Source organism: Chenopodium quinoa, unplaced genomic scaffold (assembly GCF_001683475.1).
Source record: "Chenopodium quinoa cultivar QQ74 unplaced genomic scaffold, ASM168347v1, whole genome shotgun sequence".
Classification (NCBI taxonomy): Eukaryota; Viridiplantae; Streptophyta; class Magnoliopsida; order Caryophyllales; family Amaranthaceae; genus Chenopodium; species Chenopodium quinoa.
Genome location: NW_018745650.1, coordinates 1 through 72,089, shown reverse-complemented (window position 1 = coordinate 72,089; position 72,089 = coordinate 1). Strand labels below are relative to the sequence as shown.

General features: G+C 40.3%; 2 protein-coding genes and 1 pseudogene across 2 annotated transcripts; 1 reads left to right on the top strand and 2 right to left on the bottom strand.

The window, feature by feature from the left end:
• Positions 1-18,620: 18,620 nt before the first annotated feature.
• LOC110716874 lies at positions 18,621-19,692 on the bottom strand (annotated as a pseudogene).
• On the bottom strand, positions 19,672-25,095 carry LOC110716873. The gene is made up of 6 exons (XM_021895526.1): positions 24,942-25,095; positions 24,498-24,606; positions 20,639-20,746; positions 20,437-20,521; positions 20,111-20,230; positions 19,672-20,011 (listed from the first exon to the last, which is right to left on the bottom strand). The coding sequence occupies exons 1-6, from the start codon at positions 25,093-25,095 to the stop codon at positions 19,706-19,708; spliced, it is 882 nt and encodes a 293-aa protein (XP_021751218.1). The 3' UTR covers positions 19,672-19,705.
• Positions 25,096-50,084: 24,989 nt separating this feature from the next.
• Positions 50,085-64,193, top strand: LOC110716833 (DNA-damage-repair/toleration protein DRT111, chloroplastic-like). The gene is made up of 2 exons (XM_021895478.1): positions 50,085-51,069; positions 63,735-64,193. Exons 1-2 carry the CDS (start codon positions 50,215-50,217, stop codon positions 64,026-64,028), a joined length of 1,149 nt encoding a protein of 382 aa, XP_021751170.1. The 5' UTR covers positions 50,085-50,214; the 3' UTR covers positions 64,029-64,193.
• Positions 64,194-72,089: the final 7,896 nt, after the last annotated feature.

The following is a 72,089-nucleotide window of genomic DNA, read 5'->3' as shown; positions in this document are numbered from 1 at the left end:
AATTTGAAGTTGAAACTCATACAGCTCCAGACGGGACCCTAAGGGCCCGACGTACCCGTCATACCGAAATGAGGGAACGGGAGCATCTTCAAACAGGAAGCGAGCCAGCAGGCGCACCGCTTGCTCGGCAACAGCCGACTGATGGGTCTGCTCCCATCACAAGGAACGAACTCATGACCTTCATGAGGGACTTCAAGGGAGAGATCCAAGAGTTGATCAACAAAAAACCGCCTGCTTCAGTCAAAGAGAAGTCGGCCAAGAAACCTTCCACTTCACTGAAGAGGAAGCCAGTTCAAGGGCGAGAGGCGACTCCCCATCCTAAATCCAAGAAGCGGGAGCCACCTGCTCTTGATTTCACAAAACTCCGTTATCCTACGGGAAATAGGAAACCGGTTCGTCATATTCAGGCGGACGGGTCAAAGCAAACGTTCACAGATGCTCGGCACCTGCTAGAGCAGAAGAAGAGTGACCGATTATCAGAGTCGGCTTCTACTTCAAATTTTCAGGACAGTTTGCGAAATGCCTCGATGAGGCATACTCAGTCGTACCATGAGAGTCAGTCAGGCGGCACCTCCCGTCAGTCCGGCTTTCATAGTGCCCAGGCGGTACCAAACTTACCATTTGTGCCGCAACAACAGTATTTTATGCAGCCACCTCCATTTGGTGGACCTGCAGCAAAAAACGTCCAACCTATGGACTGGCAGCTACGGCTGCTTAGACTTGGTGAACAGCCGTCGGCCTTCTCCAAGGAAATTACTGAAGCCGCTCAGCCGGCCAAAGTAAAAAATGTTCTAGTAGGCGCCTATGACGGCACTACTAACCCAGAAGACCATCTGATGGCATTCATCAACTTGATGTACCTTCAAGGGTTAGATGATCCCACTTGGTGCAAGTGTTTCCCAGCGACTCTCAAGGGAATTGCACAGCAATGGTTCGGCAACCTGCCGACTGGTTGTGTAAACAACTTCAGGACGCTTGCTTACTTATTTGCCTCAAACTTTGCTATGAACATCCCTGCGAAGAAAACGACCCTTGATTTGGGAACAATTCAGCAGGGCGAGAAGGAGGGGCTTCGTTCTTACATCAGGCGGTTCAACCTGATGAGAATACAGATTCAGGGGTTACCGGATGAGGTAGCTTATACTGACTTTTTTAGAGGTCTCAAAGACGGGTCTACCTTCAAATTTGATTTAGTTCGAAAAAGGGTGGCGACTCTTCAAGAGGCCTTGATTGAAGCAGAAGCCTATATACAGGCAACTGATCTATGTACGATAAAACAGTCGGACGGGAAGAGGTTCGACAAAAGAGAAGGACGACAGAAACAGTCGTCCAACAAAGATGAGAAAAGAAAAGAGGTCTGGGCGGCTGACTCCTCTAAACAGCCGGCCCAGAAAAAGAAAAAAGAATTCAAACCATACTCCCCAAAGTATGTGTTTAACAAGGATAACCAGTTTATCCTAAAAGAAATAAAGGGACGGTTCTCAATTGAGAAGCCGCTCCCCATGAAGGGTTCTGCGAGCAACCGGAACCAAGACAAAATCTGTGCTTATCATGATGACGTTGGTCATCACACCAATGACTGCATCAGTCTCATGCGGTACCTAGACCGCTTGGCTGATCAAGGTGATCTTGACACTTATGTCAAGAAATCTACGGGGAACACTTCCTCAAAAAAGCAGTCGGCCAAAAAGAATCAACAGGCCGACAGTTCCGATACAGATGATGCAGTCGTCTACACCATTGCAGGCGGCTTCTCAGGAGGCGGCCCCACTATTAGGGGCAACAAAGATAATATAAGGCGGTTAGATGTAAACTCCGTTCACCAAGAACGGCCGTCCAAATATACATTTCCTGAGATTGTCATCACTGAAGAGGATCTAGGAGGAATAAGGGGGCCGCATGACGACCCTCTCGTTATTGAATGTAAAGTGGCCAACCAGAGAGTTGGCCGAATCCTCATAGATACCGGGAGTTCTTCAGATCTCATCAGCAGCAAATGTCTGTCAAAACTAAAATATCAGACGGACTGCATACATCCGGCCTCCCATCCTTTAATAGGGTTTGGAGGAGGAGTCGTCCACCCACTGGGACGAGTAGATCTACCCATTCGCCTGGGCGAAAAAGGGGAAGGACGACACATGGTCGTCCGGTTCCTAGTAGTAGAGGAACTCTCGGCCTACAACATGATTCTGGGACGACCAACCCTGAATAATTCCAAGGCTGTTATAATCCCGTCTCTTATGCTGCTTAAGTATGAGAGGGATAATGGAACAGTCGGCTCCCTAAGGGGAGATCAGAGGATGGCCCGAGAGTGCTATCTCTCGGATGTCAAGCCCACTGTTATGGCCACTGGGTCAAGTGGAGAAAAAACAGACCTTGACAATGTCAAGGATAGTGCGCCTGTTCAAGAAACAGGCGACAAAAAGAGAAAGGCGTCCCAGACAGAGTCCGCAAGAAAAGCAAGAAAATAGCAATCATTGGCAGAGGAGCGGCCGGATGAGTTCCGCCCTCAGCCGGCTGGTGAGCATGCGGACCTGATATTAGACGACTCCCGTCCTGACCGAACAGTCAAAGTGGGGACGACTGCTCTGAGAAACCTTGGTGACGACTTTCACAACCTGTTGAAAGAATACAAGGACATCTTTGCATTTGAAGTCCATGAAATGCCAGGCATTAGTCCTGATCTGGCAGTACATAAACTCGCTGTGGATCCAAAAAAGAAGCCGGTACGGCAAAAGAAGCGGAACCATGGTGAAGAAAGAGGTCAGGCGGCAGCCGCCGAAGTCAAAAAATTACTTGATGCAGGGTTCATTCGGCAATGTTACTTCCCAGATTGGGTTGCAAATGTGGTGCTTGTTAAAAAGCCGAATGGCACCTGGCGAATGTGTGTAGACTACACAGACTTGAACAAGGCGTGCCCCAAAGACAGTTACCCTCTGCCTAAAATTGATAACCTGGTCGACTCAACAGCCGGCCATGCCTTGATGAGTTTTATGGACGCCTATTCTAGTTTTCATCAAATTCCTTTATGGAAGAAAGATCAGGAGAAGACGGCCTTCGTCACTGATCAGGGATTGTACTGTTACACGGTCATGCCGTTTGGTCTTAAGAATGCCCCGGCTACCTTCCAACGAATGATAAACACAGTGTTCTTTGATCAGATTGGGAGAAACGTCGAGGCATATATTGATGATATGATTGTCAAGACTAAACTTCAGAAAGATCATCTGACGGACCTCCGAGAAACTTTCGCCACACTCAGGCGGCACCATGTCATGCTCAATCCCAAGAAATGTGTATTTGGAGTTGAGTCTGGGAAATTTCTCGGATTCCTTATCAATCAGAGAGGAATAGAGGCGAACCCTGAGAAGGTACAGGTGGTCATTGACATGCAGTCGCCTCGTACCGTCCGAGAGGTTCAGAAGTTAACGGGTTGTCTGGCGGCCTTGGGGAGATTCCTAAGCCGATCAGGCGACAAATGCCTATACTTTTTCCAGGCAATTAAGAAAAAGGCAAGGTTCGAATGGGGGCCGGATGCTGAGGCCGCCTTCCAGAAATTAAAGGTTCACTTGCATTCCTTGCCGAGGCTGGTCAGCCCTTTGCCCAAAGAAAATCTCTACATGTACCTGGCTGTCTCTGATCATGCGTTAAGCGCTGTGCTCCTTGCTGAAAGGGACGGCTGTCAGCTCCCGGTCTACTTTGTCAGTCACGTACTGAAAAATGCCGAGTTGAGGTATCCCCTAGTGGAGAAATTTGGTCTTGCACTCTTCATGGCTGTTAAAAAATTGAAGCCCTACTTTCTGGCACATGCAGTCGTCGTGTATACCGACCAACCAATCAAGCGGCCCCTTACCACCATGGAGTCGTCCGGACGAATGATCAAATGGGCCATAGAAATGCAGAGTCTCGAAGTTACTTTCGAGCCTAGAAAAGCAGTGAAGGGGCAAGCCTTTGCTGACTTTATTGTAGAGATGACTCGTCCTCCTGACTCTCAAGTTCCAGACCAAGTCTGGAAGGTATATGTGGACGGAAGCTCTACTTCAAATGGTTGTGGAGCAGGCGTCGTATGTCAATCTCCAGAGGGCGACAGGTTCGAGTATGCCCTACGCTTCAGTTTTCAGGCTTCAAACAATGAGGCAGAATATGAAGCTTTACTAGCCGGGATCCGCATGTGCAAAGCGGCAGGGGCAAGAAAAATAGACGCCTGTTCTGATTCACAATTGATAGTGAGTCAGTACAATGGCGAATACGAAGCAACACATCCGGCCATGATCAAGTATTTACAGGCGGTCCGACAAGCAGTCGGCTCCCTTGAGGATTTCCATCTGATCCAAGTGCCGAGATCAGAAAACAACCAGGCAGATGCACTTTCGAAATTAGCATCATCCGCCTCCTCTGATACTCCTAGAACTGTTTTTTGGGAAGTAATGGAGAAAAGAAGCATCGAGGAAAACCCTATTGGAATCCTAGACAGAAGCTCAACCTGGATGGATTCAATCAGGGCATATCTGACAAACGGTACACTGCCGGATGATCCTCAACAGGCGGCAGCACTGAAAAAACGAGCCTCCTGTTTTGAAATGATACAGGGAGAACTTCACAAGAGGGGGTACCTTCAACCCTTCTTAAAGTGTGTTACTCCTGAAAAGGGACGAGAGATACTAGATGATCTTCACTCTGGTTACTGTGCTTCTCATATACGTGGTAGGATGCTTGCTCAAAGGGCAAGGCGGCAGGGCTACTTTTGGCCTACTTTGGAAGCAGATGCAATGGAGATGGTGAAAAAATGTGACAAGTGCCAAAGGTTTGGCAAATTAATTCACCGTCCGGCTACTGACCTCACTACCATTCACAGCCCACTGCCGTTTGCTAAGTGGGGCATGGACATTCTGGGTCCATATACGCCTGCTACAGGCGGCAGAAGGTATATACTTGTTTCCGTTGACTACTTCACTAAATGGGTAGAGGCGGAGGCTGTAAAGGGAATCAAGACGAAAGATGTAATTTCATTCATTTGGAAAAACGTCATCACTCGGTTCGGGGTTCCCATGTCTATGGTTTTTGATAATGGTCCCCAATTTGAGACGCCTGTTCTCAAAAGCTGGTTGGGTGACCAAGGAATTGCACACTACTTTGCATCTGTCGGCCGTCCACAAGCAAACGGCCAGGTGGAAGCCTTTAATAAAATCATCTCAGACGGTCTCAAGAAAAAGATTGAACGAGCAGGCGGCCTATGGGCGGATGAACTACCACATGTTCTCTGGGCCATTAGGACGACTGAAAAAGGGGCGACTGGAGAAACTCCATTCCTCCTAACTTATGGTGCGGAAGCTGTTCTTCCAATAGAACACTACGAGCCGACTCTTCGAGTAATGCTATATGACGAAGAGGCAAACTGGGAAGCCATGCGCTTGGCATTAGACTCACTTCCTGAAAAGAGGGGCAATGCTGTTTTGCGCCATGAGATCTACCGCCTGAGAATGACTAGATCATACAACAAAAAAGTACACAGGCGTCCACTCAAAGTAGGGGACTTTGTACTTAGAAAGATGGAAGCAGTCGGTAGGGCTAATGAGTCTGGCAAACTAACTCCCAACTGGGAAGGACCCTACCGAATCTATGAGGAAGTCAGGGACGGTACCTACCGTCTGGAAACACCAGACGGACAACCGTTGCCTCGAACTTGGAATGTAGATAACCTTAAAAAATATTTCTTCTGAGAGATGTAAAGTAAAGAGCTACTTAATAAAGTTTGCACTTACTATTTAATTGTATTACGAGGGGCATGCCGTCTGTTCCTTTACAGTCGGCTACTCTCCATTGAGTTTTTCACTATCTTCTGAGGGGCATGCCGTCTGTTCCTTTACAGTCGGCTACTCTCCATTGAGTATTTTACTCAAACACTTAGCTAAAAAGATTAGGGCCTGGCCGACCCTGTGCCTAACAGGCGGCTACCCTTCTCTCACTTAGCACTTACGTTCACCAAGAACTTACAAAGGCCACCGGCCGAATGATCAGACCAGGCGCCAAGCCAACTGATCAAATCTACAAAACTAATTCGACCTGTCCCAACATCATAGCAGGCGTCCGACGGCATCCCTCCGGATGAAATTCGTCGCAGAGAGCAGCTCCCTTTTGGGTGGAACATTGTTCTATAAACTAATTACACGGCACCTATACGACTGTCCCCAAGGGCAACCACGTAGCCGTTTTTGAGACAAGGATAACTCTATCACTAACCAAATCAGTGGTAGCAGTTGACATCTAAGTCAGATGACCGCCTGTATTACTTGGGATAGATGCAGGAGGTACCTATTGAGATGATAGCCAACAAACATTGGCGAATCAAGGGGTCTAGCCGGCCTACGCCGCCTGGTACCTCTACTTCTCAAACAAAAGTGACGGCGACTGAGTAACTCCAACGTTAACTCATAGTCACTCCTTCAAATTTGGTATGGAATCTAAAAAGTTTGAGTCGTCCGCCTGTTTTAAACAAACAAAGGGCACTCGAACCCCTATTCCTACTAAGTAACCTATTGAGTTAATAGCCAACCAACATTGGCGAATCAAGGGGTCTAGCCGGCCTACGCCGCCTGGTACCTCTACTACTCAATCTTTATTGTGACGAAGACTAAGTAACTCCTATGTTAACTTAATAGTCACTCAAACTTAGTATGGAGCCTAAAAGGTATGAGTCGTCCACCTGTTTTTTAAACAAGGGCCCTCAACCAATACTCTTGCTAGATTAACAAATTACGAGTTAAAAGCCAACATTGGCAATAAAGGGAAACAACCGGCACCAGCCGCTTGTTATCCTACTTAATTCCTTGGCAACTAGGAAATACTATTTACTTGGTCAGACAAATTGAATAAATAGTTCGAATACCGATTGAATAAATGGCCGACTGATCATCTATCCTGGAAACAGACAACCAGTCGTCCAGGGGCATAAGCGGCATACTTACTATTTGTACCTGTCTTAACGTTCGGCCATACACAACAGTCGGTCTAGTGAACAAATTAAAAATACTTAGACAAATTTGAACCAAAACAAAAATTTGATAAATGAGCCGGCCATTAAAGACCAGCAGAATATTCAAAACCCCGGCCCCCTGGCCGGGTAATTACAAAGCAAACGGCACGCAGGCCGTGGAAAAAAAGAAATAATACTTAAAGCTTAAGAAGGGGGCAGTTCAGTATCAGCAGCTGCCGCCTGGTCAGCACTCTTCTTGCTAGACTCGGCCTTAGCTGCACCCTCTTTTGATGCCTTACCCCCAAGTGGCACAAGCGCCACGACCGGCTCTTCCTCCTCCAACGCACCGTCCAACGCCTCTTCTTCAGCAGCCGCCAGGATCTGTTGATTATATATTTCCGAACACTGGCGGTACGTTCTTTCCCATGAGGCAAAGTCGGCACTGGGGAACAGTCGTTCCCAGGTCATGCGCTGGATTTGAGCGGAGTCTTCCACCATCTCCCGGACGAGCTCTTGTTTCTCTTGCTCGGCCTTATCCGAGAGCTCTTGGGTGAGACTCTTCTCTTGGTTCACCAGGCGTTCTTTTACGTTGGCCAAAGATTTCTCCATGGCTTCGTAAGAGTGCATTTTTTGGCGAAGAGGTTTCAGCTCGGCCTTAAGGTTGGTGACGGTTCCCTCCAGCTCGTCAACCTTCTTTTGGGCCGCCTCTAACTGGGCCCGAACAGCGGCGGTAGCCTGCGCCTGATAATAAAGAAGATCAAGGGTCAGTACTTCATTTTGGGCAATTTGAAACATTGCCTTATCACAGCTGGAGGCGGCCATAGCCTTTGCGGCCTTTACCTCTTTGTTTTTCCGATCAATCGGCTTGCGAAGGCTGTTGACTCGGAGCAGGGCCTAAGTACAAAGAAAAACAGGCGTCAGTTTCCAAACAGAAAAGTTAACAGGCGTCCTGGAACTTAAAAGCTCAAAAATATGCTAAGTGTACCTCAGCAAGGACCCCTGAAATCCCATCAAGGTCAAGGGTGCCGGCACCCCTGACCGCCTCCCTGTCAGATGGAGGAACTACTTTAACCATTGACTTGGCTACCTCAACCAAGTCAAGTCCTTGGGGGCCGGCTGCATTAAGTGAAAGGAAAAAACAAGTTAGACCTAGTCAAGGAGGAAGCAAGGGTGAGTTTTTACAAGTGAGTATTCATACATCTAGGCGGCCCCGTCTGGGTTTTTGAAGAAGTGGCCGGCTGCTTCTCAGCCGCCACTGTTTTCCTGGAAGACCCAGGAGAGCTTGCAACAGTCGTCCTCCGGGCCTTGGGGTCCGGCTGTTGCGAAGAAGAAGCCCTTGGAGTGCCAGACTGAAAACGAAAAGAGTTAGTATATGCATAAGACAACTAAAAGAGGAAGAGTTTTCGAAGCTTACCAAGGGTGCCTCCTTGTTGGGGGAGTCGGCATACGTCTGCTTCATGAGCGAGGCCCGCAGCATGGCCGCCGCAGTCTTAGATGCTGATATTTTACTCATGGCGTCAGCTGCAAGAAATAAACAACAAAGTTAGTAAAAATCCCAAGTAAACAAGGCGTGAAAAAACAGAGTATTTGTCAGGCCGGCTACCTCTAGAGCACCGACTGCCGAGGCCACAGGCGGCCAAGAAGTACTCGTCATAGAGCCACTTGAAGCTCGGGACGCAGTTTAGGGGTACTTGCTCTCGTACCCCTGAAGTAGAGTTCACCCTAGTCTCTACTTTGAAGAGTCCTTTGTCTAGGATCTCTTTTTTAGCCTTTGGGGGAACAGGCGGCATGCTGCGGCCGCCTGCGAGGAGAGGCGGATCCCTATTCCACTTGTTAAAACGTTTGTTCAGTTCCGTGTCTGAACTCTCAATGATAAGGAAGGTGTTCCGCCAATCCTTCCATTTGTTCGCCTTACCTCTCGTCATGAGGTAACCCCTATGGCTCGTTAATTGGTACCAGCCGGTCCCTCCCGACTTAGGGGTCCGGCTGAGATAGTTCATGTGGGCGAAAGCCTCAAAGCTTGGCTCCACCCCGTACATTTCGCACCCGGCCACATAGCCGAGTACGTTTACCCAAGAGTTGGGGGCTAACTGCCATAACCCCAGATCATACCCATCTAAAATCCGCTGAACAGCCGGATGTAATGGGAAGCGCAGTCCAGCTTTGATGGCCGCCACATAGCAGCCAAAGCAGCCGTCACCATAGCTGGTACCAGCCGGCCAGACGACAGTGTCTTCTGGATCCGGCACGAACAGTAAAAATTCCGGGCCCATTTTGTGGTTAGCAATAAAGCTCGCCACGTTGTCTTGCATGGTTGCAATCCGGCCCGGGGTACCCTGCAGTAGTAGGGGGCGTTTTCCTCTCTGTAAGAGGCGGATGGCTCCGCCCAATTGTCCCCCTTCTCAACTGCATGAGAAAGTCTCGCCTCTTGCAGACGGCTATGTTTTTCTTCTGAGCCTGGAGAACTGTGGCCAGAAGAGCTGGATTCAGACTCGTCCTCTGACGAGTCCGAGGAGGACGACTCCTTCCCTCTCCTAGAGGGGCCCGCCTCCTCTCCCTTAGAAGGAGCAGGAGGAAAATTAGACATATCAACAGTAAGATGGGAAGGGAACACCTTGGCCCCTCTCTCAGAACTGTCGGCTTGACAGTCGCCTCGTTCTACATCTGGCGCCTGGTCAGATGTTTCACTAAGGAGCACCCTTTGGGAAGAGCCGTCTGAGTTTGACATCATAGCAGTCTTTTTCGTTCTGGCCATCACGTTCTGCATAGACACAGATACAGTCGGACTTTGTATAAAGGGCAAAGATGGGTCCAGAAAAGGGCAGGCGGCACTCCTAGTCCTAGATTCAGCCGTCCCCGGTGACCGGCTGATCACTAACTTAGGTCGTGTCGTGTGCTTCCATGGTGCCATTTCAAAAAATAAAAATAAAATTAAGGGTAAGAGAACTGAGTTACCTGAACGAGTGACGGTTGATGAAGTCCTGGAAGTTCGGGTCAGTCGGCTTGTCAGAACAGGCGGTATGCAGAAAAAGTCCGAAATGTCAGAGCAAGTTCAGGGGTCCGAATGTTCTCGCAAAGTTCTCAAATGTGAAAATGACCGAAGTCAGCACTTCCTTATATAGGCGAAGTGAGAAGGCGAAGGGTCGCTTCCAAATTCAAAATTTGGGCGGGAAAATCTCTCGGCCGTTTGCAAGGTGACACCTGTAGCGGGTCGTCGCCTGTCACCGTGCGACACCTGTCACAGGCGACACGTGACCAGTCACGTGCCACCTGTGAGGGGCAAATGATTAGGGGATTTTTATCCACCAATCACCGTCTGACAAGTGGACCAACCAGGTTCCGCCACGTGTCCTTCACGAAGGCCAACAGGAGCCTGCCACGTGTCAATCACAGGTACGTCCTCTACGGACCAATTTAGACACGCCACGTGTCCACCCATGCCAAATGGGAAAACCGGCCATCAAGGCCCAATTCAGTCTAGAGGCCCGATCAACCCTAGGTTTACCTTAAACCTAGAGAGTGGCACGCTTCTCAAGGCTATAAATACTCAATTAATCCTCATTAATCAAAGAATCAGATAATCAAGAAATCAAGCAGAGAAGAACAGAGTTATTAACAACCGGCTAATCTCGCTAACAACGCAGATTACCAACCCTAAGCACTCTCACCTAGAGAGATCTCATTACTTTAATTTCTGTATTAATTACTCCTTAATCAGGTACTAACTTGACCGTTGGAGGCGGAGCTCTCAGGAGTCTCCGTTATTTTGCAGGTACAGGCGTCCGGTTCCAGTCTCGGAATTGTAACTCTCCCGCAGGACATCAGAAAACCCCGAAACAATAGGCTTTACAAAACAACCCTAGAGTTCTTGAATTACACCCCTTAGATTACAAATGAAAGGTCAAGATTAAAGCAAGCTAAGAAAAAAAAAAAAGAATAAATCCGCTTCAAAACAGGGGTTTAGAGCGGTCGCTCCTCACAACAAAGCGGTTGCTCCACAGATGGGAGCGGTCGCTCAAAAGCTTCTCCCAAAAATCCCAATTTTGGATGGAGCGGTCGCTCCAAATTACAGAGCAGTCGCTCAAGCGGTTTTGCCTGGATAGCTCGATGTAACACCCCAATAATTCGCTCTTTATAACCTGTAAATACTTTAATAACCTGTAAGAGAATTACTGACGTGCTACCGCCACGTGTTCAAACGTTAAGGCTAGTTTCAGAAATTCGCAGCGGAAAACTAACTTAGTTTTAAAAATAAGTTTCAAAGCTAATAATCAAAACCAAATTTAGTCTTACAAGTTGGAACCATAACGGCCCTTATTCAAAACCCAGTAAAATAAAAAGTAAATAGAATTAGAGTCAAAATAAAATCAACTTATGAAATGAAATAAACTAAGAGATTAATCAACGCTCCACTCAAAATCCCATCACCCTGATGCAAGTTCTGTTTATCTAAAAACATGTGATTAATCTGCTCCCCAATATTACAAGTGTAAGAATTGGATCATTACAGGGTCATTGAAAGGCGAAGGCCATGACCAAGAAAAGACACACAAAAGCACGCAATCAGCAACGCTGAGTACATACAAGCTACGAAATATAGCAAAGAACCCTAGCATGTTACTAAAAATTAATCAGCACACACAATTTAATCATTGACTCGAAAATATGACTCAATTGTTAATATTACTAAGACTTCACTAATTAATAATAAATAATTCATTTCATTCATTGATTGGATTAAGCAATAGACCAGGTTGTCCCCCTATGCTCCATTTCGGAACATTAATAAATGAAAACCCTATGCCTCCTTTCGGAAACATTAATAAACATCCAATGGCAGACGGGCGCGACTCTGTGGCCATAGCTAGTATGAGATCTCATCTAACTCATTATAATTTTTAAAAGAATTTAAAACAAGAGACTCGTAGATCAGACGGCCTCTGAAAAGTACACGGCTAATACCCCGTGAACCCCAACCCCTGTTTGTCATTACTCTACATGTGCACAAATCCAGAGTTTTATTGCTCATCCTTCTTGCACTTTATGTGATTTACCGGTTTAAACTTGGTGATGACTCTCATGCAAAACAACACAACCAATCATCCATCAATCATTCAAACCATTCAAGTTTCCAATTCAATTCTTAATTTATTAGTGTCAAACAATATTTATTATTGAATCCTTTAAATACCTCGGTGTATAAACACCTTAAGTGCATAAAGCACCTCAAATCTTATCCCTCAGTGTTAGAAACACCTTAAGTGCACAAAGGCACCGCAATATAATTTATCAATGTGTACTATGACACTTAAATAGCTCCTTTCTCATGCTTATAGCATCAATAAAAATTATATGAGCCATAATAAAATTCCTTTTTCATATTCCAAACCAAATTAAACATTTAGTTTAATCAAACATGCTCTCTGACATGCCAATAATAAAAGTATGGTTCATAATCAACATGCCAATATAATTAATTCCAATCACCAATTCACCATAAATAATTCATTCCTCACAAATCATTCACCAATATCAATCCAATCAACAAATTACTTCCAATACCTATCATGATACTAATTGGAATTAATTTAACAAAGCCTAGCATGCTTCTATATACTTAAGCATTACCAACTACGCGAACGTACCTTAAATCATCTTTCCTACTAGCCACAATGCTAGAAATTACTCAACTTAAAGTCTCCTACAATACCAAATACATAAACTCAATTACTCCCTTGATTACACAAATTTCCAGCAACATTTAAACACTCTTTAATAACACTATTTTTTTTGTAAAAATAGGACGAGTTATAATCTCAGCGGGATTAAAACGTGATTAAAAAAATAATTAAGAACGGAGATCAGAATTTGATTACCGAAAATTTATTTTTATGTTTAATTAATCTTTATAAATTCAATATGAATGAAAGCCCTAATTTAATTGATTATTAGAACCCTAAAAATCAACACTTTAATAGTTAAAACCTTAACTTTTAATACTTTATAAAAATCATAATTTAAAATACTTTATAATATGAAATTTATAATCTCTAATCATTAAAACACAATTATAAAATATAATAATATAATTTATCAATCAAAAATCAAAACCCAAAACAAATAAGTACATAAAAAATAATTTAAAACAAGGAGGAGAAGAGACAAACCACCGCGGTGGCTGGGCAGCCGGAGGTGGCCGGCGTCGGATGGCTGCAAGGTGGCGTAGTGTTGGTGGCTTTCACGTAAAGGAGAAGGGAAAGAGTTAGGGAAAAAAAGAAAGAAAAAGAAAATAAAGAAAAATAGAAAAGAAAAGAAAATAAATTACCTTTACCATTTGACTTTTGTGGGGAAAATTTTGGGGTTTTGGGGGATATTTATAGAGTAGAAAGTAGGGACTGTGTTTGGGCTTAATAAATAAATGGGCTTTAGTCATGAAATATTTGACCCACAAGGGTTCAAATAAAAGAATTGGGCTTATTTAAATAAAATGGGTTGGTCCACTAGATGTATGTAAGAATTGTTTAATACTATTATTTAAATGAGCCCAAACGATTAATAAACATTTAGCCCAAAATAAATTATACTTTTATAAAACTCAATAATTTAAATACTTTAGCCCTTTAAATATTTAATTAAAATACTTGAGTACTTTTAAAAATATATTTTATAATTAATTAAATAATTTATAAAATACATAAAAATACGGAGTATTACAGTCGATTTCAAACGCTCATAACTTCTTCATTTCTCGCTCAAATTGGGCATGTGACTAGTTGTTGGAAAGAACTTGGACTCTACTTTCACCTCCAATTTGAATCACCAGAAAATTCCTTATAACGAAGAAGATATAGCTGAATGAAGTAGTTGCGTCATACATTGATAAGTTTCTTTCTTGACTAACACATGAAATCCTTGGAGCTTTATTCTAAGCAAACAAAACTTACTCATGTTTAATGATAGTCAACCCCGAGAGGTGACTACCAAGGAGTTTAGCACGGCTATGTGTTGCAACACGTGGGACTTCTTCAACTTCCTCCACCAAATTCCATACACCCACTTCAAACCCCTCCTCTTTAAAAGGAATTGCCCCTAATTCTGGATCATTATCACCAACATCTTCCTCAAAAAGAAAAGGAGCAAGATCACCAACATTAAAGGTAGCATGAACTCCAAATTCTCCCGAAAGTTTGAGCTTGTAAGAATTAGATCCAACCCTCTCCACAACTTCAAAGGGGCCTTCAGATCTTGCCATGAGCTTGTTCTTTCTCTTAGCCGAAAATCTTTCCTTCCGAAGATGGAGCCACACAAGAACTCCTACATTGAATTACCTTGGCTTCTTTAATTTGTTTGATCTTGCCTTATAACTCTCATTTGCTTTCTCAATCCTCTTCTTGACATCTTCATGAAGCTTTTTCATCGTTTCAACTCTATCTTTTGCCTCAAAACTCAACTCCTCTTGAGGAATACTAGGCAACAAGTCAAGTGGTAAATGGGGATTGAATCCATACAATACTTCAAATGGTGTTTTCCCGGTAGCAATACAATAAGACCGGTTGTAAGAAAATTTAACTTAAGGAAGTTTAACATCCCAATCTTTCAAGTGCTTGCTAATGATAGCTCGGAGAACGGTAGACATGGTACGATTAATAACTTCTGTTTTCCCATCGGTTTGAGGGTGACTAGTAGTACTAAACAAGAGTTTGGTTCCTACCAACTTCCACAAGGTCTTCCAAAAGTAGCTCAAGAACTTAGGATCTCGATTCGACACAATGCTTTTTGGAATACCATGAAGCTTCACCACTTCTCTAAAGAACAAGGTAGCAACATGAGAAGCATCATCGGTCTTGTGATAAGGAATGAAATGAGCCATCTTGCTAAAATGATCCACCACAAAAAACACGGAATCATTTTTCCTTGGAGTGCGAGGGAGCGCAACCACAAAATCCATACTAAGATCATCCCATGGGTGACTAGGAACCGGAAGAGAAGAGTAGAGTCCTTCATGGAATTAACTCTTAGCCTTATGACAAGCCCCACAACGAGATATTACATCTTGCATATCACCAAACATTTTAGGCCAATAAAAATGTTCTCAAAGGATATCATACGTTTTTGCAACCCCAAAGTGTCCGGCAAGGCCTCCTTTATAAGCTTCTTTCACAAGTAACTTTCGATGAGAACACTTTGGAACACAAAGCTTGTTCCCTTGAAAAGGAAACCTTCTTGCATCATGAAAGAACCATTGATCCCATCCTCACACTTCTTCATCAACTCACCAAAATCCTCATCATCACCATACAACTCTTTAAGCAACTCAAACCCCAAAAACTTCGCATCAAGAATAGTGATCATACAATGTCTCCTAGAAAGAGAATCGGCCACAACATTGCTCATCCCTTCCGTGTACTTAGAAAAGAAAGTGAAAGATTGGAGAAATTCAATCCATTTGGCATGTATTGCATTGAGCTTATGAGAACCATTGATAGAGAGATTCATGATTGGAATGTAGCACAAATGGTTTAGGCCTCAAGTAATGTGACCAATGATCAAGAACCCTCACAATTGCATAGAACTCCTTGTCATATGTACTAAATATCGTTCTTGCCCCACCAAGATTCTAACTAAAATAAGCAACCGGCCTCCCTCCTTGAACAAGTACCGCCCCAACTCCAACTCCACTAGCATCACATTCAACCTCAAAGGGTAGAGCCAAGATTGGAGCTTCACACAATTTCTTCTTGAGAGTCTCAAAGGCCTTTTGAGCTGACGGTGTCCACTCAAAAGTTCCCTACTTCATGCATTCGGTAACCGGAGCTAAAATAGTGCTAAAATTCTTCACAAATCTTCGATAGAAATAAGCTAGGCCATGGAAACTCCTAACTTGGATGAGAGTGGTAGGAGTAGGCCAAGATTAAATGGATTTCACCTTACTAGGGTCCATTGAGATCCTTACATTAGAAATCACATAGCCAAGAAAAACAACACTATCCACCATAAAAACATATTTTTCTAGCTAGCTTGGCAAAAAGCCTCCAACTTCTCAATGTTTCAAATACTTGCTTCAAATGTTCAACATGATCAAGTTCACATTTGCTATAAACAAGTATATCATCAAAATAAACAACAACAACAAATCTACCAATAAAGGGGCGAAGTACCTCATTCATGAGTCTCATGAAAGTGCTAGGAGAATTTGAGAGCCCTAATGGCATTACAAACCACTCATACAAGCCTTTCTTTGTCTTAAAAGCGGTTTTCCATTCATCTCCTTCATGCATACAAATTTTGTGGTACCCCATCCTCAAGTCAATCTTTGAAAACACCTTGGAACCATGCAATTTATCAATCATATCATCAAGTTGGGGAATAGGAAACCGATACTTAATTATAATATTGTTGATGGCCCTACTATCCACACACATCCTCCATGTACCATCCTTTTTCGGAACCAAAAAAGCCAAAACCGAACAAGGGCTAAGGGATTCCCTCACAAATCCTCTTTCCATCAACTCATCAACTTGTCTTTGAAGTTCTCTTGCTTTATCGGGGGTACATCTATAAGCCGGTCTATTAGGGAGTTGTGATCCCGAAATAAGATCAATTTGATGCTCAATTCCCCTAATAGGTGGCAAACCGGGTGGGAGATCATCAAGGAAAACATCTTGGTACTCAACCAACACTTCCTTAATAAGGGGGTAGATTAGGTTCTGTCGCTCACTCTCTTGTGTTTCCCTAAGACGACAAACAAATTAAGACAATTTTCCATTGATTTATCTCCTTTCGCATCTCATTTTCCCCAATGAGAAGGTTCTCTTTTATTGTGTTTCCCATACCCAAGGGTTCTTTGTGTTTAATTGTGGGGGACAAGGGGTTGAGTACAATCTTCTTATCCATCATGAATGAATAAGTGTTTTTTCTTCCATCATGCAATCCACTTCTATCAAATTGCCAAGGCCTTCCAAGTAAAACATAACAAGCATCCATAGGCAACACATCACAAAGCACCTCATCCTTATACAATTTGTCAATTGAAAAAGAAAGAAGAGTTTGTTTTGGTACCTTCACCTCATTGTGATTATTAAGCCATTGAAGCTTATAGAGAGTAGGATGATCGGTAGTGTCAAGATTGAGCTTGCTCACTAGTGTTTTTGAAGCCACATTAGTGCAAGAGCCACTATTAATGATAAGGTTGCAAACTCGATATTTGATGGTACAACGAGTTTGGAAAATGTTCTCCCTTTACTCTTCCGCCAAAGGAGTGGAAATGGAGTGAAGTGCCCTTCTAACAACAAGGATTTGACCCTCATCGGCTTCTACTACAACCTCATCCTCCTCATCATATATAGGGTCCTCGAAATCCTTCGTCTCATCTTCGTATTCATCATCATCCATTTCACGAATTATCATAGCTTTACTATTAGGACACTCATTAGCAAAATATCCATAACCTCTACACTTGTAGCAAACCTTCCTATTGCTCATCTTGTTTTGGTCATCCTTGCTAGAAGAATGCATGGGATTCTTGCCTTTGTCATCCTCGGCATTGAGCTTGCTTGTCTCACCCTTCGGAGCAAAAGGACTCTTGAAGGTAGGTTTAGAATACCCACTAGCACTACTTATCTTGTCATACTTCTCAAACTTCAAAGCCTTTTGCACAACATGATCAAAACTTCCATGGACATGAACATCAACCTTTTGTCCAAGCTTTCTCTCAAGACCACCAATGTACCTAGCAATCTTATGCTCCGGGACTTCTTCAATTCCACTCAAAATAGAGAGCTTTTCGAACTCCCTAGTATACTTCTCTACCAACATAGTCCCTTGCTTGAGAGAGTTCAATTTAAGATAAGAATCTTGCAAATAATCTCTAGGAACAAAAGCTCTATTCATATGTTTCTTCAATTTCTCCCAAGAAGTGATTTTTGATTTTACACCTTTCCTTCTACGTTTCTTTAAGTTCTCATACCACAAAGAAGCATTATTTTTTAAGTTTTAGGATGGCCAATTTGCAACGATTTTCATCATTATAACCATTATATTCAAACATATTCTCCATGCTTCTAACCCAATCAAGAAATTCATTAGGATGAAGATTACCTTCAAAATCCATAAATTCCAACTTGATGTCTCGGTCACAGTTGTCCTCATGATGTCGTTGGTGGTGTTCCCTTCTCCGGTGAGAAGAGTGAGAGTCATCTTCTCCACTTGGACTTCTCCTTCTTCTATTCTCACTAGGCGAAAATTCGAATTCCCCACCGGTTCAAACCCCCCATTTCGCACCGGTTTTGAACCGAGCCGGATTTGGGGGTGCTAAAACCCATATATTTCGCACCGGTTCAAAACCAGTGGGAAAAATGACTTTTAGCACTGGTTCTTGTGGAAAACCGGTGCCAAAAACTGAACTTTTCGCACCGGTTTTAACTTAGAACCGGTGCTAAAAGTCCCAAAAAATATTTTTTAAAAACTTTTAGCACCGGTTCTTTGCAAAACCGGTGCCAAAAGTGCCCAAAAAAAATAAATTTTTTTTTTTTTTGCATTTTTTTCACTTAAATTGATGTATAAACATTAACATATATATAAAGTTACATATTTTGACTAAAAAAGGCTATAATATTACAATTTTTGTCTAAAAAATAAAATATAATATAGACAATGAAAATTCCTATTCTTTCTTTCTTTCAAGTGACGGAACTGACCAGCAGAAGTTCAACCAGTTAGGATTTTTTCCAGCGAAACAAAAAGGTGTGACAGCAAAGACTTACTATAGTAAGTAACTAGTATGAGCAGCAGCCTATCTTCTTCCAAGCTAAGGTCTCATTTTCTATATTTATACTCTCTCGTTGGGATGGAACAGCCGATGCAGAAGCATCACCAGCATCAACAGCCTTCTTGCTAACGATACAATGGATCTAACCTCAGTGAAAGCCAGCTCCACATTGGTTGCTTCAAGAGCAGAAGTCTCCATGAAGACGAGACCCTCCTGCTCTACAAAAGCCTTCCCTTCATCAGTAGTAACAACATTCTGATCAGTGTGCTCCCGTAGCTCTCTCAACCACCTTGCAGCATTCTCAAATGTAACTTTCCAGGTGACATCATACGCAAGCAAAGCACCCACAATTCCTCGATAGAAGGCACTGGTTATGGCACTCCAATTTAGTTAATTGCTATCATTCACAAATTGGATAAGAGATAATATTAATTAACTCATAGCAAAGTATGCATACCATTTCTCACATAAATTAAAAGAAAAGAATCGAGTTGTGAGTTCTAGAAAATGGAAGGGAAATAAATCTATATATTAAAAGAATAGTTGAGTGAGATAAATGAAATGTTGAGCAGATCTGATTGCTTCAATGTATGCTGTTTGGATGCTCTTGTCTATCACCAAATTCTTGGCACAAACCAGGTTCTGCAATGAAAACAGGTTCTACTAGTGTAAGAAGCCTGAGATGATGAAAGAACCTAATTTCACTTTATTTTAAGTAAACTGAGGATCATAGTTCAACAAGAAGAATTCAAGATGTCAACACAACGCGCTTCACCTTTGCATCTGATGCTGCTGTAATCACATTCTTTATTTCGATCACTGCGGGCTCCAGAGTTGCATGATAGCAAAAAGAATCAGCACCAGCAGCATGATAGCAAAGACAATCACATATTAAGAATGAAAGACTATAAATACAGATATTGACAATGGCTCCAATATACGAACAATTCATAGGCTCCTACATTCTACCATGTAAAACTAATTCCGCAGACACAAAAGAAACAAAAGTTACAAAAGCAGACACAATAAGCATGCAACAACAAATCATCAATTCCATGAGATTGAGACGCGGCATTGCAAAGATATGATGCTAAAAGCATGTCAAGATTCAAGATACAGTACAGTTTATAAGGAAAATGTTCTGCAATAGCAAAAACAACACAATTACAAAATTTGTGTGTGTGTTGGGGGGGGGGAGTTACCTGCTGGTAAGCATGGAAGCAAAGAGCAGCCACCAAGGACCTTGTATATAGTTGTTGGACATTCAATCCCTACCAAAACAGAAAAAATGAATAAGCAAATACATAACGAGGATTAGTCTGCAAAAATCCGACAGGCCAAAACGAAGAGCTACAGGAGGGTACACTTACAGCAGCTTCTATGTATGTAGGAGTAAATTTGACACCTTCCATGAAAATAATCGCAGGGGCTAATAGTATAAAGGACATAACTGTTATTATGGAGAAGAGTGTAATATTGTTCATTAATTCCTGTCAAAGAAAAATAATGAAATTAACTCAAACTCTCAAACATCAATCAAACAAATGATTAAGAATATCAATGTATTGTATGTACTGTGCAAAATAAAGAAAACTACTCTTACACCAAGAAACAGGAAAAGGTAAGACATTCCCCATTATGAAGCTTTCTCAATACGTAAGAAAAACCAATCCAAAAAAAAAGAAAAAGGAATTACCTCTTTCTTTACCATGACCTTCTTGCTAAGGACATTACGGGATTGGTTTGTCACATTAGAAGCCATAGCACTCCAAAAACCAGCCCTTCATGAAAACAAAAACACAATAAGCAAATGGTTCAGATAATACTCATGCTGAAAACCCAGCGGGATCCTTGGAAATAGGAAGCATAAAATCTTGTCATAAAGTTAATTCGCTGACCAGTTTAAAGAGGCTTCAGTCACACATGCAAGAGCCACCCCTCCAACAATGGGAAGAAGTGAAAGCACAACCCAAGGAGTGGGATTCCGCAATGAAGGATATGAAAATTAACCCACACATAAATTGAATCACAAGCGAAAACATAATAAATACTTCAACCACTGGCTAAACAATGTCTAATCCTACTCATCAGAGAATCTTTCACATTTCAACAATTCTATGTATGAAAAAATAAACACATGAAAATTATGTGAAATATACCTCTCCCAAAAATGCAGCAGATAGTAAAATAGAGAAAAATGGCTCCATAGCTTTGATAGTGTGAGTAAATGATCATAATAAGGATAAGCACACATACCAGGCAGCTGAAACTAATTAACTCACAAAAAAGAAATAGTTAACAAATGAATTTTCCTATTGCCATACTAGATGTAGAGAAAGCACAGTAGAAATGAATCATTGTAATCTTCAGCAAGCATGCAACACAGATGTGATATCTATCCAACAAAATAACAACTCAACATTACCCCGTAATAAATAAATGACCTAAAGAAGACAATAACGGGTATAAAGTCGTAAGAAAAGGTTCCTTAGCCTGTCTCAGAAGTTTGAAGTGCAATTTTGTGGCCATGTGATCGCTGGTATAATGGACCAAGAGATTCCATGACTTGATTTTAACTAAATAACAAATAACAATAAAATCTTAGGAGAAGCACTACCTGGATAGCACTTACATATCTGCAGAGCACTACACCACCTTAGACCAAATGCTTCATAGAAGAAACAATTGACACAACACCAACTTGATGATCAATAATTCAACTGTCAAGAAATAGCCACATGACCAAATAAAAAGAAATATCCAGTAATAAGCAAACCTTTTAGCAAATAACCCACTTGATCACCAATAACTTAACAGCAAAGAAGCAAGTCAAGGCAAAGGAAATTCCACCAATAAATCAACTGATTATGATAACTTCAAACCTCAAACTTCAATCATATACCCATCTCCTCACCGCAAGGCAATTTTTTCCTTTGCAAGTGCCGGTGTACGGGTAGTTAGCCATATTAGTCACTAAAAAGCACCATTAACAATAATAATATTCGTAAAATTAATCACTAATCAGAAATTACTTAATACCAAGTCAAACAAACTACAATATCAGATTATTTATATAGAATTTATATGTTTACCCAAATTTTTTTTGGTTAAGATAGGTTTGTGGATAATTTTTGGTGATAACTGGTAATATTCACAAGCTTGAAAAAACTGCAAAAGTAGCTGCTCAAAACTCTGCCACATTTTTATGTAACAAAGGACAGTGCAGCAACAGACAAAACGTTAAATCATAACAGCTCTAGAGATCAAACACCAATCCTGCAAGCCTTTCTAATAATCAAAAATCAAACCAAAAACCCTAAGTTTGAAGAATTTTATAAGCAATGAGCCAATAGATCAAACATCAATTAACCGAAACCTTTTTATTCAGCCAACTTGATCACCAAATATTCAACAGCTAACAAAAAACGGCATGCTCAAGAATCAAACCAAAAAATACCCTAATTTGAAAATTTTGAATAGCGCAAAACCTTTATATTCAGCTAACTTCATCACCGATTAGTCAACAGCCAATAAGCAATTGCATGCTCAACAAGAATCAAACCAAACAAAAAACCGAATTCGAAAAAATTGGTAATCAATCAACTCAAATGATCAAGCATACCAAATAGGCAAACCTATTCAATGATCAACAAAATATATTCCCTGAAAGAGGAAGTATAGCATATCGCCTTCATCATGCCAATTTTATAACAGTACCAATTTTTATTTTTTATGATTATATTCCCTGAAAGAGGAAGTATAACTAACAGTAACAGAGGGTTTGAACTATTTTACAACAGAATTCCATGAAGGCAGAAATAATAAATTTAACACACAACTTAACACCGAACAAAAAGACAGTGAACAAGGAGCAGTAGCCATAACAATTAATGGAAGCTACATGATTTGCAAACATAATATTGGTGGATAAAGACAAAAGACCACACACAACATCAAAGATTGTATTGAAGAAAGTCATTCGATCCATGTTCACATTTTAAGCATAGGAAAATCCACCCAAAATCTCAAAGCAAACCGTAAAGAACAAAAAACCCTAAAACAATGAACTATTGTTGAATGCACAACTCGAAATTAAAGTCACAAAACCAAACCACAAAGAACAGAAAACCCTAAATCAACGACTAACCCTAGATTGCGAAGCTATTCAATAGACTAGGAAGACCACAAAATATTTCTTACCTCGAAGCTGCTACAATGGAGTTAGAAAGCTCGGAATGCGCTTCAATGGAGGTCACAAAGCTCGACAGTATGCGCTTCAATGGAGGAGATACCTATTATGGAGAGAAAGAGAGGAGTTGCGCGGCAATGGAGGTGAGAAAGCCCAGGGAATGCGCTTCAATGGAGGACAACCTATGCGTGAAGGAGATGGTGAGGGCAGGCGAGAACGAGAGAAGATTAATTGAAGGGGAAGCAGGGGAATGAAATTGTTCGTGCTGAAGGAATTGAAGAAGAAGAGTATTTCACGGTTTTTTTTTAAATTTGCGTATTTTCCCCACCGGTTTGGGTTGAACCGATGGCATATCCATTTACCCTTTTTTTTTTAAACAACACATTTAGCACCGATTCGAACCGGTTCGAAAACATACATTTGCCACCGGTTTCAAAGGAACCGGTGCGAAAAGTAAATATCCGAATCCCGCCCAAATCTTTTCCCACCGGTTTTTAAAAACCGGTGGGAAAAAGGGGGTGCCTTTTTCAATTTTTCTACTAGTGTCTCCAAGACTTCAAGTCTATAAAATTTCCTTTCTGGAGCATCCAATCTAGAGTGCTCATTGTAACTTTCATATCTTCGTAATAGTATCTATCATCCATATTTCAATATAGAAAGTTTGTATCTTTGAGAGTAAAAATTCAAATTTTGTGGGAAAAAGATGAGATCTTTTGAGAGGGGGGAAGAGATGATATTTAAAAGGTAGGATCTTTCTAGGTTAATAACCTAGGCTCTTGATACCAAATTGATATGAAACAACCAAGAAAAGAGGGGGAAATCAACTAATAACAATTTCAAATCAACAAAACAAGATAAACCTATCTCAACAATCACCAAGATCTATGAAATAAGAGTTCTTAATCAAAGCCAACACAAAGTAAAGCTAGAATTAAGGTGTAACCACAAAGATTACAAATTAGCAGTCACAAAGATAGCAAATAATCACAAAGATTATGGGTAAAGAGAGAAAATCTCATGAGATTCAAAAATTAAGCAAAAGTTGTCACCAAAAGCAAGTTAGCCCTATTTATAGGCATTACAAAACAACCCTAGAGTTCTTAAATTACACCCTTTGGATTATAAATGAAAGGCCAAGATTAAAGCAAGCTAAGAAAACAAAAAGAAAGAACAAATCCGCTTCGAAACATGGGTCTTAAAGCGGTCGCTCCATAGATGGGAGTGGTCGCTCCAAAGCTTCTGCCAAAAATCCCAATTCTGGATGGAGCGGTCGCTCAAAAGGGCAGAGCAGTTGCTCCTGGGGTTTCAAAGGGCAGCCAAAGGGGAGCCCTATTTATAGCTTGATTCCAAACGCTCATAACTTCTTCAATTCTCACTCAAATTGGGCATGTCACTAGTCGTTGGAATGCTCTTGGACTTTACTTTCACCTCCAATTTGAATCACCTGAAAACTCCTTGTAACGAAGAAGATATGGCTAAATGAAGTAGTTACATCATACATTGATAAGTTTCTTTCTTAGCTAACACATGGAATCCTAAGAGCTTTATTATAAGAAAACAAAACTTACTCAAGTTTGATGGTAGTCAACCCCGAGAGGTGACCACCAAGTAGTTTAGCACGGCTATGTGTCACAACACGTGGCACTTCTTCAACTTCCTCCACCAAGTTCCATGCACCTGCATCACAACATCTCTTTTATTACTCAAGATGTCCTTAAGAAATTTAGCATAAGTTAGCATATTTTTTATAGCATCGGTGAATGGAATGTTAACATAGAGCATTCTCAAGACTTCTAAAAATTTAGCAAATTGTTCATCAAGTCTAGACCCGGCAAACCTTCCCGGAAAATGAAGTTTTGCCACATGTAGTGGGATTTCACTCTCTTTTTTTTCTTTTTCAACTTCTTTCCCTTTGTTTTTCTCTTCTTCTTTCTCTTTTTCTTTCTCTTTTTCAACTCTCAACTCTCCACGGGAATCACTCATCTCAATCACTCTTTCTTTTGACTTCTCACCTTCTAAGTCACATTGCATACCCTTCCCTTGGACTTCCCCCAAGTTTTTCCCACTTCTGGATACAATGGCATTAGCTTTCTCCCTAGGATCTAGACCTTGACTAGGCAATGAAGTACTAGAGTTACCCTTAAGAGCACTAGCTATTTGGGCCATTTGATTTTCCAACATTTTGTTGTGGGTTAGCATTTATTTTAAGCTTTCCTCTAAGTCATTTGTCTTTTTAGTTTGGGTATTGATGAATTGCTCCATCATGCTTTCTAAATTAGACATAGAATGAGGGGAGCTTAAATTTGGAGTGGTGGTCAAGGGATAGGAGCTAAAGTTGGTCTTACGCCTCCATTAAAACCGGGTGGGTTGTGAGTGAAGTGTATTGGCCTTTTTGTTGGTACCTATTGTCATTTCTATAGTTTCTTTGATTATTAGACACGTAGTTACCACCACCACTAGCTTGACCTTGATGTTGCGCATTCCCTTGACCACTACTTTGCCCTTGGTTTTGGCCACTTCTCCAACCAAAATTGGGGGTGATGTTTCCGTCCCTCATTATAGGTGTTGGAGTAGGGGTTATACGTAGGGTTGGCATGCACATTATTAGTTGTTCCATAGAAGGGGAAGGGGAACATTGCTCATTCAACAAAGGACACTCGGAAGACATATGGTCTTCATCACCCCACATCACAAGACATCATTTGCATAGACACATTATCATTTGAAGAATTAGATGCATATGAGTTATGGAGAGGGGAGATAGGAGGGGGAGAAGATTGCAATTGATCAAATTTAGAAGACAAAGCATCTAATTTTGAACTAAGCATATTTATGGCATTAACTTCATACCTTTCTCCTTTCTTAGAAGCGCTCCTCTCATCGGCACTCCAATCGGTGTAGTTTTGAACTACATCTTCAATGATTTAAGCGCTTCCGTTGGTGGATTGTTCATGAGTGGTCCACCCGATGTCCTATCCAATAGTATACGGTCCGATCTCAAGAGGCCCCTATAAAATCCATGTAGCAAGAGCCAATCTTCTATGCCATGTTGTGGGCATTATTGTTGATAGCTCTTAAATCTCTCCAAAGAATCATAGAGAGACTCATCGGGCTCTTGTTGGAAATTTGATATTTTGGATCTCAACTCCGCCGTTTTCCCAAGAGGAATGAACCTCCCAAGGAACGTCGAAGTTACCTCATTCCATGTTGTCAATGAGTTAGGAGGCAACCTATCGAGCCAATCACTTGCCTTCCCGGAGAGAGAGAACTTGAACATGCTCAATAAGATGTAATCGGGAGTCATACCATTCGCCTTCACGGTGCTACAATACCGTGTGAATTATTTTAGATGAGAAATGGGGTCCTCATGTTTTACCCCAAGAATTGGTGACTTTATATCAAGGTGATAAGGGCGGACCTTATCTCAAAATTGTTTGCCTCGGTAGTTGGGGTAGCAATCCCACTTCCTTCTTGATATGGTGGAGGAACATCAAACTCCCTCAATGTTTTGTTTGGAAGAGCCATTTCAAATTGATGTAGAGGTGGAAAAGTTGGAGAATTTGTCCTTGGTAATTTTAATGGAATGGTGTCTCCACTAGACTCGCTAGAACTAGAATGGTCGGACTCAACTACCACTTGTGGCTCACTTGAAGTAGCACCACTAGCTCTCGCCCTCTTTTCTCTTTGATTTGCCCTTACTACCTTCTCAAGCTCGAGGTTCAATGGCTCAAGAGGGAGTGCTCCATTGCTGCGTTTAGGAATAAAACAAAGAAGACTAGATGGGAGATTAATAGGTTAGTCGAAGAAAAACAAAGAAAAATAAAGAATAAAATGAACTAGTCTCACATATTTCACAAGTAACTAAATGCTTAACGCCATTACCCGGCAACGCCATTTTGGTAGAGGATAAATTGGTCGTTGGACAATCACCCTAAACCAAACAATATTTATACCTAAACCAACCTACGACAAGTCTAGGGTAAGTAGAGGATCGTATCCACAGGGAATGGGTAAAGAACACCAAGAGTATGAAACGGTTGTAAGCTAGTCCGGTCACAAATTGGTGTTTGATTAGTTAACTTCAATGGAGATGAACGCTAGGGGAAACAGGATTCAACGCTAACTAAACCATATAATCAATAACAAGGATAAAACATGAACATACATGGGTGATAGAATAGGAACTTAACATTGTCTTCTTTCAAAGTCACAACATAAGCATTCCTTAAATCAAACACTAACATGATAAAGAGTAATTCTCAATGATAGGAAGTGAGTTTTTAGCTCGAGTTTGTCTATCGATCGTTCCGTGCTAGCATGAAGCACAAATAATTGGGATTTCTCACCTAATTACCACACTAAAGCATCTTAGTCATTGAAACCAAACATCCAAAGTCATGAAAATAACATAATCTAATTGCACAAGAAATGACTCATTACCAAACCCCATCTTTCAATGTGAGTAAGGAAATGAACACATGAACATGAAGTGGCCACCAAAATACACATGCAATAATCAATTCAAGCGCAAAGAGACATCAACCCATAGTAGAACATAAGGAAATCCAAGTCAATCAACCATGGTTTGGTTGGATTTTCACCCAACCCCTAACTAAGGAACTACTCACTAAAAATGGTGGGAATTACTCTAACATTAATATCTAGGGTTTTTCATGAGTTCAATTAAACTAGGAGAGTGATAAATCAAGGATAGATTGAACATGCAAGAACAATTAACGAGAATTAGAGACAAGATAAAGCAATTAAAACATATAAAATCAAAAAATTAACAAGAGATAAAGAGGAAGGAGATTACTAGAATTGATGCTTCAAGGTTAGAAAAATTGTTGAAATTGATAAAACAAACTTCAATTGATTCTTACAAATGATTGAGTTTTTGAAAATCTAAACTATGGGAGAGGAAAACTATGCACTAACTGATTAGGGGATTTTTACCCCGCCACGTGGACCAATCCATGTGTCATCCACGTGGACCAAACAAAGTCCGCCACGTGTCACTCAGTGAAGAGTCCAAAGTGGACCAATCAGGGCACGACACGCGGCAGACAAATATCCAGCTAGAAATGGCTGCCTTCAAGGCCCAAACTCCTAGGCAGCCCAATCAGTCCTAGGTTTCCGTAACCTAGGACTGGGAACGTACTTCGAGACCCTATAAAGGGAAGATGTTCCCACCACGGGAACAACAATTCACAAACATTCAGTGAGAGCATTTAATTGCAGAATTAAACACACTTGAGAACATGGACAACTTGAAAAAGTACTACTTCTGAGACTTGTAAATTTTTTGTAAATAAAAGCATATCAATAAAAAGTTGTTTGTTTTTAATACTTTTTTTTTTACTTGCTTGCATCCTCCCAATGGGAGGGCCGCCTACGCAATGTGCAGACGGCCTTATTACAAATTCCCATCTACTCCAACAAGAGTAGATATAAGCTAAGTTTAAAAACTAGCAGCTATGTGTTGTTCCTTTTAGAACAACCTAATGAGGCCTATGGCCGGATGATCTAAATGAGGCCTATGGTCAGATGATCTTAATGTATTAAAAATACATCTTCTCCTACATGAGAAGGCGTGCGGCGACACCCATTTAGGTTAATTCGTCACATAAAGCATCTCCCATTTGGGTGGCACATTGCTCTATAAACTTGAAAACAAACGGCCCCACCGACTATCTAGTTAAAGATAAGCTTGCAGCCGTTTGAATTGATCAAATGAGACTTAGATAACAAAAACTGCCGAGTGTTTCAGACAAGCAGTAACCAGTTATAATCTTGGTCAGATACCGCCTATAATTGCTCAGGGGCAATACAGACGGCTATATTTGAGGATATAAGCTAAGTCCAAAACTTAGCAGCTAATTGAAAAAATACGCTAAGTCCAAAACTTAGTAGCTAAACATGCGAAGCAACTACATGCGGCCATTGGCCGTCTGCTTCTTCTATACACTCAAAATCAAACGACAAAGATTAATTAACCCAAAGGGTTAACTCATAGTCGTTCGACCTGAATAACCTAAAATGGAACCTAAACGGTGCGAACAAAACTGCCTGCCTTATTGACACCAGTCGGTATTCGCCCACTATTCCTACTTAGGTTAACGAAACCAAGATAATTAAAGCTACTGCCTGTAATATAACAAGCGGTCGCTACGTTGGTTAGATATCCCGTTTGACGCCTGCTATTGTACAGGTATCATAAAAACTTAGCAGCTAAGCGTGGTTCGTCTTAAGAGCTATAATGAGGCCGAAGGCCGGATAATGCTGAACGTTTACCCGCCTGTGCAATGGCCGACTGTCCGCCTAGTTTGGGGTAATCACCATAGTGATTGATTGACTTAGAAATCATTCATACTCCTTAAAGTATCAAAAATTTCCAAGTCAATCAATTTACCTTTGAAAACCAGGCGCACAGCCGCCCAGGGGCAAAAACAATCGGTATAATGAAAAAAGCATTCAAACAAAAAGCAAGTTATACTTAATAAAAATTTTTGAAATGAAAAAATTTAAAGCTAGTGTGAATTGGTGAAACCGGCCAAATGGCCGGATGATTCATAAACATAGTCGGCCTCATGACCGAGAAAAAGAGTTAACCGGTACAACCGACAAGAATTGTTTATAAACCCGACCCCTTGGTCGGTTAAGATACATTGAAACATACGACACGCAGGCCGAAGAAATAAGTACATGGCCATCCGGCCGTAGAAAAAACAACCCAAGACTTAAGCTTCAAGAGGAGGCTTTTCAGTATCAACAGCCACATCCTTCTCTTCCCCAGTCGGCTCCTGTTCCTTTTCAACATCCTGCTCCTCTTCTTGATCGGACCCCTCGACCGAATTAGACGACTCGTCCTCCTCTTCATCTTCCTCTTCCTTTTGGGCTTGGTTCATGATTTAATCATTATACTCTTGAGAAGAGGCGGCAAACTGATTCTTCCAGCCATCATAGCTAACATCCGGGAAGAGAGCCCCCCAAGTCATCTCCATGATGGCGTTGCAGTCATCCATCATTTGTTTAACCAGGGCCTCTTTTTCCTCCTCAACCCTTGAAGTATATTTTTTGGCGAGTTGGACTTTTTGGTTCTGCAACCTGGACTTGAGTTTGTCCACCCGAGTGCGAAGGTCGGCTGCTTCAGCGTTTGCCTCTTTGAGGGGCTTAAGCTTAGCCTTGAGTTCCTTGACCTGCTGCTCCAGCTTAGAGACCCGCCTCTTTGCAGCATCTAAATCAGCCTTGACCTGTAGGCTGGCAGTCGCCTGTGAATACAATATGTCAGTCACTAATATTTCATTTTGAGCAATTTGAAACATGGTCGTATCTAGAGAAGAGGCGGAGCGAGCATTCGCAGCTTTTACCTCTTTGGTCTTCTCGTGGAAGGTCTTTCTAAGTCCATGCACTCGTAGCATAGACTGCATTTGGTAAAGAGCAAAACATTAGTACAGGTGGCTAAAATAGTTGCGCAAAAAAGTAAAAATTACAAGTTAAAATACCTCAGCAAGAAGAGCGAGGATGGCATCAAGGTTGAGGGTGCCGACTCCTCTAACCAACTCCCTGTCCTCAAGGGAGATGGCTCTCAGCATAGTCTTGGCCAGCTGTTGAAGATCCGACCTTTGAGGGGAATCTACACAATCAACACTCTGTAAATACTTGGTGTAAATTCGACCTATAGACCGGCTGCTTTCAGAGGTACTGGTCGATTGCTGATTGAATTTGACCCTTCAAGGGTAAGGCAAAGGATTAAAGCTTGTAATGCCTTTGGCCGCCTCCTTCTCCTTTTGGGGCCGACTACTCTCAGGGGCTGCTGGGGACTTGGGAGGATGGGTCCTTCCAGGCCTCTAGGCCACCACATGTTTCTTGGACCTGCCAGGAGTCGTCACAGAGCCGGCCGTCTGCTTCTGAAGCTTCTGGTCTAGCTGTGAAAATAGAGAAGGTTTGGATGATACGCCTTGCACATAAACCGACATGAGTAAGAAGAAGGTGGGAAAAATAAATTAAATCTTAGCCAAATTGTAAAAAGGCTCACCTTGAGCATCTGAGCCGCAGGCGACTCCTCGCCCTTCTGCTTGCCCAAAAGGAAGCGGTAGTAGGCGGCTGGCTTCTTGGTGGTCGAGAGCTTCTCCATTGCTTTGTCTGCATCAAAATATTCAAATGGTTAAGTAAGTAGGACAAAAAAAACAAGTCTTACTAAAACATCTAAACACATTCGGTCGTCTACCTTTCGGCCTCTCAACGCTAAGGCCACAGGCGGCCAGATAATCCCCATCAGATAGCCAGGAATATCGGGGAATATCTATGGGAAATGACCTCCTTCACCCAGTCTCCTCATTGGGCTGGATGGTCACTTTGAAGAGACTCTTGTTCAAGATCTCCTCTCTGGCCTTTCTGGGAACAGGCGGTAATTCAGATCCGCCTGATAGTAGAGGTGGGTTTCGGTTCCACCTGTTGTATTGTTTATCCTTCACTTTGTCAGGAGAAGAGACAATTTAGAACTTACTCCTCCAATCCTTCCACTTGTTCTCCTTTCCTATTGTCATCATATAACCTTTGTGGCTAGACAAAGTGTACCATTCGGACCTGCTTGCCTTTGGGGTCTGGCTGAGATAATGCATGTGGGCGAATGCCTCGAAGCTAGGATCCACCTCCAGCATTTCGCAGGCGGCAACGTAGCCCAGAATATTTACCTAAGAGTTAGGGGCCAGTTGCTAGATACCCAGCTGGTATCCATTAAGAATTCTCTCTACAGCCAGATGGATAGGGAACCTGAGACCAGCCTGAATGGCCGCCTCATAACATCTAAAGCATTCGTCCCCGTAGTTGGACCCTTCTGGCCAGACTACGGTGTCCTCGGCATCCGACACGCACAAAATAAAACCATGTCCCATGACATGTTCAACTCTAAAAGTCCCTATTTTATCAGCCATTGCTTTCCGCTTGCCCGCGGGAACATGATAATAGTAAGAAGCAAATTTCTCTTGGCAGGTAGCAGAAGGCTCGGCCCAATTCTCCCCCTTTTCCACAGAAAGGGATTCTCTCACTGTCTCCAGCCGAGAGTGCATTTCTTCAGAGTCATCAGAGACTCTGTCGAATGTACAGGGCTCAGATTCACTATCCGAGCTATCGGACCTAGCATCCGCCTAGGGGGCCTGGCCAACAGAGCCCGAGACTTCACTCTCTAATTCTTCCCCTGATTCTTGTAATATTGGATCATTGGGGGTACATGGGGTGCCAGGCGGCACGTAGAGATTTCGCTAAGAGGCACCCTAAAGGAGTCGTCCGTGTATTGTTGTCTGACTATTTGCTTAATTCTAGCCATGGTGTCCTGCACAGACACAGAGACAGTCGAACTCGGAGAAGTTCGCAACGGGTGATCCAGCAAAGGGCAGTCAGCAATCCTAGTTCTAGATTCAACCGTCCCCGGTGACCGGCTGATCACTAACCTAGGTCATGCCATGTGCTTTTGGGAAACCATTTTCAATAAGAAAAGAAACAAAGTAAAATACGAGATAAAAGCAGGCGGTTACCTTTGGTTTGAAGGTGTTGTTGACGCCTGAAAAAAGTCTTGGGCGGCTGTTGAAACAGGCGGTCAAGTAGCGGGCGGCAGATGCTTTTCTCATAAAAAGACAAGTTCTTTTCTAAAAGTCAAAAATTCTATGTCCGAAAATCTTGAGAATGTTTGAAAAAAACGATTGGGGCACCACCCTTATATAGAAGGGTAAGAATTTCAAGGGGCACCCCTGAAATTCAAAAATTCAAAAAAAAAAGAGGGAAAAATAGTAAAAGACCGTCCTCCAATCCGCATGTGACACCTGTCACAGGCGCCATCTGGCAAGCCACATCACCCTTGTGAGGGGCAAATGATTAGGGGATTTTTACCCCGCCACGTGGACCAATTAAGACCCTCCACATGTCATCCACGTGGACCAACCAGAGTCTGCCACGTGTCACTTAGTGAAGAGTCCAAAGTGGACCAATCAGGGCACGACACGTGGCATCCAAATATCCAACTAGGAATGGCTGCCTTCAAGGCCCAAACTCCTAGGCAGCCCAATCAGTCCTAGGTTTCCGTAACCTGGGACTAGGCACGTATTTCATGACCCTATAAAACGGAGATGTTCTCACCTGGGCAACAACAATTCACAAACATTCAGTGAGAGCATTAATTGTAGAATTAAACACACTTCAGAGTTTACACTCATATATTGAGGTTGTTTGCTATAGCTGGATGATCATTCCTCTCCTAAGAGGAACCTGATCCCGTTCACATTCCGCACTTTTTACATCCGAACACATTCTAACTTGATCGTCGGAGGCAGAACTCCCACCAACCGGAGTCTCCGTTGTTTTGAAGGTACAGGAGCCCGGAATCCAGTCTTGGAATTGTAACTCTCCCAAAGGACACAGAAAACCCCAAAACACTAACTATTATGATAAGCCTAAGGGAGTTGGGAGAGAAGAAGGTTCGTACAAAGAAGCTCAAGGGAGGTATTATATGACCCCCAAATAAAAAGGACGGAGAAAACAAGAGTCGGGCTCGACAGCAGGTCTGCATGGATGTGCCAAGGTTCGACACGGACGTTCAGACCCTTGCACGAACGTGCCATAAGGTGCACGGTTGTGCAAAGTCTGCAATTCAGGGACGATAGATACTGCTTTGGGACCTGACGTCTTGCACGGACGTGCAGGTTTTGGCATAGGCGTGCTTGAATCTGCACAGCCGTGCAAGGCCCGTAGAGCTGAATCAGTAGTTACTGCTCAAGCTGGAACACCCCTACACGGACGTGCAAGGCCTGGCACTGTCGTGCAGGGTCTTCTAAGGTCCCTTCTTCACTTTTTCTTCGATCTTGTTCCTTTCTTCTTCATTTTTGCTTCACCTCTCTTCCTCATTGCTCTAAATTCCTTGTTTACTTCTCGGGATGCTTCATAGTCCACTCTTGGGACCTACAATGTCATAAAAAACAATAACAACCCTGTAAAGAACGTAATACACAAAAACGCATAAAAATAAAGTGATTAATGAGCTAAATCATCGATTCCTCACACATTTAAGACTAAAAACCACTCTATAATCATACCAAATAGGAAGCTATCTATAATATATCGTTGAAAATCTCTTTTCAAGCCCCATCCAACTACACAATTATTGGACCCATATTATGGACCAAAATAAACTGGTTTGGACATTTTTATAAAGAGGACACGAAATGAATGATTTTAAAGACACGAAATGAATGATTTTGGTCTAAAATAATTAAGGAAAGGTTAAAAAGGGTCAAGGCTAAAGGAAACTTCACGAGACTCTTCAACTCTTCACCTAACTCGATAATCAAAGACGTGAAAGGTACTCATCACTAGGCTTGGTTTTTGGGGAGACACAATCAATTGTCTACACCTATGCCTTTCCCCGACCCCGAGACCTTTGGGAGGTGGGGACTCTAGGGCGAGCCTATTTTGGATGATTGGTCACATTATTTTGCGGATGATAAGGCTCGAAGAGAGAGAAGGTTGAGAGGCAAGGCACCCATGGAGGTCGGAGATATTGAAAGCTCTAATCATTTGACTTCGGAAGCCAGTGAGGGGAGTACTCATTCTACTACCCAGTGCCGAGTGATCCCTTCCTTGCTACCCCCCTTTATTTGCTCGTTTTACTCTAATATCGTTTCTTATGCCTACTTCTTGTACGGATTTAAGCTTGGGGGGTAGTTTATTCTAAGCTTGGGGGAATACTTTCTTGTCTTCTATGTGCTTATTCTTCATCCCTCTTGCTTTTGTTGTATCACTTCGGCTATTGTCTATGAGATTTTGTTGGCTTGTTGTTTGGTTTCTCTACTATCTCTATTGATGATTGATTGTTTTGGATGGTTGTTGATTGATTGCTTGTGGTTTTATCCCAATGATCATTTTACTCAATATCTCTTTTAATTACTTAACTCTTTTTAGTATTGTGTATAGTTTAGACTCTTTTTTTTAATCATAAAGTTACTAACAAGTGTCTTGTGTATAGTTTTTTTTCCTTTCTTTTTCTACACTTGTCTTGTAGATCGAGCTTTGCTTCTTGGAGCAACGAGGAGGTGTACGCTACTTTTTGCTTCTTTTCTTAACTTAGCTTGGGATCGCTCGGTGAGATCTTTCCATTCTCTTTTTCTCTTTTCTCCTTTTATTTTCTTGCGTGAATAGTTTAGGTTTTAGCTTAGGTTGGAGTTGAAAGGTTCGAGGATGTATGCTTTTAACACCTAGTGTGTTTGGGGTCGTTGCCATTATGGTCGAACGATCATTGTTTGTCGATTGGGATTTCATTGTTTATGCTTACTTCCTTTTAGATTTTCATTTCCTTCTTTGTTTCTCCTTTTTCTTTTAAGCAACCTCATTCGAGACAATTTTTTCAAAATGTGATTTTCTATCTCTCTTTGGTTGGACAATTCAAATTGGTCTTGTGTTTTTGAATGATTTCCTTCTTAGTGGTACATGTGCACATGATTTGAGAGTGTTGGTGGTTGATTCTAGGATATTACATGCTAAGGTAGTCAGTTTAAGAACTTTAGGGTCCTTGAAGCCTTAGTTCATTGAAAGTAGTAAGATGGTGTTGCTTTTGTTTGATAATTGGTGACTTCTTAAGTTTGTTTTTGATAGATGGCCACTCTTTCGCTTCACTTAGGAACTACCAAATTTTCGAATTTTCACCCCACCTATACCCTAAGCCATGACATTACAACCTTGCAAAGTCCTTTAGACCTTAGAGGGTTGATTCTACATCGGTGGAGGGAGATGGTTTTCAAGCCTATAGAGAGGAATGTTCATAGCTAAGACGTTGAGATAACCTTCTCATGTTTTTCATTTCTTTATATTTTTTCGATTCCTTCGAGGACCATGAGGAGCTAGCTCAAGGGTTGATTTGAAGCTAGTGGAGAGAACGCAGTAAGACTAGTGGGGATGAGGGTGGATTGAGTCTCCTATAAATCTATATGCTTAGCATGTTCTATGTTTCAATCAACCATTGACATCTTATAGCATGCATACATATATTGTTTAAGAAATCTCTCATTCATTGGCATTTGCTTCCTCTACTTTTGTCCAACTCAAGAGCACTTTGTTTTTCGATTTCTTGATTTTTAATTGCCTTGCCTTGACTTTGGTTGCTAGAGTTATGGGTTAAACTCTTTGGAAACCCTTACGAGAGCATCACTCGTCCTCTAGGGCGATCTAAGGGTTTAAATGGCTTGTCTTCAGTTGCTAAAATTGACCGTGATTCCTACGAAAGTGAGTTAGTGTACATTCTTATCTCCCCTCTTCTTTTCTTATTTGAATAACTTCATCATTTTTCGTTGCTAGCTTTTGTTTTGCTCGAGGACGAGAAAAAGTTTAGCTTGCAGGAATTTGATGAGTGCCATTTATGGCACTCATTTGATGAGTTTTTAGGTTGTTTTTACCTGCTTTTCATAACTTTCTTCCTTAATAAATGCTTAGTTTTATTCATTTTCTCTTTAGTTTCCTTATTCTTTCTTATTTTCTGTTTTTTTCCACTCTTGCGAATTTTCTCGTGTTTTTCCCTTTTATTGTTCTTCTTCTTTGTTTGTAGGTTTAAGCCGAAGCTCGAGACCCATCACAATGATTCTCCGGGTTGAAAAGGCCTTTTGGTGCAAGGCTTTAGTTAATGAAAGCTAATGGAACAAGTGATGGCTAACTCCAAGAAAAAGTGGTTGCACTTGCATGCTACGCTCACATGAAAATATGGTGTTGAACCCACCGTAAACTAATTTTGGGAATGCCATATCTAATGACGATCAAGAGGAGCGCACCACTTACATCGAAGAGCACACGGAGGAGATGCCCTATTCCAGTGGGGCGGGCGCGCTTATCATCTGCACGGATGCGCAAACTGCAGGCGCATGCGCGCTTTGCCTTCATGCGGGCGCGCCACCTGGGATCCTTGTCCGTAACCAGATCATCACGAGCTCGCATGTCTTTGAGAGGGTGTGCCTGTACAGGTCTAATTTTGGACGTCTTCCTTATTTCTCCTTAGTTAGTTATACTATAAATAACCTTTTTCTTCTTTTTATTAGAAAGTTAGTTTTTAGTTTTTAGATTTTAGAGAGAGAAAGTAGAGAGAGAAACTCTTGGGTTTTTGGTTTGTATTTCAATATTGCTTCAATCAAGTTTGGATTTCCTTCATTCAATGATAATTAGTAAGATTTTCTTCCTTCAATTTTCCTCTATTGCTTTGATGTTGTTTTAATTCATGAATGCTTGTTTGATTTGTTGATCTTTTGGTTAATAGTTTGATTGATTTGAATTTCTTCATTGAATAGTTGAATATAGATATGATGATGTTTATGATTTACTTAGTTTTGTTCTTCAAATTCAACATGCTTAGTGAGTAGATTCCTTGCTAGGGTGAAGGGGAAGCATGTATGAATGATGGATGATTCCCAATTTGGGGATTTTGATTGATTGAATGTTGTAATTAAATTGATTAGTAGATTTGTGCATGTGTTTGGCTTGATAGGAGTGATCAACCTTGATTTCCAAGCAAGATTGCATTGTAATTCCTAATGACATGACCACTTGATTTGGGGGTTGCATTTATTGATTGATTTTGAATTGTGATTCTCTTTGTTAGTCATTCATAGAGAAAACCTAGCTTAACTTCTAGGAGATAACCTTTTGGACTCTTTCAATTACAATTGCTACTAGGCCTTACACTATTTCGATTAATTTGATTTCCTTTGATTGGCATTTCTATCTTGATTGCATGTGGATCCAAATCCCTAGTGCCTTTGATATTGAATTTCTTCATTGTTTTAAATGCTAGAGACTATAGTTACACTTTCAACACTTTCCCATATTCTTCGAAGTAGCTTGACCTTAGGCTATAGTATCCTTTCTCCCATTCCTCGTGGTTCAACCGTTGACTTACCCCTATACTTTGTTTAGGATTGGTCAAGTGTTACAAATTTGTTGATAAGATTTTAAGCATATAACGACGTGTTTAGATCCTCAATCAGTGAGTAACAAACACTTTGTTACCTATGCGATTGTAGAAGTAATTACTTTTGTTTCTATGGGATAACCCACGAAAAAACATTTTTCTAATTTAGGATCTATTTTGTCACCTTTGTAAACGTTTTACATAGAATTCATATCCCTTAATCTGTTAGAAAAGACAACTTTGGAATGTTTCCAGTCCATAACTCATATGGCGTCTTCTCAACTGCTTTGGTCAGGTTTTTGTTTAGTATATTCACAACTTTTTTTCTAATGCATATCTTCAAAACGATATTTGTAAATTATTAAAGCTAATCTTGAATCGAACCATGTCAAGAAAAGTTTGATTCCTGCTTTCTAACACACTTTTAATTTTGGTGTTCCTTTGATTGTGAATTAATTCCACAATTCCTCAGATGATCATTAATGTTTTGAGTTAAATATTTATCACAAAGATCATATTGTAGTGTTTTAATTGTTTATCTCAACTTGATTTTGTATTTCATTCTGGAATTCCTTGAACTTTTCAATGATTCCAACTTTTTGATTCATTAAGTAGATATAGCCATATTTACTTAAATCGTTAGTAAAAGCAATGAAATATTTAAATCTATATCTTGCTTTTGAACTTTTTGGTCCACACACATCAATATGCATGAGTTCCAAAAGGTCATTTTAGCTCTTTCACCCTTTCAACTAAAAAGTGATTTGGTCATCTTACCTAACAAGCATGACTCGCAATTCTCAAATGATTCATAATCAATTGAGGATAAGAGTCCATCCATTTGAAATCTTTGGATGCGCAATTGGTTTATGTGACCTAACCTTACTATGTTATAAGTAAGTTAGTTTTGAATCATCTGTTTTTCACTTTTGTTATCCACATATATCAATGTCATAATATAAAAATTAACTCGTGGCTAGCAAAATGAAAACAATTTATTACCTTGTCATGGATCAACACTTGCCCAAGACAAGTAAACCAAATTAGTATTTAAACAAAAACTGAAATATTGTCTCATCAAAACCGAAAATAGTCTAAAATCATCATAAAATAATTAGAAATAAAACTATGAAGCTTTCTCTAGCCACTTGAACACTTCGCGTGCACCTTCAAGCTCCATTTCCAAGCTAGCCTCACTTCTTTGCAGTTTGCACAACATAAATAATGTTAGCACTACAACTTGGTATCACATACCTAAGTAATATTAAAATGTTTATAACAAGAATATTAGGTAACTCCTTACCTCTTACTTCATTGTAGTGGGGACATCTTTGTTGAAGAACAGGCTCATTCTCCTTTTAGGTAATTCTCTACATGATTTTTTACTAAGTCAACTAGCTTGAATGTAGAATCCTCATCATCATCTAATAGTTTCTCAAGGTCAAAATCATCATGCAGTGAATGCAGAATTATATCATAAACCTCATGATCTTGGAATGGTTTCCCTAACATATTCATGTAGTTAAATAGTTGAACCATCATATCCACATGAATTTGTACTGACTGCCCTGGCATAAGCTTTCTGGTAATTATTTCACCAGTAGTCAGTTTCATGCCTAATACTTCCAATCCAAGAGCCATCATTCTGGGAATCATGTTAATGATTTTCTCAACGTTTCCATCCAATTTCCCATCACAATGGGACTTTGCTATTCCATTGCAAACCTTGCGTAAGCAATTGAATAAGAGATAATGTTCGTAGTCCATAAATATTCTAGCTCAATCCTCTAAAATAAAAGATAATATGACACACACGACTCTCTTAGATCGCTAGATTCTAAAACATTTCTTAAATATTTCTCAAGAGTCATGTCTGGACTAAATCTGCCCTCAGTTGGTAAGTCTAAACAAAATTCGAGCTTTTTGTTCCTTAGAACATTTCTAAGCTCGCTTTCCCAATCGTTGAAGTTGAGAAAATTAATCCTCGTTTTCATTGTTTGTGGTAAAGTAGCGTTGTCAGAATTGTTATTCATCTATGACAAAATAAGGCAAAGTTCAATAATTATTTTTAATAACATTTAAAGTACCAAAACGAATTAAGTAGGTTACTTTAAAACACTTTATTCAATATTAAATTATCCCAATTGAATTAAGTGATTCCAAGATCCTTTATTTGTGCAATAATTGATCGAACTTTGCCCTTACCATCAACCATTACATTTTCAAGGTGAGTAAACTATTTACTGATTACAACTCTTGTAACTCTTGGTTTAATAATTAACCGTCACATGTTTAATTATTACCCTTTGCTTCAAGGTTCTAAACTCTTTAGGTAACCTTGTTGAGCACAACCAATTAAAATTGTAAAACTTGATTTACCCCAAGTCACCTAAGATATAAAAATGACACCCAGCTTTGGCATGACCTATCATTAATTATCGAAGAGTTGTTGGGGTTTTAATAGGAAAAGCAGTCTCAATATTACTTGGACCTAGATTTATTATGTTGTGATTAATATAGTGAACTCTAGCGCATCATCAAACAGCATAAATAAAATCTAACAAGCATAATCTACTAATGCATAAATTAAAGAATGACATAGTATGGCCCTTTAGTCTTAAGAAACTAGACTTGAAATGCTACCACTTGAACCTTCATGGATCTCCATCCACCTTGCTCCTTTGGACCTTCACTTCATGGGCTCCTTTGGACTAAACTATTTAAATAACTAATCTATTTACTTTAAATAAAAGTTACAAAAATAATTAACGGTATGCAGACCGTATTTAGATTACAAAAATACATCACAATGCGCAGATCGTATTTAGAATCCATGGGTCATACTAGTCTATATATAGCAGCATAATATCAAATATTATATAAAAGTGCTATATAATAAATCACTCAACATGCTTGCCTAAACTACAACAAAGAATGTTCACAATTAAGGCAACGCAATTCCTAAAATATCTCATATTTTAAATTCATAATTAGATAATATCATATATTATTCATTGCCATTCATAAAATATCATATATTTTAAATTTGGCATGAGATAGAATCAAATCTTATTTTAATATGAAAAATAAATCATATATATTTTCTATGATTATACTAACTAACTTAGGAGATTCTATCCTAATTACTAGTCAATCAAATAATTTTAAAATCAATTATATTCAAATCTAATTATGGGATAATCACATTATTTAAATCAATTATTATCCTTTTGGAATATGCTCAAAGTATCCTAACAAATCCTATAAAAAATTAACAACTTAATTATGGATAATCACCAAATTAATCAACTTTTGAAAATTTGATTTTATCCCCAAAAAAATCTGATTTTATTTCGAAAATTAAATAAAACAATTTTTTTTTGAATTCTATTGCAACCACCAGCCACCTTGGTTGGCCAGCCAAGGCTAACCACGGTGGCTAGGCGCACACCAACACCCACTGCCGTAAGGCAGTAGCGGCAATAGCGCTATTGATGGCTGCAAGACACTATGCGTGGCCAACCCGGTGGCTGGCTGCTTTTCAGCAGTCACTGCCGCAAGGGCATCAACAGCAGCAACAACAGCAGCCGCGGCAGCAGCGTGCAACATTTGCACGGCTGCTGCCTAGCCACCTTGGACCGCCTGCCTTCCCCTCCCCTCCCCCTTGGACTAACACTGGTCGGTAGCCACCATAGTTGCGCCACCCAGCAGTGGCCGTCGGCCACTTTAAATAATCATTTTTTTTTTGTTTTTAATTTGATTAAAACAACTTTTGTTAAAATTAAATTAAATCAGTCCAATAATTAAAATTAAATCCCTATTAAATTTTAAAATTAGGGTTCTTCATAAAATTAATCCCAATTTAATTCTAACTCTTAAAATTAAATTGATGATCATACACAAAAGACTTTTTATGCATAAATCAATCTAATTAAAAATATGAAACATAAAACAAATCGAAATAAACCAAAAACAAGCACAAAAATCAAAATTTTAGGGCTTTGATTTTCAAAAAATTAGAAATTAGGGTTAGGGTGTTCGAAAATTTCGAGTAATCTAAGGCAAATTTTCGGTCCTCTTTATGGCTATTTTGAGCAAATTAAATCACATTTAATTAATTCTAAGAGTTAAATCACATTTAATATAATAATTGAACCATAATTAAATTAATTCTCCCTCTTAATTGATTATAAAATTATGAACATGGACTTAAAACAATCGTATTATTATAATCAAGTGTGTTCATGCAAGAGGCTAACTGATACCACTATAGGACTTTAGCTACTATAAGTGGAATTTAATGAATCATATTTATACGCACCTAAAACAAGATCGCAAGCATAAACACACAAAAATCACATAATTATACCTTTGAAGCGTGATTTCCACATAGCAATTGATTGACAAATCAAGGAGAGAATAGAGTCCCAAGCGTGACTCCTCTACTTAGTCCACGAGATTCGATCAAGCGTCCACCAATACTAGATTGGTCGAGTGAAGGGGAAAACCGCGATCACCACCTTTAATGGACAACCAACCACCACCACTAAAACCACCACCATCGAGCACACCACCAGCGTCGAGAGGGGAGGAGGGAGCCGTGAAAGAGAGATGAAGTTAGAGAGGCTTGGTTTCGTGTTTACTAATTAGGGTTTCAACTTAACAGTAAACTGTTTTGTTTGAAAACCTAGGCACCTAGGTTATTTATAATCCTATTATAATTAGACTAGGTTAGGAAGCTCAAAAACCCTCTAAACCAACCTCATGACCAGCCACCTAAAGTGATGAGGCCCATCATGGGCCTCATCCTCTTATACTTGATCTAGGCCCTTTGTGTGACGTTATAGGATTCATCCAATTGGGCTTTGGCCTATTTTACTAGCCCAAAGATCGTTGGTACCTCTAGCTATGATATAACGACGACCCAAATGGACAAACTTAATTATCTCCATAATTTGATCCATTATATATCTAGTAATTGCACTTGATGAAGACATAAATCCTTTAGTTTAACCTTCTTTGGGAAGCCTTAAATAAAAAGAAATGAGTGGTGGAAAGGCAATTGGCTTTTCGCTTCTCCCACCAAACTCATTTAATGATGACATTTCGTTTTACAAGGCCTTTTTGTTGACACAAACAAAGAATTAAAAAAAAAAACAATGCAACCGACTAAAATAGGCAACAACCGAATAATTTACCTCCGATCACCGTTAGAGTACTCTCTTTGATACATTTCAAAGTTCAATACCATATGTGATATATTAGCCAAAGTTTAGTACCTTCTGGTGTATATATCTCCATATTAGTCGCAACAGCTGGGTGTTAACAAAGTTTAAGAAAATTTACAGGGTAGGGTCTAAAAGAGGATTTATATAATATACAGTACTCCCTCTGTCCCATAATACATGACACAGTCAAACATTGCACACATGCCAATGCACTAGTTTGACTTTATTTTTATATAATTAAATATTAATAAAAATTAATTTAAAAATTATATTATGAAACTTTATATTAAAACCTATCTAATAACATATTTTATGATAAAATCACTACAACAAAACAAAGCAAAGGTAACAATGAAAAACCATTGCCTAATATTAAAAAAGTGTTGCCTTGTAGCTAAGGCAACACATATGAGGCGTAGTTTATGCCCCCGTTGTCTATTCATAAGGCAACATTTTTTAGTTCAAAGGCAACATTTTTAAAAGCCAAGGTATAATGATACCTAAAGCAACAATTTTACAAAGGAAACAAATTGAAAGTGTTTCCACATTAGGAGACAATTTAAAATTGTAACCTTATGTCATAATATACAACAACCTTTTCACTTGTTGTATTTGTTAGTAATAATACAAAAGTGATGCCAAAAATATTAAAAACAACATCTTATAAGCGATTATATGTGAAATTATAAATTGAATGAATAAAGATGAATCAACATGTGAACAACAATAGACAATAATCAATCTAATAGGAAACAGGACATCAATATAGAAGAAAATTGATTTTATAAAAAAAATTCATGTGAATATACTCATCAAAATCCAAAAATCAAAATCCAATAGAATTTCACTACACAATATATCGATCTACTCTTAAAAATCCTAATAAATAACTTATGATTCATGATCTGGTACATTTCTAATACTAGTAATTGTTTAACTTTTTATATCTGATACAGTACACAAGGGATAGAATGTAACGTTTAAAGAGGCAAATGGGTCAAATGACTATAAACAATCTAAAGTGCTAATTGATCAACTCTTCGTCTTTGTCTTGAATATATATCTTCTTCCATGTACATGTACGCCCTGTATTACCAATCAATTAACAAAGTTAGAACATAATTTTTCAAAAACTAACACTATTAGAAAAAAAAGCCCAAGTGTTGCGGTTAAAATGGGGGTAGAGGTAGCCAATAACAGGAGTAAAAGACTCCAGTTCATAACCGGAGCAAATAAGGCCCATAAAGGATTTTTTTTTTGTTTTTTTTGTTTTTTTGCAATTTTTTAAAGCAAATTTAATGATGATTTGGATTTTCTAATCAAACAAAAATTTGTATCAATATTGACAATTTTTGTACGCCACATTTGAATTTGATGATCAAATTAAAAAAGTATCCTAATTACTTATGTACTTGCACTTTTAGATATTTATTATTTTAAATATCAACAGCTCAGTGAACTTAAAGAGAATATGGGGCTATACATACAAATAATATCAAAACTTTGCTCATCTTGTTAAGTAGCTACTCCCCAAAAAAATAAGTTAAGAGTCTCTAATCACATAACTCAGGTCTCACCTTTATGAACTAAGTTGCTTTCCTTCATCTTTATTAGAGACTAAGAGTCTTTAGAAGCTAACAGTGACAACAAACCCCACACAATCACAGCCTTTATCCTTCTTTCTTTACCCTCAGCTCTAACCTATTTCAAATTAGTTACCCTTTTAGCATAAACTCATAATCAAAGTCAGCAAAAAACCAAATGCACAACATGCAACTAATTCACTTCAATTATAATTTAGTTTCAAATTTTGATCACAATGCCTTATTATAAAAGTTCAATCGACTATAAATGTCAGATAATTCAGAACATGTGAATCAAGTTTACATATGGTGAAATATATATATATATATATATATATATATATATATATATATATATATACATGTATATTCTTTAAAACCAATCTAACTCAAACAAATACAATATGTGAGTTGATAATCAATCAAATTGAGTGAGTGACTGACTTATAGTTTCGAGAATTCGTAATTTAGAAACTCTTTTTTTTTTTTTTTTTGTAAGCAAATCAGTAGTCTGACTTCCTTTTGTTTTGATCACAAAAACATGAGAAGTCAGTTTTATTTAAGAGAAAACAAGAGAACTTCTATCATCCTGCATAAGTGTAAATAAATAATACTAGCATGACTACTCATATTTATTTATGCCTATAGATGCTATCTTAATCCATCATATAAATTCATGCTTCATAGTTCCAAGACATGCCACAAAATAGGATTTAGCTGAGTTGTAATTACTTGAGAAATATCAAGTAATATAGTATATAGACGTATTATACTTATGTAAACTCCTAATAGAAATTAGCCTAATGTTAACTTTGAAATGTAGAAGGTGGCATATAGGATTATAATCATGCATTTTTTGGTTTCTGAATGGAGATTCTTGATTTTTATAACTAGCTAATTCGGAAAGTCAACTCAACTAGCTAGTTGTTGTTCATCAATTTGGTACTCTTCATCCTATTTGTGTCCTTGGATTCTGAAAATTTCCAATTTTATCAAACACTAAAGTTATTACCAGTTATTACAATAATCTGAGTACCAAAAATTATAGCATGATTTTAGAAATTTGATGTCATCCCAATTACAACAAATTCCATACAATTCAACACTCTTAACTCTCGTTTAACACACACCTAGCTTTTACCTTATTCCGCACAAGGAGCAGTGGCAGATCTAGGATTTAAATAATTGGTTGTCCCATCATCATCCACCGACCGCATAAATTATCAAAAAAATAGTCAAAACTTGAATAATGAACAAAAAAAATTCATAAAAAAGTTCATTTCATAAAGTAATGCAAATTCATATTACAACTAAAAAAGTACTAATTTTATTACAATTGTTCTATAACGATGTACAATATCATCCATGCTAACATTGTAAAACAAATCTCTTTCTAGATAAGTAATCAAACAATCATTCAGCATTTGATCTCCCATGCTATTAATGAACACTGTAAGAAATATCATACAAACAACTATCACCCATTTTCGTTGGCCCTTCTTTTATAAAGTCAAATTATTAATCCATCACACTCTGTAATTACTTTTTTTTCTACCAACAAATCAACTTCAGCAGGTTATAAAACATGCCTAAATTAACAAGTAGTGTAAAGGGTTTGTCACTTGGAGAAAAATATAGGTAAAGTTGGCCTCTTTGATAGCTAATCCCACAACCAATTTCGCCCAATTTCCCTGCACGATGTAGTTTACAGAACTTCTAACAGCAATTCTAGTGCTAGAATTAACCTAAAAAACACAGAAATTGCATCTCCTTCCAACCGTATTCTTTTCAAACTCAATATACGAGCCACAAGGAGCCTAAACCTTGCTCTGCTGCATATCTGACATGCATCATAAAGTAGTCCACACAATCCTTCCATCTTGTTTTGAGCCACGACACCCAGCCCGCATAATCACTACCTATTTGCACTAGTTCAGTTTACTAAGACAATAAAAAAGATTATTCCAAAATAGGAAGAATTATAATGGAAGTTGAATTATTATCTCTCCACTAAAAGTTTCTTGTCTTGTGTAAATAATAAAAAGCCAATTATGCCCCGAATCTTATACTCTAAATATACAGTGATCCCAAGTTCAGGCTATATACACCACAATTTTTATCATAAACAATTACTAATATTAAACGACATAGCACTACAACAAAAATCTGCAATACCCTTGCCGGCTGCACCACCACCGAAGCCACCCTAATTCCCTAAAATAGGTATATACTGAATTACACATATACACAAATTTGACAAATACACAATAGCACTACAATTAAATACACAATTAACAAAAACAAATTACACAAATACACAATAGCAGTACACTACTACACGTCTACACTAGATTGTCAAGAATTCAAGATCTAACCTGTAGGCAGACAGGCAGTAGGCTGCTTCAATGGAGGAGCGAAAGCTCAGAGTCAGAGCCTCTGAAAGTACGAAGCCAATTGCCTGCTTCAAGCCTTCAATGGAGAATTTCGAGTGCCAACTGCCAAACCCTGCAATTATCAACCCACAATCAGTAAAATTCAATTGACTCAATTATCAAAATTCGAACGATTGACTCATTTATCAACCCACAATTATCAAAATTCGAAGAACCCTAAATTGAGTATATTGTGACAAAATCTGACAATTAATTAATTAAATTAGGTTAATAATTACAGAAAAAGAAGATCTAACCTTTGAGATTGCTTCGGTGGAGGAGAGAAAGCTCAAAAGCCCCTTTAATGGAGTTTTTGCGAGTATGCTTGATGCTTCAATGGAGGAGAGAGAGAGAGGGGAAGCGTGTTCTGTTGTTTTTTCGGGAATTAGGGCTTTCTGGGTCTATGGGAGAAGAGAGAGGCGTGACTAATTGTTTAAGTTTTTTTTCCCAAAAATAATAGTGTGTCACCGGACCCACAATGACTACATGTGGGTCCGCCACTGACAAGGAGTAAAAAAAAATTAGTCTATATATATTCGTTAATTTGGGTTTTTATATCCAAAATTACTTTTTTCATTCAAACTCCACTAAAAATTGCTTTGTATGCCTAACTTACATCATCTGATGAAAACCCACAAATACAATGAATAACATGCATATAATACATTCATTATCAATGAGATTTAAAGATGAAAATTTTATAATCAAATCCAAAACAAAATAGTATGTATTAGTCATTGAAAAAATATCCAGCATCAAATTTAACCAATTATAAAAAATAAAAAAAATTCACTTGAGAGATAAATGGGGCAATGGTGACTTACAAATGGAATTCGGAGAACAACGACGACTTCTCCGACATCAAACCCGACTAGCCAATCTTGAAAACAAAGGAATTAGTTTGATTATATAGCAAATCAACTAATTAATTCCAAAATAATATGTACTTAATCAACTCGATCTAACATGAGATAAAAATGAAGCTATGTAACGTACCCACGCGAGTAGAGAAAAAGCAGATCAAGAAATAAAAAGTGAATAAGTGATTTGTAGTGGTGGGAAAGTGTTGGATGCAGAAAATTTCACCTTGTTGGCGGGTTTTCCGGTTTGGAGATGAATTCAGAAGGCGGTCTTTGTTTTCGGGTTTTTTTTTTATGAAAGTAAATGTTTAAGTTCATAGTCCTATCTCGTTTTTTTTCTTATGATTTTGGTCACCTTCATTTTACGTGTGTTAAATTATGTGAGGTCTACTTTTCTTAAATATTACGAAAAAATATGTATTGCAAGTACAAAAACGAAGCAAGTATATGTTTTTTAAAAAGTAGTACATTAATTTAGTTGATTAGTTTTATATGTTGGTTGAGCGCTTGGGCTCATAGTTGACCATCATTATATTCTTTCATTTTTTATACTTAGACCTAGTATGACTTTTATTATTTATCCCCTCCTTTGACTATTTTTTTTGTGAGTTAAAAATAGATTTATGTGGGATCTTATTCGAATCGATTGTATTAATAAATATTACGAATATCATAATATTAAATTTTTATATTTTACTTATTGATAATTAAATTTATTGATGATTCAAGTTATGCATCGACAACCATGATAAATGATATAAGTCAAAAGAATGGAGGAAGTACAATATATATACTCGTAATTGTATGCATTATGCTTAATATGAATTGTAAAGCTTATTGAATTACTCTTTTATGACTTAACAAAATAAATTTAGTTTCCCTCTTTGAACTAATCATTATAGTGAACATTACTCGAAGTTTTATATTATAAATATTATAGTATAGGGTAGGGAACATAGTAAGATTTTAAATACTACTAGTATAAAATATAGCAAATGCGTATATATCTTATTGTTGATGGGAGAGAATAAAAAACAATATAAAAAGTTGTGAAAGTAGGTTGGTAAAAGAGTTAAATTATATATATATATATATATAAATAAAAAAATAAAAAGATATTTGGTGCTCCTGGGTGTTTGCTAAGTTGACTAGTGAAAATTTTAATTACAATAAACATTTATTAACACCTTGAAACAACCTTTTTAAAATAGTTTAATAGGCAACAATTTTATAGTTGTTATCTTTTTAGGGCAACAATTTGAAAAAAATGTTGCCTTATGTTAAAAAAAGACTACATTTTACATATTGTTGTCTTACATACTCTATAGCAACACTTTTCAAACCGTTACATCGTAATGTATTATACATTGTTTGAGATCAAAGCAACAAACAAAAATTGTTGCCTTTTACTACAAAAGACAACATTTGTCATATTGTTGCAATTTTGTGTGTTGCCTATTCTCATTTTTTTTTGTAGTGAATATATTTTTATTATGTTAGTAAAAAATCATGGTCAAACCTAATGCATAAATAGTGAAAAAAAGTCTAACGTCTCATGTATTATGGGACGAATGAAGTATTGTTAGTAGGAGAGAAAAATAATAAAAAAAATTAGTATAAGTGGGGTTGGTAGAAAAGAGAAATAATAATATATTTGTGAAAGTGGGGTTAGTGGGTGAGAGAAATTATAAACTAATGGTGGATCCTTTCCAAATAATATGAAACGGATGTAAAAGGAGAGTGTGGCAGTTAATACGAAATGAAGGAAGTACAATTTGTATGAGTATCAGGGTGCGTTCTATGCACCTGCTTTTAATTTATCTGATCTTATCTGAACTTATCTGAATTTATTTTAGTTATAAATTGAACTTGGGTAGCCCTAATTAATCCTTATCACAACTTATCTGAACTTATTTTTCCTGAACTTATATTATCTGAATTTATTTTTCCTGAACTTATTAACCCTTATCTATAATTATCTATTTTCTGAAATAAGTGGAAATAAGGTGAACAGAACGGGGCATAATTTTCAAATGTAACCAAATGAGTCCTGGGAATTACCTATTTGGCCATATGGGTGAAGAATTATACTCTCGGTTTCTGCTCCTTTTTTTATCACCAAACCATAGCCCGCTTACCACCTTATCAAATTCTCAATAAACTAAGTTAATCACTTTGATTTAATTATTATTCTCTCCCAAAAAATTAATTACTTCCTATATAGAACTATATCATAAAAAAAAGATGTTGGGTGGTTTATACGGCGATCTTCCGCCACCGTCGTCAACTACGGAGGATGAAAAACCCGCTAACCCGTCGGCTAGCGCTGTATGGTCAAGCAGCGCAAAGATGGCTCCTCCGACGCTTCGAAAGCCAGCGTTCACTACACCGCCTTCTATCATGCGATCTCAGGCGATTATCAGCAAGCCCAAACCAGTTAAAACCCTAGCTTCCGTACCTGCGGAAGACCCTCCATCAGAGGCCCTGCAACCGGCATTGGTGGGGGTGACTTCATCTGTAGTTGAGGAGTACGATCCATTGAGGCCCAACGATTACGAGGAGTATAGAAGAGAGAAGAAGAGGCGAGCGAGGGAGGCGGAGTTGAAGCGGGAGCTCGAGAGGCGGCAGCAGGAGGAGGAGGAGAGAGAGAAGGAGAGGAGTGAGAGGGATAGTAAAGTGGGTATTTCTGGGGAGGAGGCGTGGAGGCGGCGGGCTGCAATGAGTAGTAGTGGTGGTGGTGGGAGTCATGGTGGGCAGCCGCCTCGTTCCCCGTCTCCTCCAGGTGGGAGTGTGGATGGGTTTGCTATTGGGAAATCGGATACGGTTGGATTGGGTGTAGGGGCGGGAGGGCAAATGACCGCGGCACAGAGAATGATGGCGAAAATGGGGTGGAAGCAAGGGCAGGGTTTGGGGAAGTTGGAGCAAGGAATTACTACTCCTTTGATGGCCAAGAAGACTGATAGGAGAGCTGGGGTTATTGTCAACGCTAGTGAAACTAAGCAGCAACAACAGCAACAACAGCAGCAGCAGCAAGAGAAGAAGGTCAAGAGTGTCAACTTTAATGGGCCTCCTACCCGAGTTTTACTTCTGAGAAACATGGTATGCAATCAACCTTCCTCAACTCCTTTAATGAAATATGTTTATTCTGCCTTTGTATTCCTGATTATTGTGTCAAAAATGATATGCTATTGCTTCTAATGCCTGTCTGACCCTATTGTCGAAAACACACTATAATCATTATATTGCATTCAATCAATCACTATAATCATTGCGTTGTAGGCGGTAAAAGATGTAGCTTTCTAATGTGCATTATGTTTGTCTTGAGTACCTTTTGATGAATTTGCACATTTGACTTTGGTCGTGTTCGGAACTAGTTTTGAGTGGTTTGACCAATTCAAACCACTACTTAATAAAAAGTTTGAGTGTTTAGCACGAGTAATGTAGGAGCTACTACCACAACCATCAACTACCCCCACAATGCGTTTTGCCAAACATGGCCTTAAAAGGTACTGCGTTGAATAATAATCTTGAAAGTCCATGGTAAAAGATTTAAGTTGTTTTGTTCGTCCATTTTGTGACTAGTAGATTGGCCCAATACTTTATCCTCCATTAGAAGTATAACTCTAATTAATAGTTTATTGGATTGGATATGAACTTTATTCTAATAAGTTTAATTAGGTAATCAATATGTTTAGCCGGAAACAACTATTGCTTAGAAAGTCTAATGTAATTAGGCATTTGGGCTTATAATCGTATAGAGTTGCACACGCAAGTATGGACTATGCTGAATTAGAATTGATTGGGTCAAATGAAACAAGGCCATTGCAAGGCCCTAGGTTGCGTGTGTGAGTGTGGCTGTACAATTATGTCAATAAAGGAAGAACAAGCCTCCTTTGATTTACTAAAAAGTCGGTTAAGAAATAATATCTTTAGATGTATTGAACATTATTGATTTCAATAAGATTTACATTTTCATCCCTGTGAGAATGAGAAAGAGAGGTTAATATACGGCTTGATTGTGCGTGTGCCTGCCGTTAGAGGGATTGCAATTGGGATAATTCAATCTTCATCAAAGAGGCATGTACTAAAAGCCATATTAATAATCCTATTAGGTTTGTAATTAATGTGTATAATCTGTATATGTATTTAATTCCAATCTTAACTGTGGTATCAATAACCATCTTAAACATTATATTTTAGTCTAATTATAAATATATTGTTCGAATTATGTGATATTCAGTGTATTTAAAGGTGTGCCTAGGCACTAAATGATTAGGGTTTTTCGCTCTTGGCGAGGCTCATGCATTCATCGAGGCGTGCGTGAGGCACACTTGAGGTGCATTTGTGGCACGCATAAGCAAGTTTTCGTAGCTGTTTATTGTGCACCTCGCTTTAAATAGGCACATCAAAGCGCGTCATTTCCTTTGTGGCTTTATTGTCTCATTGCCTTAAGCATTTTTATACATTGGTGATATTATTAATTGATCTAGTTATTAACACTGGTCTACAAACAAAACTAGAATAATCTGCTATTGACGAAATAGTAGAAAAGGAACTTTGGATTTAAAATCATTATTGAACTATGGTACCACATAATTAGGTATCGATAATTTGTGTATTCGAATTATATAGTAATAATTAGGCCGAAAAATAACCTGTAAGATGACTCCCCCTGTTGGGTTTTGATATAAATTTATTTTGTAGAAAAACATCAAAAGAATCTATACACACATTGACTATGAATCTAATGGGACTATTAATATACCTTTTGATGCGTGCCTTTTTGATAGAGATTCGATCGGGTTAGGATCCCTCTAACGGCTTGTACACACACTATATTGCCACAAGAAACGTGACAGCCTATATCAATTGGAAGAGGAAGAACTCTATAATGTACGTTTAATTGAATTTACCAATTTTCTATACATCTAATTACCTATTATTGCTTTACCAATTTTTTATTGAATCAAGGAAGACTTATTTTTCCTTTATATACATGGTTGGACTACCACGCCCACTGCCGGTGATGGCCTTGTTTCATGTGGCCCACTCAATACTAATTCGGTCAGTCCATCTTGTGTTTGCGTAAGATCAGTTTAAGTTAATCTGTAAGCCAATTACATTAAACTTACTAATCAACTGTAGTTTCTTGCTAAACATATTGATTATTAAATCGAAGTTCGAATATAATCCAATAAACTATTAATTAGAGTTATGTACATTGTCTAATGACTATAATTTAATAATCTCCCACTTGTACTTTAAACAAATGTACATATTTATTCCCTCTTATTGTCTTTATTTTTATTTGAACATAAGGAAGGATTACCAGATATCCTTATCTAGAACCCATGAGTTAAACGATCAAGACAATTATTTATTCAATATTCTATTTGAGTGCGGGTATGTATTTCACATTTTGCACTCTTCGAGAGGCCATAAGACAATGATCCTAATATTCAAAGGACAATCCCAATCTTGTACATTCAATTCTATCTTTCTAAATTTCGAGCACTGCCTTTATTATCTCCTTTTTCTGTACGAAGTTTAGCAATGTCAAAGTATACTAATCCAGTTGTAACAAATAATGAACTACTTAGATAAGCAACATTCTATGATAGTTTAATGAGATATGTTTGTGAAATTTTAATTCTTACAACATTTTATGATGGTATGTCCAATACAAGTTCTTATTTTGTATCCATGCAATTGATTTATGACAACTTTGTCAACTAGCCCATGATACAACACTATAAAACAACATGCAAACCAATCCATTTAAAGATTATTAATGTCCATTTTCGGTGATTTAGGTTAGGAACTTCTTTACTCTAAAATCTCCGGTTCACTTTATAAGGTTCCTTTATCTAAGACATCATCTCAATGACCTATTTGAAATTTACTGATTAAATTTGGACATTAATTTAATACTACACCGAGATTAAATGACATGGAACTTTAAGTTCATTAAATGATAAAAAAAATATAACATAGATATTTTACAATTATAACTACGAGTTATAATCTAGATTGTCTCTAGAGATTTAATCCATATCTTCATATATGCTTAATTTTAATTTCTAGATTAAGGTATAAGCTAAAGTGGTTCGGTTATATGCAAGGAACCGACCTAAAACCTAAAACCGATCTCCGTTTCACCTATGCTAGAAGGCCCAAGAAGAATTAGCTGGAGGCTTTGCTGAGCTGGATGGCTGTTAATACCAGTTTTGGGGTGGAGGGTATAATAGTAATCTATAGAAAAGTTTGTTATGAGTTTGTTATTGTTGCTGGCATGCTTTAGCTGTGTTTAAGCTTATTTCATGAGTTAATTGTGGGTATTAATAGGGGCTTGGTGGAGGGGGAATGTATCAAGCAATTAATTAATCAAGTGGTCTGGAGAGCTCCTTCCTCTCGAAAGAAGGCTGTATTGTTGAACACTCTGTTTGAGAATACAATTCATTTCCTGGCTGCCATTGTTTGTCTCTCTTAGCTTGCTTAGCTATTGGTTTATACCAATTCCTAGCAAATTTGGTATCAGAGCAGTAACGATCCAAGCCGGGACGGAAGATGGCTCGCCTTAATCATGGTCAACGCCTGGACCTGTTGGAGCAAGAAATTTTCGGGTTGCCTTCACGCGTGGCTCAAGAAATCACCACCGCAATGGCGGCTTTCAAAAAAGATTTCACCTCCCAGATCACGGCTAGGCAGGAGAGACTCCGTTCAGAATTTCGCTCCTCTTAGGGGAAATGGGTCTTCCAATGGGATAATCCATTTTCGTCTCAGCAGCATCTGGACTACAGAGATGGAGGTTATAGGGGGGTCAATCGAATTGGAAACTGAGGAAACTTGACTTGCCCATTTTTGACGGTACGAATCCGGATGGGTGGATCCTCCTGAGAGGTTTTTCCACTTTTACCGGCTCAATGAGGAGGATAAGCTGGAAGCCGCCGTGGTGGCGTTGGATGGTGACACTTTGCTTTGGTTTCAATGGGAGAACAGGCGACAACCCTTGCCTTCCTGGGACGCGTTGAAACGCCTCCTACTCCGCCGCTTCAGAACCACCGCAACAGGCACCTTGCACGAGTAGACCGGCACCGTGGCGGAGTACGTCGGCGATTTATTGAGCTCTTAGCTCCAATTGATGGAGTTCCTGAGGAGATTGCGAAGGGGCAATTCCTTAATGGACTTAAGGAAGAAATTCGGGTTGAGGTCCGACTCTTGGATCCGGTTTCTCTAGATCATGCCATGGAGCTAGCAATGAGGGTCGAAGAGAAATTGAGAATCAGCCCAAAGCCCAAAACCCATGGCAGCCTTCCCCTTGGAGAACCCTGAATCCAGCTTTACGACCTAGCCCACACAACAGCCCAAATACAAACCCAAATACTAACCTCCTCACCAGCAACCAAAACACAACGACCCTAAGCTCGAACCCCCAACACTTTCACCCAAGCCGAACCACCTCTAACAACCTCAAACACACCGGAGAAATTAGGCGGTTGTCGGAAAAGGAACTCCAACAGAAGCGGGAACAAGGCCTGTGTTTCCGTTGTGATGAAAAATGGGCAATAAACCACCGTTGCAATCGCCGAGGACCGAGCGTGTTGCTCATGGAAGAAGAGGTGGACGGGGACGATGCCGGCGACCTCTCCGTGGTGGAAACAAACGCCGATGAGTTTGTTCCTCCTCCACCAAAGTCTATTTCTCCACCGGAGGTATCTCTGTGCTCTGTTATGGGCTTGACTAGCCCTAAAACCATGCGCGTGGCTTGTGTGGTGAATGCAATTGGTGATGATTGGTCCCGGGGCAACTCATAATTTTATTTCTAGTGAGGCGGCTCTGAAATTGGGTTTAAATCCCATAGAATCTAGATGTTTTGGGGTGACTCTTGGCACTAGAGAAGCGGTGCAAGGGGAAGGGGTTTGTAAGGGCGTCTTGCTTGACCTCCAAGGAGTCTCGATTGTTGAGGATTTCCTCATACTTCCTTTAGGGAGCTCAGAATCATGGCATCCAATGGTTGGAGAAGCTGGGCACAATCACAACCAACAAGAAAACACAAACATTGAAATTTCAGTTGAATGGCAACATAGTTACCTTGAAGGGTGACCCTCAATTGGGACGGACGGGAATCTCCTTGAAAGCAATGTTCAAAAATTTGTAGAAGGAAGGGTTTGGTTATATGCTTGAATTGAACCACTTAGAAAAAGAAGAAGAATATGAACCGGAAATTCCTAAGGTTTTTATGCCTTTGATTTAGGAATTTCAGCAGGTTTTTCACATGCCTGCTGGTTACCCCCTCGGAGACAGATCGAACATTCCATTGTGTTACGTAGTGGTGCCAATCCGATTAGTGTCAGGCCGTATCGATATCCACAAACCCAGAAGGATGAAATTGAAAAGTTAGTATCGGATATGCTTAGTGCAGGGATAGTTCAGACCTCAACAAGTTCCTATTCCAGTCCGGTTTTGTTGGTAAAGAAGGACGGATCCTGGCGTTTTTGCGTTGATTACAGGGCCCTTTACAAGGAAACAATCCCTGATAAATTTCTGATACCCATCATTGATGAATTATTGGATGAATTGGGTGGTTCAGCGATTTTCACAAAACTCGATCTCAAGTCGGGTTACCGGGTAAAGCCGGAGGATGTGCATAAGACAGCTTTTTGAACCCATGAGGGTCATTACGAGTTCCTCGTAATGCCATTTGGGCTAACTAACGCCCCCGCCACTTTTCAGTCGCTTATGAATGATGTATTCCGGCCTTTCTTGCGGAAGTTTGTATTGGTGTTCTTCGACGATATCCTGGTATATAGCCCCTATGTTGACACGCATAAAACTCATTTACAACAAGTTCTGCAAATTCTAGCTGACCATCGCCTATTTGCCATATAAGAAATGTAAATTCGGGAAGGAAAGGGTGGCTTATTTGGGGCATGTGATCTCGGCAGCAGGCGTGGAAGTTGACTCTTCCAAAGTGAAGGCTATGTTAAATTGGCCTCCTCCCACGAACTTGAAGCAGCTCAGGGGGTTCCTGGGCCTCACAGGTTACTATCGCAAGTTCATCAAAGGGTATGCTCAGATTGCCCTTCCCTTGATGGAGCAATTGCGCAAAGAGAATTTTGGGTGGACCGAGGCTGCCACTACGGCGTTCAACGCCTTAAAAGCTGCCATGGTAAATGCTCCAATCTTAGCTGCACCGAATTTTGCTCTACCATTCATGATTGAAACAGATGCGTCAGGGCATGGTTTAGGGGCTGTCCTGCTACAGGCAGAGCATCCTATTGCGTATTATAGCAAGATTTTGGGAATCAGAAATAGGGAAAAGCCTATATACGAGAAGGAGCTTATGGCAATTGTGTTTGCCGTGGAGAAATGGAGACATTATCTGCTGGGCCGTCATTTCAGTGTTCGCACTAATCAGTGAAGCCTTAAGTATTTGTTGGAACAAAGAGAGGTGGGTCAGGCATATCAAAAGTGGATTAGCAAGTTGATGGGGTACACTTTCGACATCCACTACAAGCCGGGTCCTACCAACAAAGTGGCAGATGCGCTTTCCCGCCAACATAGCCCTGAGTACGAGTCTGGTGACTTCCTGTGGGTTGCGCTGGGATTATGTACGAGCCTTTGTAGAAAAGGATGAACCTCTCCAACGTTTGATTTCGCAACTCAAACATGGGGAGGCAGCACCAAAGTGGTTCACTCTGGAGAATGAGGTTTTAAAGTATAAGGGGAGGATAGTTATTCCGAAGCGCTGTGACCTGACCTCCAAGCTTCTCAAAGAGTATCATGACTCGGTGGTGGGAGGGCATGCTGGAGACCTCAAGACGTACCACCGTTCGGCAGGAGAATGGTTTTGGGTTGGTATGCGAAAAGACGTGATAAAATATGTCCAACACTGTCATGTGTGCCAGCAGAACAAGCATTCTACATTGTCACCTTTGGGTCTTCTCCAACCTTTGCCAATTCCGGAAAGGGTTTGGGAGGACATATCTATGGATTTTGTGGAAGGTTTGCCGAAGTCTTTGGGCTGGGACACCATACTCGTGGTAGTGGATTGATTAACCAAGTATGGACACTTTATTCCGCTCAAGCACCCTTTTACTGCTCAGAGCGTGGCACAACAATTTATGGCTGAGGTAGTAAAGCTACATGGTTTCCCAAGCTCCATTGTATCAGACCGAGAGACAAGGTCTTCCTTAGCATTTTCTGGAAGGAATTATTCAAGCTTCAGGGAACTCAGTTTATGCGCAGCACAGCCTACCATCCCCAAACAGACGGCCAAACTGAGGTTGTCAACAAGGGGGTGGAATCATATTTGAGATGCTTTGTGAATGGCAAACCGCATACATGGGCACGTTGGTTACCTTGGGCAGAATATTGGTATAATACTTCATTCCACACCGCCACCAACTACACCCCTTTCAAGGCTCTTTATGGCAGGGACCCTCCTCATTTGATTAGGTTCTCTGCTGGCAGTACATCTGTGGCCTCTGTGGAAGCACAATTGCAGGAACGCGATGCTATACTTGATGACTTGAAGTTCCATTTGGTTCAGGCTCAGGTTTACATGCGACATTATGAGAACAAAGGAAGGCGAGAGGGAGGATTCCAGGTGGGTGATCTGGTTTACCTGAAACTACAGCCTTATAGGCAAAGGTCCCTGGTGCGAAGGTCAAATGATAAGCTATCTCCCCGCTTCTATGGTCCTTACCAGGTGATTCAGCAGATTGGTAAGGTTGCTTATAAGTTGCAACTACCCCCAGGGTCAAAAATTCATCCTGTTTTTCACATCTCTCAGTTGAAAAAGGCTTTAGGGGCAGGACATCGCCCTACTAGTCTTCCTGGACAGCTGACTGCTGACTTGGTCCTGGAAGTTGAACCATGGGCAGTGCTTGGTGTAAGAAATTCTCAAGCTTCTATGGAAGTGTTGATTCACTGGAAGGCTTTGCAGGACTTTGAGGCTACTTGGGAATTCTTTGACGAGGTTAATCTCAGGTTCCCTAGTTTCCACCTTGAGGACAAGGTGCAACTTTGGGTGGGAGGTATTGCAAGGAACCGGCCTAAAACTGATCTCCGTTTCACCTATGCTAGAAGGCCCAAGAAGAATTAGTTGGAGGCTTTGCTGAGCTGGATGGCTGTTAATACCAGTTTTGGGGTGGAGGGTATAATATTAATCTATAAAAAAGTTTGTTATGAGTTTGCTATTGTTGCTGGCATGCTTTAGCTGTGTTTAAGCTTATTTCATGAGTTAATTGTGGGTATTAATAGGGGCTTGGTGGAGGGGAAATGCATCAAGCAATTAATTAATCAAGTGGCCTGTATTGGAGAGCTCCTTCCTCTCGAAAGAAGGCTGTATTGTTGAACACTCTGTTTGAGAATACAATTCATTCCCTGGCTGACATTGTTTGTCTCTCTTAGCTTGCTTAGCTACTGGTTTATACCAATTCCTAGCATTATACTAGTTAGCAACTTTGTCATTTAGGTGTTACTCTTGCAAATCTTAAATTGTAAACTCAAGCATGTGAAAATATTTTCACAGAAGATCCATTGGATTTGATGTGCTCCCTTTGCTTCTTGACTTAAACAATGAATCCACTAATAGTATCAAATAGCAAATAGGAAATAGTCGAGTTGGTACTTGTTTAGGGTAACATCAAGTTCAATAATGAACATTTATATCCAAATTTCCATCTCTATTGATTCTTTAACAAGGTATTTGGTGAATTATGCTAAACTTTGCTCATCTTTCCTTGTAGACCAAATGTATAAGATGAAGTTTGCCTTGTTATATCTTTAACAACCAAATCATCTTCTACTACGATACATTCTTCTAGTCCTTTCAAGGTACTTTACGAATGTTCTTGGCTACACTGCAGTGCACCTTACCTAGATATGCATGGTTTCGCATAGATGGATATCTTCATTGACATGTACTACGAAGGACATAAAATTACCCCCACTAGCCTTGTTATCACAAGATTTCCCAAAGCATTCCTTTTGAATTATAAATTATTTTAACTACTTGTTTGAAGTGTAAAACTTTAACTCCTTAATGCTTAAATTAATCCAAAATGGATTTTAAAGCTTGCATACCTTCCTATCATATGACCAGTTTGATTAACAAAGCCCTTTAGATATATCATATACATTATATCTTCTGAAATTCCATTGAAGATGGCTTTGATATCTGTTGCTTAGTTTCGTACAATTTTGTACGTATGACAACTTGCAATTGCCGGATGTATATAGATAGGTTCTAGCATAGGCGCATAGCAAATGAAGAAAAGGTTTCAATAAATCCACTTGGTGAATTTTGTTAGTAATATTTAACAAAGCTAGCTTTAAAACGTAAATGTTTTTGTTTCGCTAAAGAAGCTCTTCACTTTATCTTAACAACACCATTTTCAGCCAAGTTAAACATTGAAATTTCAAATATGGATTTCAATAAATCCACTTGGTGAATTTTGTTAGTAATATTTAACAAAGCTAGCTTTAAAACGTAAATGTTTTTGTTTCGCTAAAGAAGCTCTTCACTTTATCTTAACAACACCATTTTCAGCCAAGTTAAACATTGAAATTTCAAATATGGATTCTATCTTAGATTTCATGGCTTTAAGCCATTTGGAGTTTGTCTCATCAAAACTTTCTTAGAGGTATAAGGTTCATTGCTTTCTAGAAGTAAGATGTCATAGCCTTTCGGTCAAGAATATATAGGTGTGTCCTTGTCACCAGTGTTTGAAAAGTCTAAGGCGTTAAGGATCATGCTCCTTTTATGGTCTAGGCGCGGCGATTTTGATTAGGCACGACAAGGCACATTACACCCTAGGCGCAAGCCATTTTTATTTAGAAACTTTATACTCCCTCCGTTTCGTAATAATTGCAACACTTTCCTTTTTCATCTGTTTCATGATAATTGCAACACTTCCTTATTTGATAAAGACCAACTAATATTTTACTATTTCTCTCTCTTTCCAACCCCACTTACACTACTTTTATTATTATTTCCCTCCCCTATTTACGGTTAAATATATCCCCAGTAACTATACTTTATATTTTAAAATTCCCTTTTTCAACCCTACCCTATGATTTTCTAAAAACTTTGTGCCCACCCTACTATTGCGATTATTACGAAACGAAGGGAGTATTGCTTATTATATGTGCCTCACTTCAACGAGGGGCGCCTTAGGTGCAAGGAACTCTGAAACGCCCTTGGTGGGTCTTAAGCCTTTTTGTACAATGCTTTTGACTTGCCTCTATGTCTTCCAAACCTACATGGAGTTTTTGCAACTCTGGAATTCTTTACAATTGAGCTTATGTTAGGAGTTTCAATTCCATTTCGGGTTGTTGCCCTTCTCAAATATCATTGACATGCAATTTTACCTTGTGGTATTTAATTTATACATTTGGAATGGATAAAGTATAAAACTTATGCTAGTCTGATAGATTTGGGGGAGTTAGAATTAAATTTTGGAGGCTGCTATTGATTTCATCAATAGCTCAATAGGAGCATTGTACAATTGGTGAATATCGCTATTGTGGAAGCTGATATCGAGTTTAACGTTTTATAGTCTTGGACACCATGGGTTGCTTAATGGTTGCCAATCTTGCCATTCAAAGTTCTTTGCTAGATTTGATTGTTGTTGCTGTCACACATACTCACACACACACACACACATTTTTATGTTATGGAGATGCCTTCTTGTCTTTTGCTTGACATGTGTAGATCAGTTATCTAGTAGTGGTATATACCTTTGAATTAGTAAGGACAGAAGTTCCATTGGCTACTGAATTGTAATATTTTTCATTTTTTCTAAATAATAGCTATTGTTTTGAGCTCTAATGCTCATATATTGTTGGTGATATCTTGTACCAATACAATTTATTTGTTGATGCTTCATTATTATTTTTGAAGGGGTTGTTAAACATTTAATTTCAACATTTTTGTATGAAGTAATGATGTCTGTCCAATCTGGGACATTTCAATATGCTACAAGGTAGTCAAGTTGGTGATGATCTTGATGATTTTGTATTGTATGTTTGCATCTAAGCTCAAAAGCATCTTGTTCAATAAATTCTTTTCTATGCTTTAAACTTTTCTATCTAGGCTGTGGTTCTAGTATCGTTTTACCATGAATGCTTGTTATAATTAGCATCATCCTAAATTCCAATTAGACATCTTTCTTGTGTTTAGAGCTAAACATAATAAGCATTTAGTTTTGTAGAGCTTAACATGGATAATTTAGAAGACACTTTTATTGATCTCATCTAGGAAGAGAGTTGCCTGATTCTATCTGAATGTAACTAGGATTGTATTGTGTAAGATCACATTTTGGTATCTATGGTTTGCTGTTAGAGGCTATAGAAGTTTATAGAGCTTTACATTTGATTCCAATTATGAGCTATGTGAAAAGAAGGAAATCAAGATAGAGAGGAACGTGGTGAGTACTCTTACCCACCACCATCACCACCCAAATTCACCTACAAACTAAATCCACCCATCAAGAGAGAGAGGAATTCTAACCACTGTTATATCCACAAGCTAAAATGCATCCCAATATATAGAGGTTAAGCCACATGTCGCCTGCTTGTAATAAGGTTAGTTATAGAAAGGGCCTTGGGACCTGCTCAACAAGCTGCTGCACTACCTCCTCAGCTTACTTCTGAGTTAGTGCTGGATGTTGAACCAGAGTCCTTACTGGTGGTCAGAAACAAAGCAGGAATTGGAAGTTTTAATAAAATGGAAGCAACTACCAGAGTACGAGGCCACATGGGAAGATATGGACTAGGGAGGCAATGACACTCAGATTTCCTGATTTTCACCTTGAGGACAAGGTGAAGCTTTGGGCCGGGGGTAATGCAAGGAACCAGAAGCCTCCTATTCTATTCACCTATTTTTGCAAGAATGGCGCCAAAGGTGGTTAAAACAACCTAAGGGTAGAAATAGTTATTCAACACTAGTTTGTTATGAGATGCCTGGGAAGAGGAGTTTGTTATGGGAACTAGAGAATTCTGTTATGAGTTCTGTTAGAGGCCTTTGAATATAAATACGTTGTAATAAGCTGTTTGGGGTTATGCTGAATATCACTCTGGAATTTTCCTCTTTATTTTTCCTTGTAGGAGAGCCCTTGCCTCTCGAAAGTAAGGAGGTTTTATTGTGTGATTACTAGGATTATCAATAGAATCCACTATCCTAATTTTGTTTTCTCTTTACTCTGTCAATTATCCCCTGTTCTCCTCTCCAGTTTCCAGCATCTTTATAGAAAAGAAAAGAAACAACATTGATGCAATATGATTGACATGATTGAATCCAACTTAATAGTGTGCTTGTATTGCTGGTTTAGGTTCAGAGATGACTTCATGAAAATAATGTTTCAAAGGAGTGTTCTGACATTTAAAGAAGATTTTAGAGAAGTTTGTGGTGAAGCTTGGCGAGTTGGCGCACTATATTATAAAAACTGCTTTTTCTGGTTAATTCTTGTTAATCCCCTTCTGTTTTATAGTGTCAACATATTGTGGAGAATAACCTAAATTGAAGTACAATCATTGATTAACCTTCAGAATTAAATGGTTCTTTGTAAGATGTCACAGACCTGATACTGTTTTATACTTTAACGTTGTGCCTAAAATATTGGTGACACAGTAACAATTCCCTGCATCTTTTATTCACAATGTTCTGAGACATTCTGTATACCCTTTTTTTTTTTTTTTTTTGTTATCTCACTTGTGTGATAATAACTACTTTCTCGTTTCACTTATGGTTCTTGAAGGTTGGTCCTGGTGAGGTAGATGATGAATTGGAAGAAGAAGTAGGATCGGAGTGTGCAAAGTACGGAACAGTTACTCGGGTGCTTATATTTGAAATCACGGAGTCCAACTTCCCGTCTGATGAAGCTGTGAGAATTTTTGTGCAGTTTGAGAGATCAGAGGAAACAACCAAGGCTTTAGTTGACCTTGATGGCAGGTTCTTTGGAGGGCGAGTGGTACGTGCCACATTTTATGATGAAGAGAAATTCGGCAAAAATGAATTAGCTCCGTTACCAGGAGAGGTTCCTGGATTTTAAGGATTTCGCGAGTGTAGGCTGGTCCAGAAGATGCACACTAATTTATCAACATTTTGTAATTTGTCAAAATAGGCTGTTTCTTGTAAAAATAAAATATTTGCTTGTACTTTTATTAGCTCTTATTTGTAATCGTAGCTGTTAAATTAATTTATGGGTTTTTCTATATACTAACTGATTAGGGGATTTTGCTTCCACCAATCGGAATGCGCCACGTGGGCCAATCAGGTCCTGCCAAGTGTCCCCCAGTTGGACCTCTCAGGGCTTGCCACGTGGCACACGCTTATTCGTCCACCCTGGACTTATTGTGTCATGACACGTGGCATACTCCATGCCTAATGGAGAAGCCGGTCACCTAGGCCCAACTTCCGAGGGAAGCCCAATCAGCCCAAGGTTAACCTAAACCTAGATTGGCACGTTTCCCGAGGTTATAAATACCTCCCTTAAACCTCATTAAGAGAGATTACGCAGATTACACACATTAAACACTCTCACCTAGAGAGACCCAATCACTTTAATTTCCGTATTAATTACTCCTTAATCAAGTACTAACTTGACCGTCGGAGGCGGATCTCCAACCATCCGGAGCATCCGTTTGTTTTGCAGGTACAGGCGTCCGGTTCCAGTCTCGGAATTGTAACTCTCCCGCAGGACATCAGAAAACCCCGAAACATTTTTGGCGCCGTCTGTGGGGAGAGTACTTCTGAGATGGCACCCACGTTTGTACCGGATCCTGAAGAGAGACGTCCCCTGGACGATCCTCTAGTTCAGTCGGACCGCGATACTGAGAATGAATTTGAAGTTGAAGCTCACACAGCTTCAGACGGGACCCTAAGGGCCCGACGTACCCGTCATACCGAAAGGAGGGAACGGGAACATCTTCAAACTGGAAGCGAGCCAGCAGGCGCACCGCCTGTTCGGCAGCAGCCGACTGATGGGTCTGCTCCCATCACAAGGGACGAACTCATGACCTTCATGAGGGACTTCAAGGGAGAAATTCAAGAGTTGATCAACAAGAAGCCGGCTGCTCTGGACAAGGAGCAGTCGGCTAAGAAACCCTCCACTTCACGGAAGAGGAAGCCAGTTCAAGGGCGAGAGGCGACCCCTCATCCTAAATCTAGGAAGTGGGAGCCACCTGCCCTTGATTTCACAAAATACCGTTTTCCTACTCCAGGAAATAGGAAACCTGTTCGTCATATTCAGGCGGACGGATCGAGGAAAACATACACAGACGCTCGGCTACTGCTAGAGCAGAAGAAGAGTGACCGATTGTCAGAGTCGGCCTCTACTTCATACTTCCAAGACAGTCTGCGAAATACCTCGATGAGGCATACTCAGTCGTATCATGAGAGTCAGTCAGGCGACACCTCCCGTCAGTCCGGCTTTCATAGCGACCAGGCGGTACCAAACTTACCGTTTGTACCGCAACAACAGTATTTTATACAGCCACCTCCGTTTGGTGGACATGCAGCAAAAAATGTCCAACCTATGGACTGGCAGCTATGGTTGCTTAGACTTGGTGAACAGCCGTCGGCCTTCTCCAAGGAAATTACTGAAGCCGCTCAGCCGACCAAAGTGAAAAATGTATTAGTAGGCGCCTATGACGGCACTACTAACCCAGAAGACCATCTGATGGCATTCACCAACCTGATGTACCTTCAAGGGTTGGATGATCCCACTTGGTGCAAGTGTTTCCCAGCGACTCTCAAAGGAATCGCACAACAATGGTTCGGCAACCTGCCGACTGGTTGTGTAAATAACTTCAAGACGCTTGCTTACTTATTCACCTCCAACTTCGCCATGAACATCCCTGCGAATAAGACGACCCTTGATTTAGGAACAATTCAGCAGGGCGAGAAGGAGGGGCTTCGTTCTTACATCAGGCGATTTAACCTGATGAGAATACATATTCAAGGGTTACCGGATGAAGTAGCCTATACTGACTTTTTCAGAGGTCTCAAAGACGGGTCGACCTTCAAATTTGATTTGGTCCGAAAGAGGGTGGCGACTCTTCAAGAGGCCTTGATTGAAGCGGAAGCCTATATACAGGCGACTGATCTTTGTAGTACGGTAAAACAGTCAGACGGGAAAAGGTCCGACAAAAGAGAAGGACGACAGAAGCAGTCGTCAAACAAAGACGAGAAGAGAAAAGAGGTCTGGGCAACTGATTCCTCTAAACAGCCGTCCCAGAAGAAGAAAAAAGAATTCAAACCATACTCCCCAAAGTATGTGTTTAACAAGGATAACCAATTTATCCTAAAGGAAATCAAGGGACGAATCTCAATTGAGAAGCCGGTCCCCATGAAGGGTTCTGCAAACAATCGGAACCAAGAAAAATTCTGTGATTATCATGAAGATGTTGGTCATCACACCAATGAATGCATCAGTCTCATGCGGTATCTGGACCGCCTGGCTGAGCAAGGTGACCTTGACACTTATGTCAAGAAATCTACGGGGAACACTTCCTCGAAAAAGCAGTCGGCCAAAAAGAATCAACAGGCCGACAACTCCGATACAGATGATGCAGTCGTCTACACCATTGCAGGCGGCTTCTCAGGAGGCGACCCCACTATTAGGGGCAACAAAGACAATATCAGACGGTTAGATGTAAATTCCGTTCACCAAGAACGACCCTCCAAATATTCATTTCCTGAGATTGTCATCACTGAAGAAGATCTAGGAGGGGTAAGAGGGCCGCATGACGACCCTATCGTTATTGAATGTAAAGTGGCCAACCAGAGAGTTGGCCGAATCCTCATAGATACCGGAAGCTCCTCAGATCTCATCAGTAGCAAATGTCTGTCGAAACTAAAATATCAGACTGATTGCATACATCCGGCATCCCACCCTTTAGTAGGGTTTGGAGGAGGAGTCGTCCACCCAGTGGGACGAGCGGATTTACCCATCCGCCTGGGCGAAAAAGGGGAAGGACAACACATGGTAGTCCGGTTCCTGGTAGTAGAAGAACTCTCGGCCTACAACATGATTCTGGGACGACCAACCCTGAATAATTCCAAGGCTGTTATAATCCCATCTCTTATGTTGCTCAAGTTTGAGAGGGATAATGGAACAGTCGGGTCCCTAAGGGGAGATCAGAGGATGGCCCGAGAGTGCTATTTCTCGGATGTCAAGCCCACTGTTATGGCCACTGGGTCGAGAGGTAAAAAAATAGACCTTGACAATGTCAAGGAGAGTGCGCCTGTTCAAGAAGCAGGCGGCAAGAAGAGAAAGGCATCCCAGACAGGGGCCGCAAGAAAAGACAGAAAATAGCAATCATTGGCAGAGGAGCGGTTGGATGAATTCCGCCCTCAGCCGGCTGGTGAGCATACGGACCTGATCTTAGATGACTCGCGTCCGGACAGAACAATCAAGGTTGGGACGACTGCTCTAAGGGACCTGGGTGACGACTTTCACAAAATATTGAAAGAATACAAGGACATCTTTGCATTTGAAGTCCATGAAATGCCAGACATTAGTCCTGATCTGGCGGTACATAAACTGGCCGTGGATCCGAAAAAGAAGCCGGTACGGCAGAAGAAGCGGAACCATGGCGAAGAAAGAAGTCAGGCGGCAGCCGCCGAAGTTAAAAAATACTTGATGCAGGGTTCATTCGGCAATGTTACTTCCCAGACTGGGTTGCAAATGTGGTGCTTGTTAAAAAGCCGAATGGCACCTGGCGAATGTGTGTAGACTACACAGACTTAAACAAGGCGTGCCCCAAAGACAGTTACCCTCTGCCTAAAATTGATAACCTGGTCGACTCAACAGCCGACCATGCTTTGATGAGCTTTATGGACGCCTACTCTGGTTTCCATCAAATTCCTTTATGGAAGAAAGATCAGGAGAAGACGACCTTCGTCACTGATCAGGGGTTATACTGTTACACGGTTATGCCGTTTGGTCTTAAGAATGCCCCGGCCACTTTCCAGCGAATGATAAACACTGTGTTCTTTGATCAGATTGGGAGAAATGTCGAGGCATATATTGATGATATGATTGTCAAGTCTAAACTTCAGAAAGATCATCTGTCGGACCTCCGAGAAACTTTCGCCACACTCAGGCGGCACCATGTCATGCTCAATCCCAAGAAATGTGTCTTTGGAGTTGAGTCTGGGAAATTTCTCGGATTCCTTATCAATCAGAGAGGAATAAAGGTGAACCCTGAGAAGGTGCATGCGATCATCGACATGCAGTCGCCTCGTACCATCCGAGAGGTTCAGAAGTTAACAGGTTGTCTGGCGGCCTTGGGAAGATTTCTAAGCCGGTCAGGCGACAAATGCCTATACTTTTTCCAGGAAATTAAGAAAAAGGCAAGGTTTGAATGGGGGCCGGATGCTGAGGCGGCCTTCCAGAAATTGAAAGTTCACTTGCATTCCTTGCCGAGGCTGGTCAGCCCTTTGCCCAAAGAAGTACTCTACATGTACCTGGCCGTCTCTGATCATGCGTTAAGCGCTGTTCTCCTTGCTGAAAGAGACGGCTGTCAGCTCCCGGTCTACTTTGTCAGTCACGTACTGAAAAATGCCGAGTTGAGGTATCCCTTAGTGGAGAAATTTGGTCTTGCACTCTTCATGGCTGTTAAAAAATTGAAGCCCTACTTTTTGGCACATGCAGTCGTCGTGTATACAGACCAACCTATCAAGCGGCCACTGACCATCATGGAGTCGTCAGGCCGAATGATCAAATGGGCCATAGAAATACAGAGCCTCGAAGTTACCTTCGAGCCTAGAAAAGCAGTGAAGGGGCAAGCCTTTGCTGACTTTATTGTTGAGATGACTCGTCCTCCCGACTCTCAAGTTCCAGACCAAGTCTGGAAGGTATATGTGGATGGAAGCTCTACTTCAAATGGTTGTGGAGCAGGCGTCATATGTCAGTCGCCAGAGGGAAACAGGTACGAGTATGCTCTACGCTTCAGTTTTCAGGCCTCAAACAATGAGGCAGAATATGAAGCTTTACTAGCCGGAATCCGCATGTGCAAGGCGGCAGGGGCAAGAAAAATAAACGCCTGTTCCGATTCACAATTGATAGTGAGTCAGTACAATGGCGAATACGAAGCAACCCATCCGGCCATGATCAAGTATTTACAGGCGGTCCGACAAGCAGTCGGCTCCCTTGAGGATTTCCATCTGACCCAAGTGCCGAGATCAGAAAACAACCAGGCGGATGCACTTTCAAAATTAGCATCATGCGCCTCCTGTGATACTCCTCGAACTGTTTTTTGGGAAGTAATGGAGAGGAGAAGCATTGAGGAAGACCCTATTGGAATCTTAGACAGAAGCTCAACCTGGATGGATCCAATCAGGGCATATCTGACAAATGGTACCTTGCCGGATGATCATCAACAGGCGGCAGCACTGAAAAAACGAGCAACCAGTTTTGAAATAATAAAGGGAGAACTTCACAAAAGGGGGTACCTTCAACCCTTCTTAAAGTGTGTTACTCCAGAAAAGGGGCGAGAGATACTAGATGATCTTCACTCTGGTTACTGTGCTTCCCATATAGGCGGTAGGACGCTAGCTCAACGGGCAAGGCGGCAGGGCTACTTTTGGCCTACTTTAGAAGCAGATGCGATGGAGATGGTGAAAAAATGTGACAAGTGCCAAAGGTTTGGCAAACTAATTCACCGTCCGGCTACTGACCTCACTACCATTCATAGCCCACTACCGTTTGCTAAGTGGGGCATGGATATTCTGGGTCCATATACGCCTGCTACAGGCGGAAGGAGGTACATACTTGTTGCCGTTGACTACTTCACTAAATGGGTAGAGGCGGAGGCTGTAAAGGGAATCAAGACGAAGGATGTAATTTCATTCATTTGGAAAAATGTCATCACTCGGTTCGGGGTTCCCATGTCTATGGTTTTTTGATAATGGTCCCCAATTTGAGACGCCTGTTCTCAAAAGCTGGTTGGGTGACCAAGGAACTGCACACTACTTTGCATCTGTCGGCCGTCCACAAGCAAACGGCCAGGTAGAAGCCTTTAATAAAATCATCTCAGACGGTCTCAAGAAAAAGATTGAACGAGTAGGCGGCCTATGGGCGGATGAATTACCACATGTTCTCTGGGCCATTAGGACGACTGAAAAAGGGGCGACTGGAGAAACTCCATTCCTCCTAACTTATGGTGCGGAAGCTGTTCTTCCAATAGAACACTACGAGCCGACTCTTCGAGTAATGCTATATGACGAAGAAGAAAACTGGGAAGCCATGCGCCTGGCATTAGACTCACTTCCTGAAAGGAGGGGCAATGCTGTCTTGCACCATGAAATTTACCGCCTGAGAATGACTAGATCATACAACAAAAAAGTACACAGGCGTCCACTCAAAGTGGGGGACTTTGTACTTAGAAAAATGGAAGCAGTTGGAAGGGCTAATGAGTCTGGCAAACTAACTCCCAACTGGGAAGGACCCTACCGAATCTGTGAAGAGGTCAGGGACGGTACCTACCGTCTGGAAACACCAGACGGCCAACCGTTGCCTCGAACTTGGAATGTAGATAATCTTAAGAAATATTTCTTTTGAATGATGTAAATAGTCAAGGGCTACTTAATAAAAGTTTGCATACTTAATATTCAATTTTGTACTAAGAGGGGCACGCCTACTAACAAACAGTCGGCTACTCTCCATAGTTTTCATTTTTACTTAAGAGGGGCATGCCTACTGACAAACAGTCGGCTACTCTCCATGTTTAATTTTTATTCTTACTTAAGAGGGGCACGTCGCTTGTTTCACTCAACCGACTACACTCCCATAATACAGTTCACCAAGAACTATCAAAGGCTCATAGTTAAAATGATCAGACCAGGCGCCAAGCCAACTGATCAAAATATAAAAATTCAATTCGACCTGTCCCAACGTTATAGCAGGCGTCCGACTGCATCCATCCGGATGAAATTCGTCGCAGAGAGCAGCTCCCTTTTTGGGTGGAACATTGTTCTATAAAATCATTACACGACACCTATACGACTGTCTAACCAAGACAACCACGTGGCCGTTTCCCGGACAAGGATATCTCTCACTTAACTGACTAATCACGTCAAGCAAGTGTTCGCAGTAAACCATCCGGGTCAACCGACCGACTGAACTACTTGGGATAAGAACAGTTGGTATTTTATGAGTTAAAAGCCAACAAACATTGGCGAATAAAGGGAACAACCGGTACCCACCGCTTGATACCTCTACTACTCAGATACTTGGCGACTAAGTAACAATCATGTTTACTTGGTCACTCCTTAAAAAATTTAGTATGAAACTAAAAAGGTGTTCATACAGCACCTGTTCACACTAGATTAAATATGGCGGGGAATAGTCGGCCTAGACGGCCTAAAGTCTCTAGCCTAAAAACATGACAAGTAGGAAACCAATTTCCTACTTGGTTAATTTTACAAATGACAGGACCGCCTGCCTAAAGGGGATCCAGTCTTTAAAATGGTTCGAATACCGATTGGATAAATGGCCGACTGATCGTCTAGCCTGGAAACAGACAACCAGTCGTCCAGGGGCATAGGCGGCGTGACTAACTATCCGTACCTGTCTGCAACTATCGGCCATGTAAAACAGTCGGTATAGTGTACAATTGGATATCAGAATATTCAATACTTAAACAAATTTGAAGCAAAAAAAAAATATTCATTAAAAGGAAGCCGGTCATTAAAGACCGGCAAAATATTCAGAGCCCCGGCCCCCTGGCCGGGTAAATACAAACAAACGGCACGCAGGCCGGGGAAAGAAGACATAAAGCTTATGAAGGGGGCAGATCTTCAATATTAGCAGCTGCCGCCTGGTCATCACTCTTTTTGCTGGACTCGGCTTCAGCTGCATCCTTCTTCGATGCATTACCCCCAAGTGGCACAAGCGCCACTACCGGCTGCTCCTCCTCCTCCAACGCCTCTTCCTCAGCAGCCGCCAGGATCTCTTGATTATATCTATCAGAACACTGGCGGTACGTTATTTCCCAGGAGGCAAAGTCCGGCATTGGGGAAGAGGCGGCCCCAAGTCATGCGCTGGATTTGAGAAGAGTCTTCCATCATCTCCCGGACCAGCTCTTTCTTTTCTTGCTCGGCCTTT

What these genes read in the sequence shown, in the direction of transcription:
- LOC110716873 (XM_021895526.1), bottom strand. Translation starts at nt 25,095, where the DNA reads ATGGCCCAAATAGCTAGTGCTCTTAAGGGTAACTCTAGTACTTCATTG. An exon ending in AGGTCATGGTAAAGAAAGAG is followed by an intron (nt 20,231 to 20,436) that starts GTAATTCCTTTT and finishes TTTCTTTGACAG; the next exon opens with GAATTAATGAACAATATTAC. An exon ending in CTACATACATAGAAGCTGCT is followed by an intron (nt 20,012 to 20,110) that starts GTAAGTGTACCC and finishes CTGTTTTGGTAG; the next exon opens with GGATTGAATGTCCAACAACT.
- LOC110716833 (XM_021895478.1), top strand. Translation starts at nt 50,215, where the DNA reads ATGTTGGGTGGTTTATACGGCGATCTTCCGCCACCGTCGTCAACTACG. An exon ending in TTTTACTTCTGAGAAACATG is followed by an intron (nt 51,070 to 63,734) that starts GTATGCAATCAA and finishes TGGTTCTTGAAG; the next exon opens with GTTGGTCCTGGTGAGGTAGA.